Raw genomic sequence first — 72,089 nt, forward strand, 5'->3', positions numbered from 1 at the left:
GAATGCCTTTATTCAAAACCCACATTCTTTTCAATGGGTTGGTGACAGACTGAGTCTTCTCAAACCCTTACAAACAGTCTTACTGAAATTAAGGTATCTCTACTGTTTGCCTTAAGAGAAAAAAGTCTTTTAATCAGCAAGGAAATTTGAAAAGCTATAAAAAAAGAGATGTCCAAAAGATGTACAGTTCAAAGCTGTAACATTTTAACAAACTCTTAATTTTAACCCCAATGGGTGAATTAACAGAAGTCTTCCAAAAGTAAAAATTTCCTCTCACTTCTGTTCTTTACAGTGTGTCCTTGTTGCAGAGAGTGGTGGAGCTTACTTAGCACTGTGGGTCATGCAAGTTCATTTTGAAATTATAAGACAGAATCACTGAATCCATCAGGTTGGAAAAGACCTTTGAAATCATGGAGTCCAAACTGTGACCAAACACCACCATGTGTCAGCTAGACCATGGCACCAAGGGCCACATCCACAATTTCCTTAAGCACCCTCAGGGATGGTCACTCCACCATCTCCCTGGGCAGTCCATTCAAGTGTTCAATCACCTTCTCTGTGAAGAATTTCTTCCTAATTCCAAAGGAAGAAACCAAAAGCCTCCCCTGGTGCAGCTTAAGACTCTGTACTCTTGTTCTGTTGCTGGTTGCCTGGGAGAGGAGACCAGCCCCCTACATGTCTACAATATACTTTCAGTTATTTGTGGAGAGTAATTAATGAAGAGACAGCAAATAAAAAAATAGGAATTGTATATTATTTGAAAAAAAAAAGATTACCAGCATCTTCATCTCTTACTCGACATGGTCTAACTACTGGTAAGCTTACTTCCTTGTCCCTCCTTGTATATACATTTGAGAGAAAAATTCCAAATAAAAATATCCTGATGCTTACTATACATATGTTACCCATACAAAGCTTACAGGTTGTGTGGATGACAGTAAAATTTGGCTTTGGAAAATAAAGTACTTTATTTCCACAAAAATGTACATGAGAGGGTATAGTTTTCACTCAGCATTTAGGTTGTAATACAGCAAGTAATAATTTTGCCATTTGTTTTAAACTTGGTTATTTTTACAATTTTACTTTCATGGAAGGGTAATTTCTTACACAGGTAACGTAAAGACACAGAAGTGAAAATTGTTAGCTCTATAAACAAACTAAATAAGCCATAATTAGGTTTAAATTCTTCTCATACCCAAGGGATTTTGAAATAACACGTGCAAGACCTAAAGCGAGTAAGTAAAAATAAATAATTTAATAAGTCTTGCTTAACTTCCTCACAACATTTAACACCAAAAAGAATAATATGTCATGCTTAAACTGGCTGATTAATGATTGATACTTAACATTTTAAACCTGACTGAGTGATCTACCTGTGTTAAACAGCCTTTGTTGTGCTTTATTTCTTCTGGGCTGAAAAAAACTGTAAATTAACAAGTTTCTTAGAGAGCCAGAACACAGCTCAGAAGAGTTTATTAAGGTTGGATTAAATATTTTCCTTCATATTTATACATATACATCTATGACACTTAACATAAATAACAAAGAAAGCATATTTCATGCAGAACTCCTGGGAGGTGTTCAGTGGTTTAGTGCAGCCACAAGCAAGCTTCAGGAGAGTGACAATCAAGAAACCAGTGAAGCAGAACAAGGCATCTTTCTATAACATATCCATGTGTTATGTCTTAACCATATCAAGTTTTATTTATAGTAAGCGTTTGAAGATCATTTGGGGGCAGGAGGGGGAGTGTCTATAAGTTGGAGAGTTACACAGTACAATGTGTTCGAAAGTCCTTAAGGTTCCTGGCTCCACTGTAATTAAGCCCAGATTGTAGCATCCAGATCCATCTTTGGAACAGTGAGGATACAATTACAATTTGTACCTACAATTTGTACAGTTTAGGAGTTGGTTTGACCTTGAGCTCTGAGGGGAAAAGTGTAGAAAATGAGTGAAGTGCCAAATAGACTTATTGCTGCTTATGGTTCTTGATCTGTATTTTATACTATATATATTAACACCTTATTCTCTTGTGTGTGAGTGAGTATATTCCTGCTGCAGATCAGCTAAGAAATGTGTGTGGCTAACCTGATTGTAAGATAATCAATATAAGAGACAATCATTGTGAAGAACTGAAATGGAGGATGTGGTCAAATGTTACAGTGAAACGAGATTTACAGCAAAATTGCTGGTGTCACCTGGGAAGAAAGTGGGTTGAATTTGTCAAAGAATATGAGTGATAACAACTTTGAATAGACAGATTTTCTTGCATTATCATGCCTATAGCATATTCTAGATTATGCATCTTTTTTCTTTTTCTTGCCTATTCCTCTTCCATTTTCTGTAGTCCACAACCTGCAAGCAGATGACGGCCCACACCATGTCCCTCTTTGCCAGAACCACTTCTCAGGGTCAGGCCCTCTCCACCACCTTCTCTGAGCCAGAAGCTCTGCTCAGAAGAACCTTTTAGTCCTGGTATTCGATCAAACCACCCATATGACTTTTCAAAGAGACTTAGTAACTCCTTTTATTTTTATTCCAGACTCTCTGTCTCGTAACAATCCTGTCAGCAAAAAGCTTTATTGACTCCCACCAAATAGCAAGCAGAATTACACCTTAGATGTGAAATGATCCTGCAGACCAGTATTAGTTATTTCACTCTGCTTTTTCAACAATTACAATGGCTGAAACACTGAGTGAAGCTAAATTGAATCTGATGAGTTTTTAGCCTATCCTGAATTATTTGCTTCCTTTGTTATGATTAATAATAAAGGAGGTATAGTGTAAAATTATTTCAGGTATGTGATCCCCACCCTTTTAACACAGTAGTGATTACTCAGCAATTACTTTTAAATACAATTATGTGTGGAATGATAACTGAGAAAAAAATTGAGAACTAGAAACATAATATTTCTGAACTGTCTAACACAGAATCAGCCTCTTGATTTCTTAAAAATTTTGTTTGAACTTTCCTTTTGTGCAAAGTCTTCTGTGAGAAGCAGTTAAAGGAAACTTTGAACAACTTCAACATGAAAATAACTGCAATTTCATAATTTACCAAATTGTTAGTGAAAAGGTCTACCAATTTAGGAAACACTAGCTATAGATTTGTACTCTTTGTGTTTGACTGTCAGAGTTGCACATGAACTATAATTTATATATGTTTTTAAAAAATCTCTGAGAAGAACCAGAGGTTATCTGGCAAAGCTTCTGATGAGCTTGTTTTATGTTAAGAGCTGCCAGAGTAGCAACCATTAATGAAAATATTGATTTCCTTAGAACATACAAAACAATGTTTTATTTTCAAATGGTCTTATAATTTTCTTCTTTTCTTTGGTATAAATAATCATATTTCATATAAAAATTAATCTATAGTTCACATAATTTTGATTAAATAATTTATATTTTGATCTCTCCCTTACCTTCTCCACTCTCGGTAATCTTTTGTCAGACCTAGGTTCCTCAGTCCTTTTTTACAGAAAGGTCCATTAGAAATCTAATACAGAGACTGATGATGAAGGCTGTGAGTGGGGCTTTAAAGTCTAAACACCTCATCACTTCAATAATGTGGTTAGCCTTTGAAGCTTTATTAGGCCTGAGACAGTGTCTGATCACTTTCACAGTTTTCCTACTTGGCAGCCATTGACTGTTAACACATAATTGAAACAGTTACTTAAGAAACTTGTATTTTATTGGTTTAAACGGTTTTCAACACACCAGGATTAGAGTATGATTATAGATTAAAGGAGCTCAACTATTTTTTACTGAATATTTTTTCTCCATTCGATGAATTATTCCTCAGTAATAAGTTAGAGCAACAAAATCTATTTTTTAAAATATTTAAATGACAAACAAGAAAAATTAATTGAATGTTGATTTGGGTATATCACAGAGTAACAAACAAGTATTTAAAATGGAACATCTCAGCCATGTAATGGCCTCCTATCAGCAATATACTAGGGCGGCTGACAGAGACATCAAGACTTATTAAAATCATCTTTTGAAGTTTCTTAGGCAACTTTATTGTCCTGAACATTGAAAAAACTGTCATTTGTATGAGGAAAATATGTTGAATATAAAAGAAAATCCAAAAAGAAAAGAAAAGAAAATGATAACCAGAAAAATATGCAGGACCTGAAATTTTTCAACCACTTTCACCTTGTACAGCATAAAAGTAAAAATAGAAAATCTGCATTGGTGTCATTCATCATAATTGCACTGAAGCTGGGGGATTTACAGTCACTGGCTTTAGGTTTTGGATCTCTACTCTACAGCTCTCATTCCACTTGTCTTCATGCTCACACCAATCCTCCCAAATCTTCCTCTTACGCATTCCTGCTTACAATGAAAAGTGGTAGAAAACTTTCACTTTACATGATGACCAGATTCTGCAGACACTAGCACCTAAATAATTTTTGCTGCTCAGAGAAACTGAATACAGGATCAGGACAGAATAATCTAGAAAAACATTTTCAAGCATTTGTGTTTTTCTTTCTCTTTTTTTTTTTCTGAAGAGACTGGACCTCATTTTTCTGTAGACACTGATAACCTTAAAGGACACCTACTGCCTATCTTTAACATAATACATTCAAGATCAGAATCTGGATGAAAGATTCCATATACAATACTGCAGTGGCAGAAAACCTAAAAAACCACCTTCATAATAAAAAACAATGTACAAGATGCTTTTTTTACAATTAATATTTCACAGAATAATTTTTTTCAGGTTCAGAGTTTCTGAGTTCTTTTTCCTAATGGCAATTAAAACTATAAACCTATCCATATTCTCAAATAGAAGGTGTTCTTCATTTTTGGACTTCCACTCTGAAAAATAGTGGGTTTCACAAAACCACACATATACATATATTTTACCTACACTGATAAGCTAGTGGCAACAGATGTTGCAATATTGCAGGATATAGCAGTGAAGAATACAATCTTATCTTTAATTCTCTTGCCTAATCAAACACACAGAACCTTTGTCTTGTAAACATAAATCTAACATTGTCTGCTGAAGCAAGAGAATGTGTGAAAATCTATTTGCTGGTAATAGCATTAGAACATGTGCAAGTGCACATGGGCCATAAAGGGCAGCTTAAATTTATATATTCCATAATAACCAGGGTAAAAAAGCAGCATTATTAACATGCAAAACCTTTTCTACAAATGGAAGTGAAGAAACAGTAAAGCTTAGATATACATATCACAGTCAATAATCCCAAACATGTAATTTTTGCCTTACCATAGTTTCATTATATGGATATTTTGGTCTATAATTAATGCAGCAGGAGTGAAAATAAGCAACGAAATGGAGATGATTAACAAAACCTACAACAATATGCAGATAGTATAAATGCTTAATGAAAAGTAGCTTTTAAAAAGGCTTCACTAAAGACATTAGAATGGTATTTCTCTCAGAATTTGTGTAAAAAATGTTTTGTTATCTCTTTAAAACTCTTAAACATCCCCAAGACAGTAATATCTCTCCACAAAAGTTAATTGAAAGTGTAGTATGGCTCATTCCCCATGTCATAATATTCACTAAGATGGCTAAAAAGCTGAAGAGGAAGCAATTTTCTTCTTTGCATCTTTTGATAATATGCTGATGAGTCTTCTTTCTTCCAAAGTGAAAACCAAATTTTTTCCTTTCTTGGGAGATAAACAGGGATATTTAATGTTGCTTAAGAGAACACCAGATTTCTACGATATGGATTGCCTTAAGTTCATCTTCTATCAATTTATCAGACATGATAAAGTTAATCCTATCATTGTCACATAATTCTGTTTTGAAAGGTAAGTCAATCTTCAGTGCTGAACACATTGTACTGCTCAACAGTTCTCAGAGAAACCTTCTAGGCCAAGTGTTGTGTGAGGATAACAGCCTATCAAGTTCCCATGGATACTCATAACGCATGAGGACCCAAAGGTCGATGGGTCATGAGAAAAAAGAGTTACCAACCTGAAGAGTACGGCTGCTAAATCTGTGAAAGGTTCCCAAGAACAGCCGTGGTGCATGAGTGGCTGGAGGTCATGAGGGCATGAGAATTTGGGGGGTTCCTGCACAGTGAAGTCCACCCTTAGAGCCCACCAACTCCTCTCTAACTAGGGCTCACATATTACACGTAAACACATTACAACTGGATTAGCTCTTCCGCAACATCTGGATGCCAACTAAGTCTCAACCAACCACCGTGGCCTAGAAATGCCACCTCCGGAAAAATAAGCTATCTACTATGTGCTTATCATGGAAATGTCCTTCTCTTAAACAGACAACATAATTTTGACAATGTATATGAAACATTTTTCAGAGCAAATGCATATAGTATAAGGAGCCATAAGCTCTGAAGAAATCACTGAATAAGTCAAGTGTTATCTTTCCAAGAAAAGATGAACATCCAAAACCAAAACTTTCTCATAAAGCACATACCTTTGAGTATCCCCATAGAAATTTGCTTCATCATTTACTCATAGAGCAAGTATATCTGAAGCACCTAAAAATGTTACCAAGAGTTAAAGACTAATTTGCCAAATTCAGAGAAGAATTTGATTTAGAGACATGAAGTCAGCCCTCCTTGTCACCATGACCTTTCTGGATGGACACAGTGCTCTGGGCTGGTCATGGTAACCATAGTACTTCCAGCACTGCTTCCTCACTGGGTTCTGTGAGATGGGGCTTTCATAATGGAGGGCCCAGACTTCCTGTTCCCAACCTCAGCTCACTTGGCTGCACCCTAACCATAAAACCTGTTAGGAAAAGAAACTGGGGAGCATGCCTTTGGACAATAGGAATTGACTATTGCAAGGCTGTTTTAGGTAACTAAACACAGATGAGAGTGAACAGTCACCTCAATCTCAGTGGGGTCCTCGGATGGAAGCCAGATGACTTCCCTCTTTTTCAAGGACAAAAGTTATTGCACATGATATTGCCTTGAGAATCTAATACAGTACTTTGGAAAAAGACTTGAGGTGGATGCAGGTGTTCTCTACATCATCCATGTTAAATATCAGCTGCCAGATGCAGCTTTTATTTATTAACATTGTTTATGTTGAGCTGAAATAGTGTTAAGGATATGTCCACAAGTTTAAAATGACAAAAAATTCTTGTCACGTGGCAGTCAATTGAAAGGTCAGTGTTACTTGAGTACAGAAGTCTTAGGTCATTAATATATTTCAAATCTTTTACAGTTTCACTTGGTTCAATAGCAAAGCCTGTAAAGGCCTAAATGTCCATAAGAACTTAAGATCTCTGGAACAGTATGGTATTTTTTATTTTGTGAAAATAATCTCAGAGAAGAAATGATGCTACAGTTTATACATCTTCCAAATTTAACCAGTCATATCCTAACTGGAAGTTTCTTTCCCTCTTTCATGTATGTATGATATGTGTTCAACATTAATAAAGACCATTATCCCGAGAAGTCTCTTATAAGTTTGACAATGCAAAGAAACTAACACTTCTCTAAATTAATTCTGGTGTGTAAAATATTTTTATAACATTTTTTATAACAATTGTAAGATTCAAAAATAGGGATTTTTTTCTTCATTCCAACCAAAAGTAATGCAGGTAATTTTGCTATTTCCATAATTTTATGCTTAAGAAATACTTTTTATGAGTTGTGACTACCAAAATGTCTGTCTCTAGTAATAAGTAAGTTTTAACTCCTTTCGGAAGAGAAAGTCTTCCTGAAAATTAAACTGGAAAGGTGACACCTTTCATGTAAATGTGTGAATGCTGATCATCCTGCTTTTCTGAATACCCTATTCCTACACAATAGTCACAAACTGACTGTACTCTTCTGTGTCTGTCCCTCACAGTCTGAGACAATAGTTGCAGTTTTAAAGTATAAGATCAAATCATAGAGAGGCATGCTTATTAATACTATGCCTGTCATAAGTCAGCTCTTTCTTTATGAAAATTGATAGTTGATAGTTGTTGATAGTACATAAATTCTTTGTATGGAAGACAAATACTACAAAGTTTTGTAAGTTTTAAGAACGTGTTTTAGAAATGTGGTCATAATGTAGTTCTCCTTCTAGAGTAGGCTCTTAAGGCCATTAAGGGACTATATATTCCAGGAATAAGAGAAATCTCTTTTTTATCTTTTGAAATAACTAGTTATATTTTTAAGAGGGAAGACTATAAGTCTCATATCAAAGTATGAAATCTCCTTGCAATATGCACTTTCACTTTCTGATTACAAATTACTCTTTCTTTTCCTGGTGGAATGGAGGAATCACTACTACCTTAAAAAGTGGTTCACCAAACACAACCTCTCAGATTTCCTGGAGAAACTTTGTAGGTGCTTGGACCTATACCTGACCTCTGAAGCATTTCCATTACTCTGCCCCATGGTAGTGGGCGCTTTCACCAGGGAACACTCCATCTGGGAGAAAGATCCTGCTTTATGTACAGTAAGGAATGGATTAAATGAAAACTGAGAAGAAGAGCAGAGAAATTAATGAAGATGCTTTAAAAAAATATATAATAAAAACCAGATACTCTATTTATTGTCTGCTTGAATGAGAGAGAATTTGATGGACTGAAGGGCTTAGTTGCCTACAGATGAATAGTCAGAGCTGTGCAGTCTGGGGTTACCTTCCGTGCTGGCGTAAAATACCAGGGGCTGGATTGCCAGGAATGTCTATACTTGTCTCTCTCATCAGCACCAAACTACAAAGTATTATCTTTCACCAAGTGAGTGGTAACAACTATGTGCCTGAGAACTCTTTTGAATGATTCATTTCCTTGATTCCACACCTGGCTTAGAGACTAGGACGAAGAAAGAATTTCTCTCTTTCTCATGATCTGACATGTCCTAACCCTGTCAAGCCTTTGGTAGTTCTCACCTTTCCTCATGCCAGGTCACAGAATCACAGAATTGGTGAAGTTAGAAGGGATCACAGTGGATCATCTGGTCCAATCTCCCTGCTCAAGCAGGGTCATCCCTGAACACTGAACAGAATTTAATCCAGACAGTTCTTGGGTATCTTCAGTGAGGGAGACATGAAAACCTCTTTGGACAGCCTGCTTCAGTGCTCAGTCCTCAGAACTTAATCACATCCTGACGATCTCTTCTATTCACAGTTTACAAAAACAAGATTAAATCTTTTAGCAGAAAGTTTGTGGCTATAAAATGATCTTTTTACTTATGTTCCTTCTCTTCAGCCAAGTTACTAGGCTATTTTATGATACCAAATGGAGATATTGTTTTGGCTTCCACCACCACCTAGTGCAATGCAGTGTAACAAGGAAGTAATAAACTCAGTGGACTGAGTCTGGCTGAAGGCACAAAGAAACTCTTTTCTAGCATCAATTCTGTCTTGAATTCTCATAAAAGATAAAGAGAAAAAACAGGAGTTGCTAAGTCCCTACCTTGGGAATGAAAGCTACTTTTCATAGCATGCAGAAAACTAGAAGAAGTAAGCATCTGACCAGGTTGTGATTACCACCAAGACAGAGTAGTTATTTGAACATGCTGTCAGTAAAAAACATGACAGAAAATCAGTTTTCACCACTGTGGCAAATTCTTGCATCCTTAGCAATAGCAATGGCATGGTGTAGAAATTGTTAAATTAGGTGTTTAAAAAATGGCAATAAGGTTCATATTTCAGTCTCATCTGAGACAGACCAATTTTTGAATGGAAGAGATCTTTCTGTGTGACGGTACAAAAGAATCTCTCCCAGAGTCCTGGCAGTATTAAGATGGGGGAATTTTAGTCATTTAAACTAAACCAGTTTAATCTGGTTAACTCCAGGTTTATGAATTTAACCAAATTTTCCCAAACTTTCTGTCTGACATTGTTTTTCTATGTATACATTATATTAGAGCAATATCTAGGAGTAACAAACCACTTGTCACTAGAAAATTAAATCCACAGCTGCCTTTGTGTGTTTGCCCCCTGTGACTAAGGCAAGGAATGCATATATCTCGCTCCATATGAAGTGATCAAATATTTTTTATATAACCAAGGACATGATGATTTCAAAACATGAGCTTTCCTTTTGCATTCAGTAATAAAGGAGTGACATTTTTACCCTCCTAAGCCAATCATCTTTCCTGTTCTGTGTAACTTTGAAATACACATTATTTTAGCAAAATAAATTTGAATATTGAAGAATTTGTTAGGTAACTTACAAGTAAAAACTGTTGATAAAAAGATACATATCATAAAGTGGGCAATAAAAGTGAAGCCAGAAAATTTGTCTTTGTCAGCCTTTTGTTATGAGAGGAGAAAAGAGTAGCTGAAACCCTTCAAAATTCTTCGAAATGGAAATAAGCAGATGTATATGTTCAGTCCTTGAGTCCATAAAATTCTATGGTTTTCAATCTTCCAATTCCTGAATGAAGAAAGAACTACTTAGCTTATTCACATAACCCTTGCAAAGGTTTTCAAATCACAGTATATGTGGAAAATGTATTTTAAGTCAAAATTTCAAGTATGAATTCTTGGGATTTGGTCTGAATGCCAGGGTCCTGACCTTTAACACTTCCTAGACCAAAAGGGAAACTATAACAAATATGTGTCAAAAGGTGATGACTCTTCTCTCTGTCATCTTAAGTAACTTAGCAGTATCCGTGCCCTCCCAAGCACAAGCATCATTGCATCAATAACAAGTGATGTCCAGATGAAGCAAGCAAATCTTTAACTAATTAAGAATTAATCTGTTTCATATTGTTCACTATTTCATTACTTTCTATTTGGTGAATGCTATTGAGATCCTTCATAATTTTTGCTCATTCTGGAACTGATACCTAAAAAATAATCATAGAAACCTATTTTTGATCATCATAGCATTTACAACAATGAGAATTACCAGTTGCTCTGTTAAAAATAAAGAAAATACATCTGCTTTCATTCTAGGCTGCTATTAATGTAATACAGATGACAAGTAAAGTACTTACACATAGAATACAGTCCTGCCTGAACAAACTGGTGAAGAAATCTGTAGGAAAATTCCACAACTGGCTAAAAAATATGGAAGCTAGGTCAGTTAAGAAATTTGTATAAATTAAATGCACATCTGAAATAGATAATGTCACATTATTAGTGTAGATAAAGTATTTTCCTTTTTGAGGTGACTATATGAAAATAAAGGGGTTTGCCACACCTAAGAGCAATTAAACTCCAGTGCTGTTTTTTCTTTTTCCTAGAACAATGTCAAGAGATAAGAAAATGGATTAAAAAGCAGATCACTCTTTGTTTTTTTTACAGTGTGACAGAAAGTGCAACAAAAGTACTGAAAACTTATACAGGAAAAAAATACAGTGAGTAGATGCTAATGGCCTTGAACTCAATTTTGACAAAGCTAGAGAAAAGGCTCTGCCGTAAGAACATAATGCTTAGTGCAATGTAGGGAATCTATAAAAAATGCAGAATATCAGGAACATGGTGTCAAATCTTTACTTTAAGACTACAAAGAAGCAGCCAACAGATCAGTAGCATTCATAAGCACTTTTCTGATAAATCCTAGAAATAAAATAATGTCTTCTCAGTTAAGCCTCTAATCTATAAATATTTTACCAAAAAAAGGTCTTCCATTTTCCCTGGGTACAACAGAATCCAAAAAAAATTGCAAAGACGACTGAGTCCATTTTGAAAAAATAACAGTTTGATATCATAAATCGCATTGCAACTAAACCTTTTTATTCATTATCATGTGATTGCTTGTGGGAGAAGGGAAGAAACACAAAAAATGTCATTTTAGGAGTGAAAGGGAGTAAAATAAGCAGAAATTGCATAGAACTACTGTCAATCATGCAGTTACAAAACCAGCCATTCTACTGTACTTGAGTTTGGCTAGTCTTTTCCTTATGAGTGGTTAGTAACTCTATCTAATCATGATTTTCCTCCCAGTGACAGCTCTCAAGTCCGGTCCCCTTCCTTTTTTTGCTAACAGGTACAGCATTTTTGCCTGCTTCTAAGGAGATTTTTCCTAATTGAGAGGAAGAGACAGGTTGAGGTACTGCTGACAAAGGATTGAAATCATATTCTGCTGTACACAGAAATATATGTACATATTTAATCTTAGGAGTGATTCCATAATTCCCAATGTTTACAAGTGTCCAGCTATCATGTGTGAAGCAGAAGTTACATATCAGCTTGCTTTCACTCATCATAGTTTATAAAACTATAAAAAAACCACTACAGACAAGACTTCATCAAAGATAATTAATGAATTCTATGAGGAATGACAAGATAGCCAACATCACTCTCATATTTGTGCATAACACAATAGATAAGATTTCATATTAGAATTTCTGGCCAGCTTAGATGCCATGCCTCATTTCCTTTAATAAATAAAAGTACCCATGCAAAAAAAAAAAAAAAATAGAGAGAGATTCATGATAATTAGAGACTAATTTGACTCATTAAACTTGTGAAGAAGTTTAAAAGTTATTAATGGATCATTTGCAAACTCTTTTCTATACCACAGAAAAAATTGCTGGCATTTTATGTCCCATTTTAATACCATTGTCCCAATGTTCTTCATCACTATCAGTAAGTGCAAAAACACTGAAAAATATCCTTCTGATTGTAATTTAACACCTTTTTCAAAACAACTATGAAAAAATTCATTAATATCTTCAAAAAAAACTTGACACCTTTTGAAAGAAAAGACAAAAAAAGTCCAAATCTGACAGTCGTATGTCATAAAATGTTATCGGACAATTCAGTTGGAAGCTTTCATTGCTCCTTTCTTTGTATTGCAATGCCCCCTGCAGGTATAACAGATCCTCTGTTTCTCCATAGCATTTTCTTTAGCCCTTTGAAAAAGCATCTCATCTGACATACCCATGATTTCCAAAATCCTTGCTAATTGTGAAATATTGTTTGAATCACAGGAAATAAAAAAGCCAAAACAACAACAACAACAAGAAAAAAACCAAAACCCAAACCAAAACAAACCTAAAACAACATAATGTAGAAAACAGGAGAATAAGGAGAATAAAGGAAAAAGAGAAACCCACTGACTATGTGATTACCATTATCCTGCAGAAGATACTGTGACAAATAGCAGGTGCTCATCCCTCTTTGACAGGTTTCAGACAGTCAGAAAGACGGAGGACACATGAACCCCTGACACCCAGGTGTGGGCCTGGTGCCCCTCAGCAGCAGCTGTGGTTGGTATGATCAGAGTGACTGCTGGTCTGTCCCAAGTGCACTGTTAAAACTAGGCGATTTAAGGATTTGTGGTAATTGTTCACAGACCAGGAGCTTGACTAAGGAAGCATGTCATAAAAAGAGAAAGCAGGGAGATTTCACAGTTGTTGGCAGGTAATATTTGATTAGTTAAGTGTCATGTTTCCTACCTGTTCAATTCTGCAAATATATTAAATAGAAGTTCTAAGAAGTAATTATAACATACTGACAACAGAAAGGGCACAGTTGAAAAATTTTCATTCTGATAAGTCAAATGTGCTGATTTGTTGCTTACAAACAGCTTGAGAGCTGTTTCATTCCATAAACTGAAGAGGAAAGGAGCTTAACTATGTTTCTTTAAAAAAAAACTGCAAAAAAATGCAGTATGTCTGAGTGAAATTAGCCTAAAGGCAGCTGCCCTCATTCTTTCTGACTGAAAATGCTAAAAATTAATCAAACACCCCAGAAAATGTTTCACTCCAGCTTTATAAGTACAGAATATCAAGACTGAGCAGCTACAAGATAACAACTGGAAAAAGAACAAGTCTTGCTCTAGTATGATAAAAGACCATCAGCCTTTTGGAGTTTGTTAATTTCTTAAAAATTAGAAATCTAGTACCATATTAACTTTTCCTTGGCTTAACTTATAATTATACAAATTTTTTATTCAAAGTAGAAAGGCAGAGAAAACTGAGACTTTGGTAAAGGTATACTCATACCCTTTCAGAACACCAGTGATGTAGCCCTGAGCTCATATGTTCCAGTAAACCAGCTTTCCTTCCTTTTAGTCCAGTCTTGCACTGTATCATACCCAGATCAATTTCTGACATCAAAAATTAAATAACTACTATTATTTCTGCTCTTAGTTGACCTTCTTATTGAGGGAAATTTTTTTAGACAGATACTTATTAAATGCTACAACTTAATCTCAGTTCTTTTTTTCTTCAAAGTTTTGTTCTCTTTTGTCTCTAAAATTTATAGTGTCTTTAAAATTTTTCCATTTTACACATTAGAAATTAGGCGGACTGGGATTAATTTTACAGAAAAGGAAAATACAATGGCAATATTCAAAACTGCAATCAAATTTATCCCAGAATACTAGCACACAGTTTGAGCTATTTCAGAAGCAGAATAAAATGATTGAGGGATATCCCATCTGAGGATTTTTGACTCATAGATGGAAAAATAATACACAAGTTTCTTCATTTTGCACAACTCAAGATTAGAAGATAAGAATGATTTCCTCCTGGATTCACCATATTGGAAAGCGTAAATATCCAGAAACTGTCAAAATACAATCTGTTAATCTCAATTTAAAATGCAATAAATCAGACTCTAAAGGATGATAAGCAAAAACCTTTTGTAGAAAAGGCTCAAAGAGAGAAGAACTAAGATTACCTTAAGTCAAAAGGGTAATTACTTCAAGTAAAAAAGGCAATATGAAAAAAAAAGATTTTTGCCCCAGACAGTGGCAAGAATGGCACAGATTTTTTGCTGAACAAGCTTAACCTTTTTGTAGTGCAAAGCCTGTATGGCCACATGATGAATTTACAGTGTTTCAGCATGTGACAATTTGCACTTCAGAAACTTCCAGAAGGACACATATAATCCGAATGTGGGACTGTTATAATCAAAGCTACTCAAACCAGTATGTATGTCAGACATACAGATGAAGGCAACTATGAGATTGTAACTAAACACCAACTGGAAAAGGCCATCTTCCTTTTAGATGATCTAACTCCAATGAAAATATCAGTCAGGATATACACTGATTTAAACAGAGAGGTATCACTACCTCTTGTCCGTGAAGGTCTCATCCAGGTTAAACACTACAGGCAAAAAGTTGGAAATTGGATCACTATCAAAAGTGAAAAAATACTAAAAAGGATGACTGCCTTAGAGTTAGAGTAAAATACCCCAATATGAAGCCATATTCAGAAATCATGCACTTATAACACATTGATGCCAAAAGTCATCAGGAGCTGTCTACAGCATTTAAAACTGTTATAAAAGAGTAAATTGTACTGAAAGTACTATGATATTTTAACATGTGTTTTTAAGGAAAGAAATATTTTTAGTTTGATTTCACCTCTAAGAATTCCTGCACTCTGAAGTTATTCTATAGTTCCTGAAGTTCTCTGGTCTCCCCCAGGCTTTACAGAGGGACAAGCCCTGCCCCGGTATGGGGAGGGTCTGGGCTGAGAAGTGAGAAGTCCTGGTTCATGGGCAGACCTCATTGCTCCTGCTTAGGATTCAAACAAGCAGCATCAGAGACTTGTCATTTGATGGCAGCTCCAGCTGCTTGCTGCCACATGGAACCTGGATTCAGGAAGTCTTGACCCTTTCCCTGCACAACAGTGGAAAACTGTGATATCCTTTATGCATTAGCTATGAAGCCTGTGCAAAGGCTCCTGAGGATACATAGCAAGAAATTATAGTCAGACAGCACTGACATGCAAAGACACCAGAATTTCTCAAACAATTCTTTTTTACCTACAGGAGATAAACCATTCAAATGACTAATTCCTTAGAAAAATTCTCAGGATGGCAGTTCTGGTAGTATAGAGTGGCCTCCCACCAAGTGATTTCATAGTTAGATAATGTTCTTAATTCTAAACCCAGCTCTTCCCCATCTGGAACAGATTTCAACTCAGATGAGCTTACCATCACTTAGCTATTTCAGGATAGGTATATTTCCACAATTTCTGTTGGTGCTAATCTATTTAAATGTCTATTCAATTAATTCACATTTCAAACTCACATAAGTGAGATCAAAAATAATATGACTAAACAAGAATTTTTATGTCTAAAATTCACATCCTAGAAATATTTATAAAACCATATCAAAACAAGTTAATTCATGGATGCAGAATGTTCTTTTATCCTTTTCATACAATTCTGATTTAAACTCTCATACCTTCATCATCCCTATATTCCTCAACAGGAAGCTTACCCCTTGTTTCAGGATATACTAAGTCAGGCAGAAAACTAGATAATATTTTCTCAAAATCCCTGCCTATAAATCTTGATCCACTGGTAGATAGAATTATCAAAATAATCACTTAGTTCACCTTTACCTTTCATGAAAATTTAGTGAAATCTGTCAGAAAATATTACTACAGCAGTCTTGGTTCAAAAAGGTATTTCAGATTTCCAGATTCAGATTCAACTTGCCATTTTTTGAGCCATGTAACCATTAGGTAGTTTAAAGCAAACATTATTAAACTGGTGATATTTCAAGATTTTTTTTACCCCACTAAATTTCTTTGAGTATGGTAATGGTTATTATCTTGGAGTCATGGTTGGGAAGTGGAGGACATACACAAATCATTCAGCACGTGAACTTTAGTCAGGTTGCTTTGAAGGACAGAAATATCACATCTACTTTGCTCTCTTTTTAAACTCTTTTTTGCATGACTATGTTGTATTTATGCATGTGTCATACTAGAATTACTAGAATATTCCTAGAACTTCAAGTAATTTAACCAGATAATTACTATAAATCTGCAGTCATTTTTTGAGACTGGTGGTAGATACTTAAGAAAGGTCATGCAAACTCATCATATTTATGGCTTCACTCTATCATAGAGTACAAATCAAATCTCACTTTTATGTACTACAGGAATGTAAAAAAGTTTTAATTAACAAGTTTTTGCCTTATGCCAATATTTTTCAATAGTTTTAATGATGCTGCCAATTATCAATACAATAATGACCTTTACACATTTTACAGTGATGGAGATTATATTAGCTAGTAAGGTTAAAATATAAAAGCATAAAATATGAAGTAAAATATAGAGCTGAAGCAACAATGGAGCCACAGAAGAGACAAATCTGATATTTTAAAAAATTGACCAACACCATACACATCAAAACAGATCAAAATATGAATTGGTAATGGGAAGATTTTCTCTTCTCTTGCCTCCTGCCTACAGAAATTCTTATTCAGTTGCTCAAAGTCCTTTTCTATTTCCCTGCTCAGTATTTTTTCTCGTCTTGCACAGAGTTTGCCACATTTTCCGGTGAGCAGGTTATTTTTTAGATAAAAAAGAATATTTTGTCACAGCAAATCAACAGATACCTTTCTTCTCGCAGTCTCATGCTGTCTCAGGCAGAAAAGATGATGTTTCAGGTAAATGCCAATGACAGTGTAATTAATAGTATCTGAAGAGAGTAAAAAGAGATTATGTGCACTTGAGGTGAGTTACATGGTGTAAGAGAGGACATGTCCCTTCAGTTGCTAAATACCATTTGTGAGCCCTTTGAGGCTCTCTGGACTCATCACACACAGCCAAATGGAAATAAAAAGCTGAAGGGGAACTTCCCACATGGAGAGGAGATAATAGGTCAAAGGAAGATTAAAAATCTCCCCACGAGAAGCTGAAGCAATCATTTATGTCCTCATTCAGGATTCTGTCTTTTACCTCAATTACTTTTTTTTTTAAATTTTTTCAAAGTTCAAATTCCCGTCTAAGTACAGGAATCAAAGTCTTACCTGTTTTTTTTAGCTTTTTATGCATAGAAATAGAAAACAGAGCTGAAAATGCTTTAATATGTCTTGAGAACTCTATTTTATTATCCAAACATTTTTTTATGTCTACAAACTCAGCTATGACCTTTTGATTTTGAATCAGGAGGTACAATGAATTAATGAGGCCTAACTAATTCATTCTATACTCACACCATTAGTTTATTTAGATTAATTTTCTTTACTGTTCTCCTGTTCTCCTAAGCTTAACAATGGCTAATAAATCGATAGAAGGCATATTACAAAAAACAAACTGAGTGATGATTCGCCTAATGAGTCACCAAAAGACAAATGCTATTACAAAAAGCACTAACAACATATCATGCTAAATGTAGTAGATGCATGGGAAATACTTATGTACAGATATGATGTAAGCACAGTTATTATCATTGCTACTATATATATAGTATATATAGTATATATACTTTCAACAGTTTTAACATCTAAAATATAAAGAAGGCAAGATAAAACAATGGAAAGATGAGATAGCAGCTCAAAAGAAGAGAGATGGCAATAAGATTAAAAAAACTACATGAAAAAATATTAACTCCTGCTAACTGAATATACAACAGATTATGCAATACAGGGAAGTTATTGTTAGTATTAAGATTCTGAAATCTTTACCAAGCCAAATCTTTACCTATAAAAATTATTTTTGCAAAGTTAGTACATGACTGTGGGGAAAAAAAAGATAATTTCATATGGAATCAGGCAAAAATGTGGCAGCTTATCAATCTCCTAAAGCTGAAATATTACAGACTGTGAAAGATGCAAAAAAACCTTAAGTGCTTGCATATCAAATGGAAACTAATGGTAGCCTACACATCAATACTGATGATTAAGTCCTCTCACTGTTTACAAACACACCTCTTCTCATCCCTATGCTGACCTCAAGTTGCTTGTATTTAACAGAAGAAACACCAAATTAACATTTCCAAAAGGATTTTCAGAGCAACGAAATCATAGAATCATGGGCTGGTTTGGGTTACAAAAAGCCCTTAAAAACTACCTAGTTCCAACCCCCCTGCCTCAGGCAAGAACAGCTTCCACTAGACCAGGTTGCTCAGGGCCCCATCCAAACTGGCCCTGAACACTTCCAGGGTGGAGCATCCACATTTTTTGGGCAAACTCTTCATGGGCACAGCAGCTGTGAACCTGAACACAGGCATCCCCAAAGGCTGTGACAAGAGGAAAAACATGAAATGCAAAAGTAGACACTTTAAATTAAGTGTTAGGAAATGAAAGGAGACAAATTGTGAGCAGATGGAGTGATTTAAAAGCACTGAGCCATTCCCTTTCTATATTGTCCATTTTCTGACTGAGTTTTCTATTTAATGGATGGTTTCAGGTTTTGCTCTCTGGCTTCCAGACAGTAATTCATCTCACCTCAGAATTTCTACTAATGGCAGACTCAGCATTTGGCAGCCAAAAAGAGTCTAAAGCATTGCCAGGACAGAGGTTCCTTTTGCAAAACTTCAATCATTTACCTCTGAGGTGGTCTTCTCAGACCTTCCTCAATGTCAATAAAGAAAAATAAGCAGTTTTAGAGAATGATGCATCTAACATATTTCAAAAATGTACTCTGTGCTGAAATTAATTCCTTTCCAAAAGTGTCTTTTTCTCTTTGCTGACCGTTGAAGCAGCTTAGAATGACTAGCTCAAATACCCATGTCTAGACTGTATCCCACGCCTGCATTCCTTTGACAAATCCCACCCAAGATGTCAAAAAGTAAGAGGGAAAATATCAAATTGTCTGGTTATATGAGAAGAAACAAGGAAAAAAAAATTCTGGGCCCTTTAATGAGCTATATGAACATTTGTAGAAAGTAACTCAATATCAAATAACATGCATACCTTTGGGATGCAAACCCCCTCTTTATTTGTGGGCTATTAAAGAACCAAGAGCAATTCCAGATTGCCTGAAAAAAAATATTAATTCTCAATTAGATATGTGGCTTCAGCTATGATAAAAGCAAGAAAAACAGAAAAAAAAAAAGAAAAAGAACAAAAGTGCAAACACACTACCCCTGCTGTGATTGTTCTCTATTTTATTAAATATTGAATGCAACCTGCATTCAATAGATCATAAGATTACTAGGAAAATTCTAAATTTTCAACATATGACAAAAATCTGCTTTATATTTGCATATTTATAATGATTCCTTGAAGTTTTTAATTGATTTTTTTTCCCAATGAATCTCTTGGCAATATTGAACCTCTGTTTTGTTTTGTGGTTTCATTTATTTGGTTGCTTTTTGAAGGCTTCTTGACTTCTTGGCTGGATTAAGTGTCACCAGTCTCACTCTAAAACCATTTTTTTTTTTTTTTAATCTGGGAGCACATATTTTCCTTTGAACTGAATTTTTGGGGGGTAAAATTCCCACAAATGCTTTAACTGTCAACTTTGGTGTCCTGTAATCATGTCTCTTTGTGTTCCTGTTTGGACACCTTAGTCAAGCACAAAGTGATTCTGTGAGCAGGACATAGAAGTTTAAAAATTATTTATTGGTTATCACATTCAAATGATCACTACTAGGTTATGCATGAATGTGCTCACCAACTTTTACAAGACACAAGCAGAATCTCTGCTAGCCAGGCAGGCAAAAGATGAAAGATGAAAGGGCAGCTCCTACAGCTCTCTGGAGCACAGGCACAGTCATGCCTCCCTCCGACACTCTGTATTTTCCTGATGATTTTATACTTGCCCATGTCAGTGCTTTCCCTTGTCTTACCTTGTCTGAAATTTCAGCTTTCTCATCTCACATGAATCTCCTCTTCAGACCTTCTGACAGCTATTTATTTTCTCCTGCAACGTAGCATTTTCCTCAGAATTCTGAGCCATGGTCGCACACCTTCAGCAATTGGACCTGGTATCCTCAGGCACAGGCACTTGCATGGACTTCTAGACAGAGGGACTCACACACCATTTTGGCACTGAGATGAAGGTGACAAGGGTGATCAGGAAAGGAATTACTTTCCAGTGGTTACCAGTCAAAACCATAGCTTTGAGTATCAGTTGCTCAGCACTATTCTTATGCTTATCCTATAAAAAAGCTCATCTTTTCTTTGTGATGCACCACTATACATTTCTGTCATAAATCTTAATGTAATGCCATAAATCATCATATTTCCTCAAACATTTCAATCCCTCAATCAGCATTTGGATAAAGGCCAATTTGAATTAATGTTGTAAAAAACTGCATTAAATCCCTTAATGAAACCTATCCTTAACTAGAATCTTGCATCCTCTCCATTAAAAATTATTCTGCAGATCTTATTAAAGAGATATATTTTTATGTCTAGTTCTCAATTATACATGCAATATCTTTGTCACTAATAAAAAAAACCTTTAAGTTAAGTTTGATTCTCAATAATTTTATTTATATGTCTCCTCATTTTCCATGTGGGCCTCAAATTTCTGAAGTAAGAATTCAGTCTTACTGGCAGAGACACAGTACAGTAGTCACAGCACTAACCAGCTTAATTGTGCTGACCAAATATATAACTAAGTTAAAGTGCTGTTACTGAAAGCTCCTTTTGCTCCTTTAGCTGAATCTGTTTCCAGAAATTATTTTACACACACTTTTAAATGCCTTGTTCCTTAAATATATGGGTGCTCCAAAATACCTGTTCTGACAAACACCATGTTGTAAAGCCATTTAAACATTTATATAGCTCACCTAAGACTTCTTTGTTGCACTTTATTCTTAAGAAAATGTCAAAGAACAGCTATGAAAGGAGCAAAGAATGAAAGATGCATGTCATGCTATAAAAAGGTTGAATATGGAAAAATACCTAAATGCAGCAGATGAAATAAGCTTTGACATTTGAAGGAAGGATAAGGGTCTGATCATGTCTAGCTGTGGGAAACAGAATGGACTGAGTTTGAATTAGGGAGCCAAAGAATCACAGAATAAATGAGGCTGGAAAAGACCTCTGAGTCCAACTTCTGACCGAACACCAGAGTGTGATAACCAGACCATGGCACTGAGTGCCACACCCAGAATTTTCTTAAACATCCTCAGGAACACTGACTCCACACTTCCTTGGGCCACCTATTCCAATGCTCAACAACCCCTTCCATGAAGAAATTCTTCCTGATGTCCAACCTGAATCTTCCCTGGCACAGCTTAAGGCCATTTCCTCTCATCCTGTCACTGGTTGTCAGGGAGAAGAGGCCGACTCCCAGCTGGCTACAGCCTCCTTGCAGGCAGTTGTGGAGAGTGATGAGGTCTCCCCTGAGCCTCCTCTTTTCCAGGCTAAACATCCTCAGCTGTCTCAGCCATTCCTCATAGGACATGCACTCCAGATCATTCACCAGCTTTGTCGCCCTTCTCTGTACATGCTCCAGCACCTCAATACCCTTAAGAAATCTTAAGGCCAAAAAAGACATGAATGTTTCTCTTTTATGACCATAAACTAAAATACAAGAACTTCCACCTCAACTTGAGAAAGAACTTCTTTGCATTGAGGGTGACAGAGCAGTGGAACAGACTGCCCAGGAGGTTCTGGAGTCTCCCTCTCTGAAAAACCCACCTGGATTTGTTCCTGTGTCACCTGTTTCAGGTGAATCTGCCTTGGCAAGGGGATTGGACTAGATGCTGCTTTATGTGAGACACCATCTCATTTGTTGTCCTTCACAACGACTTGCTGTGTTTATACTTGTAACTTACCTCGATTTAAGGTTTGTCACCAACTCAGAAAGCTTCATCCACAGCACACATTTTCCAATTCATTAACAGACCAGACAGAGCAGTGAAGGAACAAGAGGCTAACTAATGTACTTCTCCACATCTAATGTACTAGTCCACATCTAAAAGAATAAGAAGGGTCCTCCTGACATGTTTGTGACTTGCCACAGCTGTCAACCAAGTATTAATTTAGATGCAAATTTGGCCTTAATCACAGTACTGAACACTAAAAATTAGAACTCCAGTTATAATTAAGGCAAGTGGGTGTTTTGACCTCTAGGTCTCATCTGGCATTCTCATCTAAAATCTCATCCTGTAAACATAGGGAAAGAGTGCAGGATGATGAAATCAGCAGGCAGTAACTCCACAAGAGGGTGTCTTTGCTGTAAGACAGTCTGAGGGCTCTGTTTTGTAACTATTGCCCTTTAGCAGTTGAAAGGCTGGCTAAACTCTGAAGAGACCCTGTAGAAGGTGCCAAGGTTCCACCAACACAGCTGCACCTCCTTCTATCCCAAATCCATCCCAGCATCTCCGAGACACTAGAAAAAAACACAGATAATGGATGGATGCCACAGGTGAAGGAGACAAATCTGTGTGAAATCTAACATAGTGTTTATTCACAAGTTTAGTTTGAACCCCAGTCAGCCAGACTCCAAGGACAGTTCACATATCCACACTTCTGCTCCCGGCGTCTTTGACCTCCCTCAGCATGTTTTCTTCCTCCACTTCTGGCTGCAGAATCCACCTGAATCTTCAATCTGGGTGCCTGCTTGCCCTGGCTCAGGCCTGACAGAAGGGTGATTGCACTCACCTTCGTAAAACGAAAACGTTGACCCGAAAAAAACCAAAAAAAAAAAAAGGGGGAGAAAGCTAAAAAAATATAAACAAACAGGGAGGAAAAAAAAAAAAAAAGTAATCTTTATTATCGTTATTGCCCTGAGGCCACCTTGTCAGCAAAAGGAGGTTGTCACTCGGCGCGCCGCTCGGCACAAGGGCGGTGCTGAGGGTGCGGATACCACCCACACTACAGCAGCAACAACCCCCGGAGGGGCCGGGCCCGCCCGCGCACCCAGCGCCGCCGGCCGGGTGCCGAAGGCGGGGCGATGCCGCCTCACGGGCCGTGGGTCCCGGCCCCGCCGCTCCTCCCAGCGCTGCCGGGCCCGCGCTGCGCAGCCGCGCTCGGGGTCGGGGCTGGGCAGGGCCCGCCGTGACCTCCCGGTGCCGGGATCCGGCGCTGCCGCGGGGGCCGCTGCCGGGGAGGTGGGGCCGAGGCGGGCGCACTGCCGCCGGGCAGTGCCGCCGCTGCCTGGCGGAGGCCGCGTTAGCCCCCGGGCAGGCCTGCGGAGAGGCAGCGGGCGATCGGGACGGGGTTGAGGTGCCTAGCCTCTGGAGGGCCGTGTCCCGCCTAGGAATCGCCCGCTTGCTGTAAGTGTCCACGGTTAGAAGGCGCAGTGGCTGCACTTTGGCGTTGCGCGCCCCGCGGTTGTCACTTCACGTTCTGTGTTTGCTAGCTTTAAAAAAACTTGTCTCGCTGTTTCGGCTGTTTCGCTTGTTTGTTTTGGTTGTTTGCGGAACAAAAGTGGAGGTAGGAAAAATCCAGACACACCACAGGCTTGATCTCATGGCGCACGAGCTGAAACAGAGCACTTTTAAGTCACTTCCCTGTTTGAGGTTAAGTTGGAAGTTGGCAGTGTTCCGCCGAGAGCTCGCCGGCACAGGGTCACAATAGGGTTGTTTGCAGTGGTGGTCGGGCAGGAACTTGCTTTTCATCTGAACGAGCACAATTCCATACATTTTTCTTTATGGTCCAGGCTTGCACTGGGTGTGTGAGTAAGCCCTGTGCTATCTTAGTTAACAGAGAAGATGACGAAGCTCGCCTTGTACCAGCCAGCATGCTGGAGTGTCTCTTACTGGGATCTTGACAGCGGCACTTAGCTTTAGTGAACAAGTTGAAGTTGCTGGATCACTGCATCCACAGTTTTCAGCTGAGGTAGATGGAGCAGTGTATTCATGTTGTTAATCTTAAGGGAGTGTTTGTTCGTTTGGGGTTCTCTGTTATTAACAATTTTAGTTCTTCATGTCTGTGAAATGAACAATTGACTTTATAGTCGGTGGTGAACAACACGGTACCAGATGGGGGCTGGTGAGAGAGAGGAGCTACTGAGTAAAACTCTTCCACTGTCAAGTGAATCTGCGTTGATGCCTCTGTGTCTTCGGGTTGGTGGGTGTGAGAAAGGCCTTGTTACAATATCAGGACCTTGATGAGAGCCTTTCAGCTACTTCTTTTTTTTTTTTTTTGTACTGTCTTTTAAACAGGTTATGCTTAAAAGAAAGTTTCTGCTGAGTGCTTTTATGGCTTCGTTGGTAACTTCATAGTAAAACAGCTGTAAAACTGCGAGTATCTATTTGATTACCACATCATCTGGATCCAGAGATCACTTGTACTAAAATGTGGACTGCCAAAAAGCTTTGTAGTGCTCAAATACTGTTGCTCCAGATGAAAGAAGGCCACCTGTGTAGTTGCATGTTTCCCAAAACATGGCAGTTCTGGATTGGAATTCCAAGCATTTATTGCACTTTAAGAGTGCCACATAACAGAGTTAAATTCCAGGTAAGTATTTTTGTGATTATCTAAAGATATAACTGGTGTGCATAAATACAGGGATAAAATAATTTAGTTGAGACTCTGCAGAGCTAAGATTTTGATTTTGCAGCATTAATTATGAATTTAAGATGCCTTCAGTTTATCAAGGTAAAGGGGCAGGCAGCAATAAGTGCTGGAGTACCAGTGTTTCAGAGTAAATTTTTGAGTCTGATAGTTCTGAGTTGGGGAGAAACATTCACTTTCTTCAAACTGTACTCTAGATAGTAGTGCAGGATAACTGACAGGCTGATTAGTTAGTGACAATTGTTAAGTTGTCACTAACTTAAGTTAGTGACAATTGTTAAGAGGAATAGGACCAGAATTCTCTGAAAAATTACTTACAGGTTCAATGTTGCACAAGAGAGGGTAGAGAGGAAATGCATTGGTAAGGCAGGATAAAAAGAAGAGTTTGATTATAAAAAAATCTGTAGATGTAAATAAAAATAGTGGTAAAGGACACAAAATAAAGCTCATTTTCGATACTGGCATATCCAATCGGCAGTGTTTTTCAATATCTATTTAAATTCATCTTTAAAATATAAATTGCTGCAGACATAAGTTGTGGAACATTGAGGTTTGAACTCATTTGTGTTGGCTAAGCGATTGCAAAATTCATCTAGATGACTTAACAGTTACTGTCAAATAATGTCAAATAGTATTACTGTCAAATAATATTGCTGTTATTTTTCTTTTTAATCTTAATATGTCTGACTCTCTGATTGCAGGTTTCCAAGGTAAATGATAAACAATCCGTAGTTGATAGAAAAATGGCGACTAGTGCAGAGGAAACCAAAATAGCTGTTGGAAAAAGTCCCAGTGGAGTATGTGATGGAAGACAACATTCATTACAAGGTATTGAACCTTTTGCCACCCTCTTCTGGGGAAGTCAGCCTTCCCTGCCCCTCTGTTGACATCTTAAGGGTCAAGGTCTAGAATCTTAATTTGAAAGTTTTGTATTATGTTATGTGTTTCTCTTTTTAGTTTTAAGGGGATTATATGCAAATGTTATAGTTTGCAAAGACTCACAATTTTCTTAAGGTTCTTAATGGCTGGTTAGATTATGTACTTATTATTTTTCTTCTTCAACTCTGAAGGCTGTGAATTGTTGTGCTAGTGCAATTTTTTCTCATTAGAAATGGAAAAACCAAACATTTCTGTGTCAGTGGTGATTTTTGATTCAGATAAGTTAGTAGTTACCTTTATGACCTTTATTTTAGCAGTGCTGTTGAGCTAAGCAGTTTTTTCTGTGACTCTGCTTGTTTTGTCACTCTTTGCTAATAACTTATCCTCAGATGTGCTGTTATGCATCATACATTTTAGCTCCTGTGCTTCAGGGTGCTTGGTCATTTGCATTCTATGTATATTTAGATTTTGTTTGTGAAGGTGTTCATGCTCAGTTGCTTTGGGCATTTTCAGCTTTTGTTTACAAATGGGATGACATGGAGGTGGTTATGACAGGTTAAGACACTGGGATGGTACAATGTTAATATAATTACATTGCTCAGGAAACAGCCCTATGAGAAACTGTTGTGCTATTTCATGTGCATGACAATCAGGAAGACGGTAGCTTCCTCAGAAAGCTGTGTGGTACTGTATCATAATTTTTTTGTACAGCCTTGTCTTTTTACATACATTCCCTTGAAGGTTTGCATTACAAAATGGATGCAATACTGCTGAGTAAACAGAAATGCCCTGACCCCTCAGAGATTTTAAATCACCATTGTGTTGTTTTCTTGCAGATGTGGTAATCTTTTAAAGGGAACCCTTCAGTTTATATTTTTTCCTGAATGCTCCTGCTTTATCTGCAAAATAATGAAACTGAACAGCCCCAGTGTTCTTCTTGTATATACATTTTCTTACACTTCTGTTTTTTCTCTTGTAGACAACAGAAGCATTTCTATCCCCTTGGCCAGTTGAAATCTTTATATTTTGAATTTTGCCAATCATGTAAGATCGCAACATTTTTTGAAAAGCAGTGGCAGAAGTGTTTGTTCTGTCCTGTTTATGTCATACATTATGTGTACTGTCTAGCTGAAATGTTCTTGTGCATCTTCAAGGTTCATTGAAACATCTTCTTAAGACATGCCAACATGACAACTTTGCGTTAATATCCTTAATAGGTGTTAATATCCTTAATAGTCACAATTTATGCTAAACTCTCTAAGAATATTTGTTTTGAAGTCTTGTGAAACAGATGTTTCATACTATTTCTAAGATAGCAAGATTTCTGCTCTCTGCTGCAGCAGGTGAAGGAAGTGGTTTGTGTCCACATGTGACTATGCCCTATTTCTGTTAATCTGTAAGAAATTGTCAGGGAATAATCAAAACGTGTGCTTAATTAAATTTCTTTCTGCTTCCTCTTTGGAGTTTTTATAATCATACTATACTTTTTTGATCAAAAAGGCAGGGATCTATCATATCATCAAAGCAAAAGACATTTTTGAATCATGCTTTGACTGAAATACACCATTATAACTTGCAAATCGAGTGATGCCATGACATATTTGCAATAATTCTTTTTAAAGTGTCCAGTTTCTTATTGCTTTCCTTTCTGATTTTACAAGACATTAATCTAAAAAATGCTTTCTTACCTTTTCCTCTTATTCAGAGATTTGTTTGCAAGGTGAATCAGCATTGCTTAATTATATCTGTGGAGCAGTAGTTCCTTATGGAATCATGATTCTTATTTATCTGTTTCATCTTTGTCATCTGCATCCTTTGTAGGTTAAGTGCTTTTTTACAAATTTGTTGAAGAGGCCAAGCCTCAGTTCCACCCACTTTCCTGCAGGTGCATGCAGGATTGAAGATACTGATGTTCTGTTTCTTCTCTGTAATGCTGGGTATTTGCAATACTCAACTGAGTTTAATATTCTGAACAAATGAAAGAAGACCTGATTGTTTCACCCAGCAACAGACAAATGCTAGATATCACTTATGAGCTAAACATTGCAAGATTTTCAAGTTAAATCTTAGCACTGGGTGAAGCCCTGAGCAGCCAAATTGGATCTCATAGCTTACCATGTTTTAAACATAAGAGTGTTGGGCAAGAAGTCACTTGAATGATGTAGGATTTTTTTCCTACTCATTATTTACCTAATTAAAAGGTTTGATGGATATATATGCATACCCCATTTCTCAGTCATGAAACTAGATGTAACCAGTGGATCTGTTATTTGAGCATGAATGTCACCTGCCAATTTACATTTGCAGTGAGGAATTTTAATTTTTTTTTGTATATGACAAATACTTAATGTATACCTGGGGATTTATCCTAATTGATAGAAATGTAGTGTCTGGGTAACACAGCTATGCTATTGCTACTCTTAATTTGAGGTTCTCTTGGGGAATCTGTAAAACAATGTATTGTATGCCATCCAAATCCAGTGGGTCAAGTACTTCTGTTCACTGAAAGTAAAAAAGGTACCTTATTTTTACATTATATTAATTTAATCTTTTTGGACTTGAAATTAATCTACTCTTCAGAGTGTGAGACAAGCAGCATTCTTGAACTGTATTCCTTGACTTGAAATCTTAGCACTGTTTTTTCCTCTTGTGTGTTCTTCTCTCACTGAATCCTTATGTCAGTCAAGTAACTGATGTGAGTACTCATTCAATAATCTCTCTTTTTGTCTCTTGGGGAGGAATCAGAAAAGTGTGGGATCTAAGTGGTAGGAAATTAACTTGCATGAAAGAGTGAATGCCATGTATCCAGACACTGAAAAGAGAATAGTGGTTACTCCCAGTAGCTGATAATTAGGTAGGACTAGAGCTTGTCTAAGGGACTACAATTTCTTCATCAAGGTGTCCAAGAGGAGGTATGGATATCTGACTTTAATCAGGTATGTTCTGTAGTTTTTGATCTGAGATTTAAATAGATTCCTCAGTTCACATAACCTCCTTTTCTGTTCTTGCTTTAGAGAAAATGTACCAGGCCCTTCTTTACACAATGAAGTATGATTTTTCTTCCACATTTGTAGGGAATTTTTCTTTTGAAAAAAAGGCTTTTAATCTAAAGTTTTTTTACTGTAACCACGCTTTAGATACTCTTTGTGGTTCTCTTTTTTTCTTTTTATTTGTGAACATTTAATTATTTTCCAGCAGAGAGAGATACTTTTTTGCAGTATTAGCCTAGTAAAAGGTTTAAATCTGTGTATACATGTACATAAGCATCCATATACTTATTTTGATTTACATAACCTTATTATCTTACACTTGCATTTCTTAGTTGCATTTCATGGTTCCTTTAGATGTAATTCTTTGTATTTGTGAACTTGTACTTTGCATACTTTTTGATGAATCTGCTATGTAAACATAATCTTTATTTCATATAGTGCTTCATATTAGAAGTGTCTTGATCTTGAGATGTTTTGCATATAAATGGGAGTTGATTGTTCAATTCCTATGTAAGAATTCAGTTGCTTTAACCAGCTTCACCTTTTTGTCAGAGTGGCCTGTGGTGCAAATGCATCTTTGCTCCTAATTTGTAGAAGGTTTGGAGTCAGCTGCAGCAGCTGGTTTAACTCCCAAGAGTTTAACTATCCTGAAAGGAAGCATATTGTGGTATCATACTTCAAAGACTGTTTTAGTTTTCTTCCACTCTATTAAAAAAAACCAACAAAGTAGAGTTGTGTTTTTTATTTTCCTGTAGCATCTTGAGTAAAGTTTTTTACCTTCTATTCAGTACACGGACTTTTCTTTAAATTAAAAGATCCTTTTTTGCAAAAATAGTAAATCAGTTTATCACTTTCTTCATTCTAAATGTTTCTCTCTCCTATTGTCACAGCAAGAGCCAACATCTAGTACTTTCTATGAGTAAAAATGTGTTAGATTTGTTACAGGTGTTCCTACTTACAAGTGGGTCTGGAAGTGTTTCCATCACAGTTGATAAACTGTGTGTTTTAGCAGACTGACTGGTGCACCAAATATTCCCTGACACTATGAGATGCTGTCTCAGTAAAATAGCAAACCTGGTCACATCATAAGGTCTGATTTTAATTCTCTGTAGGTAAAGCAGTTGAGTTTAGCATGTCTTCTTATCTAATGGTTCTGAAAGCTGTTTCTTCTCCTTATCTTTCCTGGCCTTCTCATTTCAGAGATGAAGAGGTATCTTTAACAAAAATGTGGTGCTGTGTATGTTTGCCTGTCTTCATCAGGACTGATATAACAGTTTCTGTCTTTTATTACCATTCATATTGAGATAAACCCAAGTACAGTAGGGTGTTATTTTTAATTCAATACTAAGATAATGTGTACAATATCTCTTACATCTGTAAAATACAATCTGTGGAATATCTTGCTTTCGTTTGTAGTTATTTGCAGAAGAGCTAATAGAAGAGCTAATAAATTGCACAGCATTTTGTTTGTTTATTTAATTAACTATCCCTATTAATTTGAACTTATGCTTCCTATTTGTGGGGTTTTTTTGTTAAATTTAAATTTCTATCCTAGACACCTTTGGAGTGTATGTGTGTGTGTTTTCCTACATTTAGTGCTTTGTATTTTGCTTTGGGTTTTTTTTATTCCTTCTTATTTTAATAGTAGCAAAAATATGCTTTTTGTTTTTCTTTTTTAAACTAGTAATTAGTTTAAAAATTTGTCTATTAATAATTCTAGTAAGCAGATGAGTTTCAAAGATGACAGAAAAAAATTCCTCTCTTAGAGAATTATAATGGATTCAAGGTTCTGCTTGTGTAAGGGGGAGTATGTTTATAGAATCATAGAATGCCCTGGGCTGTGAGGCACCTTAGAGATCATCTCATTCCAACTCCTGTGCCATGGGCAGGGACACCTCCCACTAGGCCAGGTTGCTCAGAGCTCCATCCAGCCTGGTCCTGAACAGTGCCAGAAATGGGGTATCCACAGCATCTCTGGGCAACCTGTTCCAGTGCCTCACCACCCCCACAGTAAAGAATTCCTTCCTAATATCCAATCTTAGCTTTCTCTCAGTTTGAATCTGTTTTCCCAGTCCTTTCATACATAATGAGACAGTAACCAGCAGTTTTATAATTAATTTGATTTTTTGATCAAGGTGGCTAACAATGTTTGTTCTTTCAAGATATTTTTTAATAACTTTTGTGTAGCTACTCTCTGACAAATCAGATGAAAGTATGCATTTATGTTATATTTAAAGTATATATTTTTGATTTATTTAAAAAGGGACTTGTACTAGGGATTATTTTAGAGTTGTTTTCAGTTTTGAAGATACTAAACGTAACTGCTGAATGTTTGATGTATTTAGTAATTAAAAGCTTTTACTGTTCTCAAATAACTTGTGGTTTTTTATATAATTAAAGTATTTTATGCAAAAAAATTAAATGTATATTGCAAGAGAAATTGCAAAAGACTGACTGTGTGGCACACTATTTCCACAGCCCAAATGAGACACATCAACCTGTCCTTTGCAGCTTGTGGCTTTCTGGGCATTTACCACTTGGGGGCAGCAGCTGCTTTCCACAGGCATGGTAAGAAGTTACTGAGAGATGTGAAAGCTTTTGCGGGAGCTTCTGCGGGATCTCTGGCTGCCACTGTCTTGTTAGCAGTGCCAGAAAATATAGAGGTAAATTAACAAACTCGTAGGTATAGGCCATGATAATTTTCAAAGGACATTTTTGTATATAATCATCTTCCATTAAGTTTATTAAAATGTTTTGTGTCTTGCTTTTTTTTGTCTTGTTACTTGCTAGGAACAGGACTCTTGTATCATGTTTTCATTAACCATATGTCTGACTCATGAGCAAAAATGTTAATGATAAAAATATTTCATATGAACCTTATATTTTAAGCTGTGTAAATATAAATCTCATGTGTGTGAATCTTAATTTGTAAGCAACAGATATACTTTAATATACTAAAATGTATACTTGATGATGGTGCATTACAAAGTGAGTCATTGTTCTGTTAGTTACAGATAGGCTTTGCTAAGCAAGTGCATAGCACCACCCTTCTAACCTTTTCTGAAAGGAGGTGAAAATGGTAGATGGAGTGTGTCTTCGTGAACAGCTCCCACCTGCTCAGATCTTTTTCTTGGTGCCTGTCCTCCACTGAACAGCATTAAAGGCTTTTGCATCTCCTTTAGACTTAGTGCAGCCCATACCTTAATACCATACCAGTGCAGCCAGTAGGATTAACCCTCACAGCAATCTGTTCTGACATGCATCTGGATTGTGTCATCTCCAGAGATGCCCCTCCTTTCTCACAATGCATGTGGTGTCATGCAGAGACACCAAGGTTCTGTTCAGTGATTACAATGTTACAGATTCCATGGAGAGCATTAGGGGTTTTTTTTTGGTGTCTGCTTGGAGAGCATTACGGGGTTTTTTGGTGTCTGTTTGCTTGGATAGCATTAGGGGTTTTTTTTGGTGTCTGTTTGCTTGGTTTTCCCCACAGGTTAAGGCTGCTTTGCCGTCCTGAACTGTCTCTAGTGACTTTGCCTTAATAAATGTAGCGGACCAGGATTGCCAAAATGTTAGTATTTCTTTACTATTGTGGTGGTTTGACAGGAAATATGTTTTCTGGGATGCTGTGGTCAGGCCAATTGGTGCTCAGATTTTAATATTGGCACCTAATGTGGCCATTGGGACATTGGACCCGCCTCTGAGCACACGGGGTTAAAGCAGGGCTCTCCCCTGGGAGGCTCTCTTGGGTTCCGGTCAGGGAAAGGTTCAGAGCTGCCCTGCGCGGCTGCAGGCTGGGCGGGGCAGGGGCAGCCATGGGGCCGGGTGAGGTAGGCCCAGGGGCAGCCATGGGGCCGGGTGAGGTAGGCCCAGGGGCAGCCATGGGGCCGGGTGAGGTAGGCCCAGGGGCAGCCATGCGGCCGGGTGAGGTAGGCCCAGGGGCAGCCATGGGGCCGGGTGGGGTAGGCCCAGGGGCAGCCATGGGGCCGGGTGAGGTAGGCCGGGGCGTGGACAGAAGGGAGGGGAAGGCCCCTGCAGGATGGAAGGGTGGAGGAGCACTGAGAGGCATCGGGCAGCCACCCCACCTCAGGAGAGACAGAGAGAGAGCCTGTGCCTGTGCTGGTGCCACCTTGAAATTCAATAGTGGCCGGCCAAGAAGGAAAAGGGGGGGCTGCAAGAAGGTGCCCGGCTGGGCAGCCGTGGGAGTTCTGGACAGAGCCTCAGATTTTTAACCCTTTTCTTGGATGATGGAAACCTTACAAATGCTAATCCTCCTGGAGCTGAATGAGAAGAGAGATGGAGATGAGATAAGAGGAAATGGGCCACGAGAGAAATAGAGAAGAACTCAGGTGGAAGAGATGATGGAGTGGCTTTTGCTGGACTCTTTTTGTGTAGCCATGGACAGAACCATGTTCCTTGTGATACAGAGACTGCATTCTAGGGGGAGGCAATGCCTCAGGACCAAGAGGGTTCTGGTGTGGGTACCCCTTGGCCCCAGGGAGTGAAAAATATGGGGGGGACAGATGTCCCAAAGTTGAGACAGTGCCTTTTTGGAGTGGGATGAAGCATCCTTAAAAGTCGACCCTAGAAGCAGCTCTGGTCCGTGTTCAGTGGTGAGAGCACTGGACATGAAAGGAAGAGGTCACCATTGGGACAAGAAGGACTCCTTCTCTCTTGATGAACTGGGGATTGAGTATTCTGAAGGGTGGTGCCGGACTGAGAGTCGATCATTTGGGGGATGTATTGTATTGGGAGTTTGGTGGGGAGGAGGAGGAGATGTATTTGTGAAGTTTTCATTTTCTTTGTATGTTTCTTTTTTTTTCCTTTCCCTTGTAGTTTAGTTAATAATTTATTTTTTCCTAAGTGGGAGCCTGCTTTGCTTGTTCCTGGTCGCATCTCACAGCAGAAACCAGGAGAGAGTATTCTTATGGAGGCACTGGCATTGTGCCAGTGTCAAACCATGACAACTATTTTTAATTATTGTGGGAAAAACAGGCTGTTAGATTTTTCATCTAAGTTACACTTAGGTTTTGCTCCAAGTAGCATTTGATAATTCCTCTAGGCCTTGCTTATTTCATTTCACGTGATTCAAATAATAGTCCCAGCAAAACCCCACTTTGCCACTGATCTTTCTGTTTGTTTGTTGGTTGTTCCTGCTGGGATATGAACTCAGCTTGCAGCATTGACTATACTTCTTTCAGCAGTTGGCTTTTCCCTGGCTTCTTTCTCCCATCCCACTCCCCTGCAAGCATTCTTTATATGACTTGATATTAGGCAAGTTCCTCTCTGTTGTGGGGAAAACCTCATTGTATTCTGTGCAGGCATTTCTCCCCTTCTGTCACCTCTGACTGGTAGTTCAGTTTCAAGTTTGCCCGGTATAATGTGTAACTCTGACTTTAATTTCCTCTGTGGTGGGCATGGCAGCCCTTTGTTAGCCCAAGGAAATTTTTCTGCTTATTGCAGACCCTGGGTATGAGCTCTTGTTCTCAGCCTGGTCCAACTTATAAAGATCTTTCTAAGTAAAAATATTAGAATAGTTTTTAGTTTTTGTTTGTGGAAGCTAAGTCTATATTACATTGTGTCTGTTATATTTTTCCTGGAAAATTTGTCATATTATTGTAAGCTAAACAAAGTTTCATGGACTTTCTAGTACTTTCATTTTTTGTGTACTTTTTAGTTATTCTGTTACAGTGTTTAAATGGGAAATTGGGAGTTCTTTTATCAGTGGGGATAATTCAAATTCTCATGGAATTTAAGTAAGGGCAGTTTTCTGTACTGAATAGAATTAACTTTTCATATCAGGATAATTATATTATTATCTTTACTATGTTTCTAGCTTAAAATATTTTATATCCACAAATGTAGCTCCTAATCAGTTAATTATTTATTTCTTCCCTCCCCCACCTTCCCCCCCCAGAGATGGCAATGTTAGGTAAGCCATAATTAGGACTTCCTGTATCTCCTAGTCTCAAAGCTGTAATGCAACCTGTCCTTATCTTGGAGAGAATGTAACATTGAAGATTTATTGTTTTGACTGTTGCTGTTGTAAGACAGTATCCAAATGTTTTTTGTCATGTATTGGATTTTTGTCACTGTTTGTAAAGGTGTGGGACTTGAGAATTCTAATTAGGCTTATTTAGTTATAGGTAAATAACTATTTATTTTAAAGTTACCTTGGTCATGTTTGATATCAAGTTTGCTTAACTCAATACAAGCAGTTGCAATTTCTAAACATGACCTCAGTCATTATTTAAAATGTAGATGTATTGTTTAAAGCTTCTAGCACTCAGATTCTAAAACAATTCATAACTGTAAGAAGTTGTCCCTTTTGAGAGCAGAAATTGAGAGTCTGGGTACAGTACATTCTTAGAACTTGTAATATGGAAAGTAGTTTTCTGTCATTTCCCTAGTTTTGTACTCTTAGCTCCCCATAACTTTATTTAAGCATCTTAGATACAGAGATAGTAGTTCTGAGGTGCTTCTGTGTATGGTTTTGTGGATTTCTTTTGCATTTATAGAGAAAGTGTCTGAATGTGCCTTAAGTATTTTAATTGGCTTTGAGCTGGCAGTGGCACGTATCTCGTGGGGTAAAGGTGCAAATCTAACCAATGTGAAGCTAAGTAGAATAAATAATTGTTTCTTTAAGAGGTATGAACCTCTTAATTAACTTTTTGATGCATTTATTCGAAGGCCCTATCAAGAAAGTGGATGCAAGAACTACATTTCTGCCTTTTGCTTAGCTGAGTGCTTTGTCATACAAGTGGTGTGAGGAAGTTTAACTCCCTCAGTTAGCTAGCTCTGATCACATGTTAATCCTCACCCTACCTCCTTCCTTGTTTTTCTTTCAATGGGTTTTGTATTCTCCTCCTCTATGGGATTCATTCATGTCTCTCCTTTTTTTTTCCCTTTACTTTTCTTAGTCATTCATTCACTGATTTTGTTACTAGCAACATATTTGTTCTTTATGCACAGACCCAATAATCCAGGAAACCTAAACTGTCTTTTATTCATGTGGTTATATGGGTGAATATGGGTGAATTTATAAAGTACCAATTCCAGAAGCTTGCATAAGATTGGATTTCGTTTTTTCCAAGTCCCTAAAATCATTAGAAAAGCCTGCATGAAAGAATAAGAAAAGGATTGCAAATATTGAATTGCAAGTATTAAGCACTTAGGATCATAATTCATTGTTTCAAAATGTTATGGTTAAAAATAAATTATACCAGTTCTTTTACTGTCCCTTTGGAATTCTTGTGACTCACACTTTGGGCTATTTTTTTTTTGCAGTCATTAATGCTGGGCATTTAAGCTTTTGTAAAAGGTTCTCTGTGCAGGAATCTCTTACCTGTTTTTCTGATGTGTATTTTCTTTCTATATCACCCATCAGAGTTTTCCATTCATTAAATACTACCATAGTATTTTATTAATTAAATATGTGTATTTGCTAGTACCCTGTTTTTTGCTTTAGTGAGAAGAAATTGTTGTAATTTTTATTTTTCTTACTGCTTATAAGCATCTTAAGGTACTTGTGTCTAGTTTAAGTTCTGAAGCAGACCTTAAAATAAAAGGTGGCTTTAGAGTTTGAACTAAATGATTGTTCTTGTAATGGCATGATCGAGGGAACTGATTATTTAGCAGTGGTAGTATAGAGAAAAATAGCTTTTAACTTTGCTTGATTGTTGGAGTGGTATCCTCAGAGTTCTTTTTTTTTTTTTTTTTTCCATTGGGGATTTCTTTTCCTTACAAATTAATCCTTAGGAAAGGATCAACATTTTGTTATGCATGTCTTGTTACAAACCAAGCACACATGGGAAAATCCTTCAGTTTGATCTAATAACTCTTTTATTAAAGCTTTAGCCTCTAGTATATTTTAGGTTCTGCAGTTGAACATGCTTCCCATCACTTAAACTTCCTTAATGGTTATTGCTTTTCATTTCCAGAAATGTAAGCACTTTGCCTATGGATTTGCAGAGGAAGTCAGAAGATTGAACTTTGGTGCAGTAACGCCTGGTTATGATTTTATGAAAACACTTAGGTACCTATCTTAATGCTTCTCTAAGATCATTTTTGTGTTAGAAAGCTCTCCAAATGCAAATTGAGAGGGTGCATATTTCTGCTGTGCTGTGGGGTGCTCACCCCTAATGCATTTGCAAAGCTTTTAAATAATAGTGGTGAGTAATGCTGAGCTTTTTCTTTCCTCTAGGGAGGGCATAGAGTCTATTCTTCCTTCTGATGTTCATGAGATAGCTGAGAACCGGCTCTATGTGTCAGTCACCAACTCCAAGAGTGGGGAAAATCACTTGGTTTCAAATTTTGCCTCCAGGGAGGACCTCATTAAGGTAATCACGTTGAATGTGACAGTTGTAAATAAAAACTCAGGGGTTTCTTCAAAGCTTGAGGGTATATTATCACTTGTACAGTAAAGTCACTGGTTTATTCAGGTAACCATGTCTGTTCCCAGGGGTGCTACAACCATAATATAAACAATGTTTTAAGCAGAATTTGATCCTTTAGCTTCACAAGTTTTGCTAAAATTTATTTGGTGTTTGTGTTTCCTTCATTGGTTATTCAAGTTCTATCTTGTAGGCAAAGGGTTTCTAAAAGTAACAGGTAGCTAATTGTTGCGGTATATGAGAAAACAGTAGAAAATCTCAAAATATTGTAAAAATGTGTGCATCTCTCACTTCGCTGATATCATTGTTTCATCACAAAAGAAAGTAAAAGAAGTTTAAAAAAAATGGAACAATTCCTACAGATGCTTGTGGATACTTATAATGTAATGCTAAGTACAGTATATAAGCTGGAAAGTATATCTTTCACTGTCCTTCTCTTCATCTGAATGCCACATTTTAAATTTGGATCAGGATTGTATGTATAAGCTGATAAGAGATGGTAAGAGCAATTCAGATGCATGTGAAGCAGATGTTCTTTCTAGTAATTGATTGTATCTTAGTGGAAGACATAATAACATGTATCAGAATAAAGGAGGAAATTGTATGAGAAGGAATTTCTTCTTTCTATAACCTTGTGGATGCTTAGAGTAAATTCTTTTTAGTTACCATTTAGAAAAAATGACACATTACAAAACCTCAAAGTATGCATTGGGAGTTTGCCTATAAAGTATATTTTTTTAAATTTTGACCCTATTATATTCTACATGAACAGTCCTCAAAATTTACAGGGCTTTATCATGCAAATATAATTATGTGAAGAGTTTATCTCAAGTTACGCACTGTTGTTTCTAGCTATAGTATGCAATGGTAGCAAGCATGGAGATTTTTATTCTTGTGTGCTTTTGCAGTGAAATTTTCTAACCTGGAGACAATGAGAAGCATCAGGATGACCTTGGAAATATGTACATTTTACTAGTATTTCAATAGTTTTTTCATTGATTTAGCCATTGCTGTTCTACTCTTTTGTTCTCAATGATAGCAGTAGGGTGGGTTGGAATAATAGTAATAAAATTACACATAACTGCTCATTGGAATATATTCATATTGTCTGATCTTTCAGTCCAGCTCCTAATACCTGTTTTTGTGCACACCTTCAACTCTGCTTTTATCATGAGTGCAGCTCTCTTGAGTGCTGATGGCTGTTACAGGAGCAGGGAGGGTAGAGCTTTTTAGGTTATTTTATTGTATCATGCCTAGGCATGACCTACAGCCAAGGCATGGATAAAGGTATTGCTGGGCAGATTGTTCTATAAGCAGCAAAACATCTGTACCCCCTGCCAGAAATCGTTCAACTTCAGTGCTTAACAACCAAGCCTTACGGTTCCAAAGTTTTTCATAATTGCTAAACTGAATGAGTGTTGCTACAATGTTGAGCTTTTCTCTTTTTTTTGCTATTCCCTGTGGACTTGGAAAGACAGGTAATAATCTCCCATTTTTGAACTAGTCTTCCATATGTGAAGACAATCATCTTGTATCAGCATTTGTAGACTTGCAGTTCTTAAACTGGAGGTGAGGGGGAGGAGAGGCACAATTCGTGTGTTTGTGGGGGAGCAAGGCACAGAACACTGGTATATTTAGTTTGGGAAAGTAAGGTAGTGCCTAAAAGTCTACACTGGTCTGTTAGTGGTAGGAAATACTGAAAGTGTTTGTTCATCAAACTTGTCCTGCCTCTCCTCAGTAAGGAGATCTCAGTGACTTAATAAGAAGAGCAACTGCTTTCTTCAGTCCTCTTGAAAAGAACTCAGAGTTTGCAGGAGTCACCTGGTTTTGACTCCATTCACTAAATCTTTTTTCTGCATTTCTTTTAGTTTAGGAGGGCCAAAGTCAATGAGATGGAGTTGAGGAAAAGAGGAGAAAAGGTGCAGGGCTGGGGAAGAGGCTGATGTTGGGAACTTGGAAATCTTGTTTTAGACTTTTGTGAGCAAAAGGCCTGTTTGGTAGAGAAATAGCTGCAGTTTCACTTTAGAAAACTGAGAGAGCCTTTTTATCTGAGCTCAGACAAAGCTCTACATCACTAGGAAGAGGAATAGGCAGGAAAACTGTTCTCAGAGTGGAAGTTAAAGACTTCATATACGTATACAGTCTTTATTAAAACTTGTTAGGGGAACAGAAGGGCTTAATACTAAAATAGCTTAAATTTTGTAAAAGTAAATCTTAAGTCCAGCCAAAAAAGACATTTTCTTTCATAATCTCTATGGATTGTGATTTTTTTTTCTGCACCTGTTCATCTTTCACACAGTGCATGCACCAGTTTGTGACCTGCTTCTGTTCCCCATACTGGTCATCAGTGCCACCACACAAGTGTATGCATATCCACCCTATTTAGCTGGGTGAATGATAAATTCAGAATGAAAAATTCTGACATACTACACTTTGTCCATGTATTTACCTTTTCTCCTGGAAATGCTGTATGCTGATTGCTTATATATGTATGGGTGGATACACAGGTATAGAGATACCCACACTCTCTCAGAGGTATTGCTATGAATGGATAGAAAGGTATATTTGTTTGGACAGCTGTACATGAGATAAGAGGTGTCCTGGTCTAAAATAAAAATTCAAGAATGGCTATAAAAAGCAATGAAGCCTTACAGTAGGGGAAGTAGTAGTTTGTTAATATTTGAATCTATAAATACAAACATTGGTAAAGGTATACAGATGTGAATTTCCAGGATGTTCATGGTATTATTGAAACTTTGAAAGTCTGACTAGAAAAGTAAACACTATTTTAATATGCCAACAGAATTACTTGGTTGGCTTCTTCTTTGAAAATAAACTGTTTTTTTTTCCATCATACGCATATTTAATTTCTTGAAAACCACACATTACTTCACATTGTGCAAAACTAAGTTGAATCTACTCTTAAATCACATTAATAATTGAGTTAGTTTTTGATATTTTGTTTTGACAGTTATCACTGTGAAGTCTTAAAAAAATCAAACTCTATTGAATAATTTTAATCACATTTTGACATACCACAACAAGAAGACATTTTGAGATTACAGTGGATTTATGTAAAACTAATATATTGACTGGGAAATATGCATGAAAATATGTATTAGTTCTAAATTACTTTGTCTTTTTTTTTTTCTATTCTTTTTGCTTTCTTCCCTCTAGGTCCTGCTAGCAAGTAGTTTTATACCAGTGTATGCAGGAATTAAGCCAGTGGAATTTAAAGGACAGGTAATTTTTCATGAGTTACGAACTTTCTTTTTAAATATTTTTCATTTATGATGTAGTTATTTAATCTTAAGGGAAAACAACTTCAATACTATATTTTGTATTTCTTATAAGAATACGTTTTTACAGTTGTCTTTACTCAATCTAGCTCCTACAACTTTTTCATTTTTATTACATAAATATATGAACACTTTAAGAATAATTTTAAAAGCATGGAAATGGCTATTTCTTCATATGAGAAATAGATGATATTTCGGTTCCCCATTCATAGAAATGACGCCTCCAGAGCCTTTATAACCTTCACAGGCCCCACTGTCAAAAAGCCCCAGAAGATCAAGTATTTGCTGCTAGCTAGGCAGTCATTGTATCAGAAAGCTTGTCAGCTTTATAATTACAGATACAGCAACACATATCAGCTGATCAGTGTGATGCATCTGGTCAACAGACCTCATGGATGATGGCAGTGAATCCATTTAGCCGGCAGACCTGTGTTGAAATTTGGGCTATGCCTGTAACACAGGAAGAAATAGGAAGGTATAAATATTATATATAAATATATATAAATAATTTATATATATATAATATTTATATTTATATAAAATATATTTATTTATAAATATAATACCAAGAGATATCACAGCTGTCCTGTTTATATTGGAATGGAATTCAGCCCCTAGATCTCATTCTTCACTATGCTCAACTCCTGCAGCAGGATTAGGTCTGCTCCCTCTTATGTCATAGTTGTTCAGCTCCTTCCCACATTTACCTTCCACTTTCCAGCTACTGCTGTCTTGTGTAGTGTATGTAAGAAGAAATGAGGCTCTGGAAGAAAAGTCACAGAAGAGGAGAGGAGTCATTTGTGGTTTAGCTTCTGCAGTCAGAATACCTGCACGTACAGATTGAACAGCTCCTGTTGTCAATCAGAATAATGTTCTAGAAGAGTATATGTTATCTAATTAATATCTGATAGATTATGTGTAGTATTAACAGTCTTGTCTTTACATATATGCATTGAGAAAAATTCTATATGGGGCATTTTATTTTTTAATTAACTAAAAAGTCTTAAGAGTACCTTGGTGACTACCTTACACTAAATTTGTACATTATGTTAAATGCTCATTGATTCAAATCTCTGTGTGTACATTGTCAGTTCCTTGGTATTTGACTCATACTGAAGCTTTTTCATTGTATTCTTCGTGGGAAACTTGTAAGTTTTCTTGAGAGTGACGGAGGGAGGGTCAATAAGGGTAAAGTATTGCATTGTGATCATACTGTACTGGTGTTACTTTGAAAATATTTCTGTTTTCCAATAGAAGTGGGTTGATGGTGGCCTTACCAATGGCCTTCCTATCTTGCCTGTTGGAAGAACGGTGACAATTTCCCCTTTCAGCGGTCGATTAGATGTCTGTCCACAAGATAAAGGGCGTGTGGACCTGTATGTTAAATTAGCAAAACAAGATATGATGGTAAGTTGCTTGTTTATTAACTTAAAAACACTAAAAAGTATTTCTGCTGTTGTGTTCATATTTAAGTGTTTATTTTGTGCTCATATATCAGCTTATATAAAGTTTTGGCATTTTCTGTTTTGCAAATGGAGGTTAAACCTTTTAAACACAAGGAAAGGAGAATGTAGAAGAAAGAAGAAAGTTTGAAAAGCACTGATCTGGTACAAAATTGAGCAAATTATATCAGGCTGTTCAGTGTAAATAAGACTAGGTTTGCTTTACGTATCAGGTAAAGATATGTAAAGATGTTTATAGAAAAAATAAAGTGGAATACCTCAGGAGAGGACAGCTGCAGAACATTTCCTCATACTTACTGAAATCAGTTGCTCTAACTGAATTTAAAATGCAGGTTTAAGTTGTACATTTAAATTTGTATATGCAGTGACTTGTCACTGCATTGCACAAGAGAACTTGTGAACATTTGTGACTACAGTGCATTTCCAGAAGCTTTGTTATTAGTTGCAGAAACATTTCTGTATATTGAAATATGAGACTGATTTTTATTGCCTCCTTTTCATTATTTTCATTTCCGTGTTTGCAACCTTTGTCTCACAAACCTTAACCACGGTTTTGCTTTTTTCAACATGCTGAAAGAAAATATTGAATAGTGATAGACCTAGTGGTCAACAATATTCCATTAGAAAGAAAGATTAACAATAATAATTAGTTTAAAACTTTCTTTCTAGGCAGTTTGTAATGTTTTCTTAATTTTGCTAAAATTAGTGTTATGTAATGCCTTTCTCAATTGGACCAGTTTTTGAATCTTTAGAATATTTCACAGAGAGATATTAAGCATGGTAGTACTTGGTAAAGATCATAAAATATGAAATTACTGGTTTCATGTATCTTGGAAGTATATGCAATTATTGTATATTTCTTGGTTGTCTTTTGTATCTAGAGGATGAAAAATGAGCTGGTGATTAGTTTAGTTTAGAGACAGAAAATTAATTGTACAGTTACATTGCTTCTGGGGTAATGTGCAAACTTGTGCAGAATCCCAGGCAACATTTAAAACTATTCAAATTGAAGCACTTCTGTTTTAGGGCTGTAAAAATGATGACTAAGAACAATTTCATTTCAGCAGTATTGTAATCTGCATAAATTGAAAGTTGTACATCTTCATATATCTATATTTGAATATGAATAGTTTTCTGTCTCTCCATCTCCTAGTGTCAGAATTTGAATAATTGCTTACTTCAAATAATGAAGATGATTCTGATATTTTTTTGAAAAATTGTATATAATAATGTGGGTAAGTATTAATTATATAAAGAAATTGTTCAGAACGTTATTAAATATAATTATGTCTTTCGTTTGTTGTAAACAATTTAATAAAATCTCTATTCAAGAATAATGCTCCAAAATCCTTTTACATTATCAGAGTGACCACTTAAGATGCTGAGTAGTTCTTAATTTGTTGATAGCAGAAGCTACATTTGTACTCATATGTTGCAACATTGCCTGGGAATGTTCCCAAGAATGTGCTTGTTTGCACTAGTAAGTTGTCAAAATATTTCCTTGCACAAGTTTAACATGTGCCAGCTACCACTCTGTGAGACAGTTTCGGGAGTGTTTCCAAAGCTAAAGTGTTTCAGAAACTTTGGACAGTTTTACAGGCAGCCAGTCTGTCTTGGATGCTGCGAGCTTGATTCTGTGTGTGAGCACTGGTGCCAGTCTGTCCTGGCACTCAGCAGTGACCCTGGACGTGGTTAATTCCTGGTGGAGACACAGCCATGCCAGTCTTTCCATTTTACATATGCTCCATGAAACAGATGACTGTACAGTCACATCAGGATAAGTTGCATTAATAAACTAATTTACAGCTTCTTGCTCTGTTGCAGCTGTCTCTGGCCAACCTAGTAAGGCTTAATCAAGCTTTGTTCCCACCAGACCAGGAGAAAATGGAAGCGTTGTACCAAAATGGCTTTGATGATGCTGTACGCTTTTTATTGAAAGAAAACTGGTTTGAGTAGACAGTTCACAGAAAATTAGCAAAACATGAGGGATGTCAAAACACACCTACAGGCATCCTAGAGAATCTCAGGGATTGCTGCCCCAGTTCCTGTTCATGAAAATAAACATCCCAATGGATTTGGATCTGCTTCTGCTGAGAAAGTATCAGTTGCACTCCATGGAGCTGTGTAAACATGTCAGAACAGGAGCTGGACGTGCCTGGTGGATGTCTTGTTTTGAGGAGGTTCCACTTAGGTTATTTTTGCTTCAGCTGGGGACTTGAGTGTGGGATTTGTAAAAAGCTTGTAAAAAGTGTCATAATTACAGAAATTTGGAAAGGTCTTTTTCAGTGTTATTTGAGAGGAGAATTGATGTTATATAATGAAAAACTACCATCTGTATTATTCAAATAACAGAATTCAGTGTATTAGTTCTGCATATTAATTGGATGCTCACATTGTTATTGAACTAAAATGTAACTTGCACTGTTCCAAAGGTCTTGAAAATTAAGTACTAGACACAAGAGGATAAAACATTTGCACTCTTAGGTATTTTTTCACTTTAAAAGTTCTTCCTTCAGTGAATGTCTTCTTTTAAAATTTTAAATACTACCTGAAATTTTTTAGCAGAAATGTGATATAAAAATAACTTATAAAGAAGGGTGTAAAAATTGTTATATTTATTGTTTTCTCCCTCTGCCAAAACTGAATAAATATATTTTTCTTGAAACTTCTGTCAAGAGTTTATTTACAAGTGTCTTGGAATGCTGTAATGATCTGATTATCTACTCTCAATCTGCTGGAGAGCAGTTGATGAGAGTCAGTTGGTAATGAACTCAGATTCACATACCTTATTATTTTAACATTCGTGTTGTATTGACTACCTTAAGTTTAGGACTTCCTGTCTCAATGCCCAAATGCTAGAATCTGCAACTGTTTATGTAAAAGCAAAGCATTTTCGGTTTATAAGTGTGGAGCTTAAGTTGATTTATAAAGTTAAAAAAAAAATTAAAATTGGAGGTTCAAGCATGTATGAAATTTAGAATTTCTAAAAACTGAAAAACCTGTGGCTAAGAAAAAAAAATCTTTTAAAGCTTTTGAAAGCCTATTCAGCAAGCAAACACCAGATTTATATGTGCAGGGATTTAATTATTTTATTATTGTTTTTGATAATAAAAAAATAAAGACTGATGTGAAGCACTCATTTTAGAACAGCATGAGTGAGGTTCTGTATACAGTGATAGTGATATACAGAATAGTTTGCGTGACTTACAGACCTTAGGATAGCATTTTTCGCATGTAAAACTGAAAGAAGCTACCTTTGTAACCTGTGCCTTGCCCACCTGCATTCTCACTTGTACAGAGGATAGCTTCCAGCATGAATTGCAGTAGTAGATAATGCTATAACAATTCTCTTCTTTCATGCTGATTTGCTGTGGTCAAAGTCTCTGATTCAATGGTAATAACTGTCCTGGAATTCTGGTGAAATCTTGAAACAACTCATTTTCACTTAGGGAAGCTGAGATATCTAACAAGATCAGAGCCTCTTAGATTTTTTTTTTCTGTTTACAATAGTTGTATTCTTCAGGAGTGAATATGATCCTTTTTGAATGGAGAAAGTTCAGGGGGTTTTTACCGCTTTATAAGTTCTTCAGTTGATACAGATCTTTCCTAGTGAACTATCCTGAGTAATATGTGGAATTTTCAGTTAGAATATCAAAGTCAGATGTGCTGAAAAAGGATCCTTGCCACCTTATTTTTCTCACAAATGCCTAAGATTAGATAGTCCTCTTTACCGGCTCCTAAATAGGTGGAGTTGAAAATCAGTTAGTGACCTCTTTGTCAAAATAAACCCCAATGAAGTAACTGGCTTTTTAATTTCAAGAATACTTCCTAGATAGATTCTGTTGCTTCTCTTCTTTGAGATGTGTTTTAGGTGTAGTCTTTGTGTGGCTGAAGGTGAAACGTACTCAACAGAATTTTGTCTTCTGATGGACTTGCTATGCAAATAGGCTGCATAACTATTTAAAAATGTTACTAATACCTTAAAAAGCTGAAGGAGATGAAATGTACAGAAATCCATACTGATTTTGTACCATGATGTTGTTGATAAGCGTTGCAATGAAGATGATTGCATACAATACTTATAATTTAAATAGAAGGTTCCATTTTTGCTGAAACCTTAGTAGTTCTGCTGGCTGTGTTGTCTGGGAAACCAGTGTTTTGGGTTGTTTGTTTTTTTGATTCAGATTTTCTGAATTCTTTTGAAAATCATTAGTGCAAGCACAGTCAAATCTAGAAGATGAGACAGTCTAATGTAATATTTTCTCATGAGAATGAAAATACTTTTTATTACAAAGCACATGTTCGTATCTGTGCTGATATTTCTTCAGATTATGCTCGGGATATGCTAAGGTACATTTTTGTTTCTATATATTCTGAAGTATGTTTAAAGAGGTAGGACATACAAATCCTAAGAAACTGTTTTATTCTTGGATTTCATAGTTTTCCATATTTCAGAAATGCAATGCTTCTATATTTTCTAAGACCTCTGTTTTCCTAAAAGACTCTGGACTCTGAACTCTGCTCTGACCTTGAAAACTTTGGTCACCTTTGTTGATGTGTAGAGATTGGAAATGAAGATCACTATATAAATATACAAGCTACTTTGTTAGTTAATACAAATAGCAATTTGCTGGGAGTACTAAGCCAAGCAGTAATGCTCATCATCCAGACGTAGGTACATCCATGGATATCTGATGCCTGGACTGGTATTTTATTTCTTCAAGAGCAGTTTTTCATATGCATATCAATACTCATTGTTCCTCCTATCTCACTCGTCTTATGAACATTAATTTCAATCCTTTTTTTCCATTTTCTTTCATTTCTCTAGGGAAACTATATCGCATGCATGCTATTATATACATTTTTCTGGAGTCCAATGAAGTGTTTTCTGCCCAGTTTTCCACAGAATATATCTTGAAATTTGTAATTACTGTTAAAGTCAGGCTGAGGGTGTGTTAAATAATCCTTAATACCAGATGAAGTCATTGGAAGTTACTGTTTCAATTACTATTTTCCTTTAGCTTATCTGCATGTTTCCTATGAAAGAATATTTTAAAGTGATTTGAAGGTAAACTTGAGTCCTACTAAAAGTATCAGGAATTCTGTCTCCTTCAGTCCCTGGAGGGCTGAGACTCACTCCATGGTTCAGATACTGGGTCATGAACTTGAGGTTCTGTTTTAAGTCATCTGTAACTGAAGATATACTCACAGTCCAGAGGGGTCTGGGCAGGCTGCAGAATTGGACTGAAGAGCATCTCTCAGGTTTGTCAAAGAAAAGGGCAAATTCCTGCTTCTGCTTTGCACAGATGGACCCTAAGGGGTACTGAGGGACAACAAAAAGACCATGAGCCAGCAATATGCTTTCATGGCAGGGGATCCAACAGCATCCTGCCCTGCATCAGGCAGAGCACTGCCAGCACTACAAGGATGAGGGTCCTTCCTGTGGACTTGGAAGATGCTGGACCAGATCTGGAATGCATTCTCCAGTTCTGGGTTCCCCAGGATAGGAATACTATGGACTTTCTGGAGTGAGTCATCTGCAAGCCCAAGCCATTGTGCATCCTGGAGAAGGATCAGGGGAATCTTATCAATTAGTATAAATACCTGTGGAGGCAGAGCCAGGCTCTGTTCAGTGGTGCCCAGGGACAGTATCAGAGGCAACACGAAACACAAGAGGGTCCATCACAATATCAAGAAAGTCTCCTTCCTGGGAGTTACTCAAAAGCCATCTGGACAAGGTCTTGGCCAACCTTTTCTGTCTTGAGTAGGGGTGTTAGAATACATGATCTTCAGAGGTCCCCTCTAACCACTGGTTCTGTGATTCTTTGACTTACTGCTGTCCATTTAAATTTCATATAAATACTAATGTTCTTAACACCATGCATTCTTATATATTTCTATGCATTTTTAAAAAAACATACATTAAAAAAAAAGGATATTTCATACATGTAATATTAAGAATTTGTGTTCTAAATTCATTCTGAATTTGGTCCTGATGTTTCATTCTGTGGTAGACTTCCAAAAAAATCCATGATGTTGCTGACTGGAACATAGCAAGTCATGTCTTTGCTGTTGGTGTCAGATGATAGAGCCTATTACATATTAAATTTTTTCAGTTCCCCAGAATTTGCTGAATTTTTAACCTTTCAGAGTGGAAGTTTATGTCCAACTTCTTTCGAAGCAACTTTCAGCTGTTTCTGAGAAGCATGTGAAAAACTGCAGAAATCATACTGACCTTCATTTGAAGGGCCTTCATTTGATCAGGAGTGGAGGCAGTGTTATCAAGTGTAAAGAAAAGAGCCAATTGAGGTATATGAGTTATCTGAATTAGAGGCTTTTTAAATGCACCTCTTAGATGTGTGCTGGATTATGTATGAACTCTTGTTGGTTTGTGTATTTGGAGATGACTGGTTCAGTGACTGCTGCCCTCAGTTCTTTTCTTCAAAGAACTGCATCTGTGGCTCAGACAGACTTCACACCTCACATCTAAAATGATGGAATGGCTATGTCTGTCCTTAAAGCTCTATGTTGAATATATAAACATTCAGTGTATTTAACCCCTTAATATTTAACCCAATTTATTTTTTTACCTTTAAAATTTAAACATTACGCATGTATTATATGCAATAAGCATTTCATTTTTAAAAGAGTTTCAAAATAAGAACTCTGAAGTGCTTCTGAAGAGATAAGTTTTGCTGGAAGAGAAATTAACTACATATTTACATCCACAATTAAAATTCGGTTTACTGATTCTGGAAGCCTGAATATGTACGACTGCCAATGGAGTCAGTTCCCAGTTTAGACAGAGAAGGAGGGAAAACCATTGTTTACTTCCCAATATCCAAAAAATAGCAATCATAATTTTTAAAAAGAAACTTCATGGTTGTTCTTCTCTATCTGAATGCTTGCAGTTGATCCCTCTGAAAGTCACATCTCACTTTGTCTAAGGTGGTAGCCAGCACTTTTACCAAAAGGAAACAAATGCAGAGATAAATTTCTTAAAATTATGTGTCATTTTTAATGTTACAGAAAGGAAGAATTTCAGAAAATAAAGCTAGTGATGAAGCTGAATCCAGTGAGCAGCATGTATCAGTTCTTAAAGCACAAAGTATAAGGTTGTAACCTCTTATTTTATTCTATGAAGTTTCCTTTCACATATTTACAATTGCAAGCAATTTTGAAGCACAGTATTCAGCTTGCAGTATTTGACTGAAAAAAATTCATTTCCTTCAAGTCATGCATACTTAACAATGTCAGACTGCATTTCCTCAAGTACATGCAAATTATGATAACCTCTTTCTATGCATCCAAGTTATATTATTTCCTTAGATTCCACAAGTATTCTAAGCACTTTAAGTTTAAAATACACATTTTTAATCCCAATAATTTCTCTGATGTTCCCAGATATGGCAGTAAACCCTACAGCAGTATACCATGTAGCCTACCTGTCAAGATTATTTTGGTAATTAATATTTCTTAAAAAAACATATAAGCTATGACTTTTAAAACAACGTTAGGCATTTTAATTTGGATGAAAATGTGCATTACAAGATGGCATAGCTGGCTAAATATCTAAGAGTAGAAGGAATTGCAGGGATTTGTTAATGTGGGGGATATGAAAGGAGTTAGAAATAATGCCAGACAGTGCCCTGGGAGCGTGTGAGGTATTCCTCTCTGGCAATCTGTCATTACAGTGGACAGATACTGTTTTACAGAACTACATTTTTAAAGCAAAGAAGCGGCCTTAAGCTGGATAAAAACAAAATTGTAACTGTGCTTTTGTTTGAAGTAGAAAAAACCCAATATACATGGTCAGATATGTTGGCATTGAAAAGAGGTTTGAATACCTTTAGCTTTCACGGTATTTTGATGCTGGTTATATACATTAATGCTCATTTCATTTGTAGCTGTGTGGAGTAAAAAGTTCTTTAACTTGAAATAAATACATGAACAAAAAGTATTCCAAGTTAATGGAGAGATTTTTATGTATATTTCTTTTCTACCTTGATAGCAGTATCATCACGCGTGCTTGTATCTTGGTTACAACTGCATGCACTTTCTTTTTCATATCATCTCCCTTCCAGTGTCACATAGACTTCTTATTACTGACATATCTTCATATTCTTGACTAAACCCATTATTTTCTAGTCGTGATGGCTGGTCGTAGATCCATTCACTTTGCAAGGTAGTGCTGATATCTTTGTTTCTCAGCTTATTCTTGCACTTCGTATGGCACTGGTGAATCTGTTGCAATAGGCACAACATATATTGTTAGGCAGTAAAAATGATTCCATCAGATACCTCATCTATTTAGAGAACCAATTGCTAACTTCACTAGGATATCAGTCCAGTGCTTATTCTGAATTAGTTTAAAAGTTGTCATGCATATTGCAGTCAAAATGAAATGTGAAAATTAATTTTAACTATACCTTTATGAATTTTTGTAGACTGTTAATAGCTATTATTTTAGTAGTAAAATTGTTAGTAATATGTAAGCTAAGTTAGCAATACCTATGTAGTTATTGTTTTATAGCTTATTTGGTTCTAACTTAATAAAAAAGTGGAATATAGCCAGGTGTGGGCCATTATGATACAGCAGAAGAATGATGTTTAAAGTTTAAAGTTATTTAGAATTAATATCTTACAGTGTTAGATTAATTAATTTCAGTTAATCGGCATCTTTTATGATGAATTCCAGGCCTTTACAGATAGCAGAGTAAGGGTGATTCATATTGTGCACAAGAAATGGGCTGAAAGTATGTCTGACTGTGTACCAGTGGTTTCATGTAGTGCTTCTCCATTTTCCAATATTACCCTTCAAGATGTCTGTGTTCTTTTACTTTTGGAAAAAATAGGGCATGGGAGTGATGGGAGAGATATTTTTATTCATTCTTGATTCTTAGGTAGTACAGACAGGATATTTTGGAGAGAAATGTCTTCTTTTGGGGAGGATCCCCAACTGAAGGTCCCCACAAGGATCCCCAAAAGTGAAAAAGCGACAGCTGTAATGATGCAGCTGTCAGGCACGGGTGGTGTTGGGATAGTGCCTTGCTGTGTGCTGCTCTAGACTTGGAAGCCCTTGGAGAGTTTAGCAGAAGTAAGAAGCAAGGGAATGACTGAGTGGGATTTAGACTCACAAGAGGCAGGTCAGACTTGTTTTTGAGGTGTGTACAGAAGCTGCCTTTAACCAGCCAAGACACACTGGATTTAAGCAGTGGACTGTAAGGGCAAAAGGACCTTTGAGTCACCCAGTCCCACTTTCATTAGTTTATATTCTGGTTTTGACACAATGTACATTTTCATGACAGAAAACATTTGTCATTTAGGAAAGAAATGACCTTCAAAAGCTCCTAACTTTATAAATTCCAGTGTTCTATGCTGTAGGTTTAGCCCAGCCAGCAGGCAAGCATCTGCAGAGTAGCTTGCTTGCTCTCTTCTCCATCCCCAGATTGGGACTGGGGAGAGAATATGAAGAACAAAACCAAAAAAACTTACACATCAATATAAAGACAATCTAGCAGGTGAAGGAGAGAGGAAAAAGAGAAAAAGAAGAAAGCAAAAAACCTAATAAACAAACAACAAAAAACCCCAAGTGATGCGGGGGAAATCACTCACTACCTCCATCCAGCAAAGCAATGCCCAGCCAGTCTCTGAGCAATAGGTGACTCCAAAGCAATTTACATAGCCCTGCTTTTATTATTGGTCATCTCTTGCCCACTCCCAGCCTCCTATTTGGAGCAGCAGAGTGAGAAACAGAGAAAGCCTTGATGCCATTCAACCACTGCTCAGCCAAATCACTGCTGTGATATCAACATTGTTTTAACCACAAATCCAAAACAGCACCATTGGGACTGCTATGAAGAAAGCAAGCTCCATCCCAGGTCACTGCTGCTGCTTGCTAGTTGTGGTCACAGTGATTACTTTTAGGAGAGACTTGACTGGCACACCTTGTATGTTCAGATGCAATACATTTTTTGTCAGGCTTGTGCTGTTGTTGTATTTCAGCAAAGTTTGGCTTTTTACCACATCTCTCTCGTGAGTTCACTGTTCCTCTCACTACTCATGTCTGGTCACCTACTGCCTGAGTTCTGTGGAATTTTCTGTTTTGTTGTGGCTTTGAGGTAACAGTACTTAACAACCAGTTGTTAAGGAAAACAAAACCCAAACCTTCACCTAGAAGGGCCATCAGATATCCTAAATGTCTTTGTAATTCTTGTAAGTTATGTCACTGGAGCTGAGATTATGTGATAATGAAGTTTTTGGCTGTCTGGCAGTATCAGCAGAGAGAGAACAGTTGCCATAATACCAGATTCAGTAACACTGAAGTAGCAGTACCTTTAAGCAGCACAATTTGAGAAAGAGCAGTGAAGGAAATCCTGCCTTTTGGTCAGGATTTGGCTGTCTGAAAGATCCATCGCTCTAGAGTTAGAAGAGCTACTGGTTTAAACCATGGTAATTCCTCCAGAGCTGAGTTGTTCCCCGAAGCCTGCGTAAGTTTGGTACCTATTTCCTCTTGATCCAATTTAGCACATGTTTTTTAACTTTTAAGGGTCTCTACCACAGTAACTTTGAGGAGAGGTATTGGTGAAGCATTGGTGAAGTAGTTTTTTGAGGTCTCATATCAATTATAATTTGGAATTACACTTCCAGGTAAAGACCTTGTAAACTTAAGTAGAACATGTTGTACTGTTGAGGGTTAGGCAGGAATGTAGTGTCATCCATCCAGCTTTCAAGGACTTGTGATGCTCATTTGCCTCAAGTTATGGCACAGCTCAGCTGGCGTTCCACACAGGTTTGTTTGTTTCCAAATGGTTTCATTTACATGAAGATTATTACCGAGTAGGATCAAAATAGAGTTATTAATTAGCTGTCTTTTTAGGATTTTGTTCCATAAAAAGTACTTGATTAAAATAACTATTAAGTTTTTTCCTGAAGTGGAGCACTGAACCACAACGAAGAAAGATTGAAGGATTTTTAAAATACAATGGGAAGTATACAAAGACTTAGACATTTTATTCACCCCAGATTTAGACATTTTTGTATATACAAACAAATGTTTTCTTGTTCTCTTGCAAAAGTCTTCCCAGCTATTCCAGCTGTCAGGTGCTGCACTGCTGGCCAGGTAAATGTCCAGCAGTGGCCCAAACCAACTAGTGGTTGGGGTTGGGCAAAAAGCCCTGGCATGACTGATTGGTTGGACAGATACATGAGTAAGATAAAAGATGAGCAGACAGTGATATGTGTCCAGAGGAGATCATAAAAATAGAAGCTGGAGTTCAGAAGCATGAAGCAACCAGGATGTGTTTCAAACTGCTAATCGCTTTAGGCATTTGTTTCCTCTTTTGTTTCCAGGTAAAAGTAAAAAGATCAGCCAGCAATAGGGAAAATAGCTTCTCTGTTTTCAGCAAGCTCAGAAAAAAACCCCTTGCAATTTGTTTGTATGTCTCGGCTTACCTTTTTTTTTTCATGCCATGCCCTCAAAACAGGTTGGGGGCTATACTTCTAACTCTTTAAATAGAAAATAGAGAGAGACTTTTACTTTTTCACAGGTGAATGTTCAGGCTAATTTGCTTATTGTTTCTCTCCATCAGAGAACGGTACCCATCTTTAGGTTTGTATTATTTGATTTTGAAGTTATTACTTACACCAAAAGCTATGATAAATATGGTGACAAAGATGGTATATCCAAGAAGAAGGAACCAACCCCGCCAGATCTTATCTGATGTACAGTCATTGCATTTCAAATCTAGAACAAAGAGAAGGAAAATTAAATATTTGAAATAGAAAAAAAAGTTGGTTTTTGATAAGATTTAATTTGAAGAATTAGTGAAAATTGACCAAAGGGCGATTGTCTTTGTTTTCATCACATTTTCTTTTACTGTTTTTTCAGGAGTTAAGCTTCTCTCTTTTTACTCCAGCCATGAGATTTCTGAACCTGTTGCAAATTACGTATGCAAAGGAAAGTAAATAAGATTCTCTGTTTAGTAGAAGTGGGAGATCTGAAAACATCTGTTATGTAGAAAAGGCAATGTAAAAGACAGTTATCTTACCAAGTCTCATACAACTTTTTCTTCCTTTTTTTTTTCAGGCTAAAACTAACATATGCATATGGTATAATTGTCAACAGATTTTCCTTGATCACTTTTTTTTCTTAGGAACTCTGAAGAATTGTTGGATATTTTTAAATACAGTGTGAAATCTAGAATGAGAAAACTGCTTTGTGGCATTTTAGCACTTGCAAACCAGATTTTCTGGAAAGTTCACATAAAGAAAATTTGGCTCATGTGAAATTCTGTATATCAGTCACTAAGGTCATATGCTCAGCAGAATTCTGGAAATTCAATTAATAGTTAGAAGACAGAGGAAAGTTATAAATTATTGAAAAATATTTTGCCATCAAATGGAAAGAAAACTCTGCTTCCATATATCCCTACTTTGGGTGCACGCTCTAAAAACACACACTGCTGTGTGAGTTTACTATACATCTTTTGACAAACTGGAAGAGAAAGCCCAAGCTGCATTTTTCAAGAGACCATTTGTTTATAAAGACTGAAGAAAATTATAAAAGGGGTTATCAGGTACTTGGTTTGGGTGTTTATAAGTTTGGCATAAAGACTCAGCAAATGTTTGCAGAGGAGATTAAGAAAAAATATTAAAATAAATACCGAAATACAGACACCAAAATATAATGTATTTTGATATATAAATATTTAGAATTTCAGAAAATATATGAACCAGTGAACTGAACTGGTTTAGATCCACAGAAATTCACTGACCCTGAGAAGTCTGTCCAGCTGTATAAATAGTTAGCACCAAAGAAATGTTGTACTACCCTCCCCTACTTGTATGATGGTACACTGCTCCTTTACACCTTTCTTTTGGCAGACACAAGCAGTAGCAGAGAAGGTAGTAAGGCTGAAGAAAATTTATTTCCTCTTGCACATATCAGTTCTGTTTTCTGTCACTCCCTTTTTGTACTCCCAAATGCTCCTTACCATGCACAGTCAGTTTGGTGCCATTTCCACATTTGCCCTGTATTTTCTCTGTTAGCATCACATCACAGAAATAGGAGTTACTGGCGTTCTGGTCAACATTGCTCAGTTTTAAGATGGAGAACCCCCTGAGGATGTTTTTTGTTATCTGCACCTGCGGCCTGCCTGTGCTGGGGCTCGACTGGAGACTCTGCTGGTTGTGGCAGTCAGGACCTTTCCTCCAGTAGACCACTGGCTCCTCGTTCTCCTCGCTGGGGTACTCAAACACACACAGCATCCACACCGTGGAGTTGAGGAGCACGCTGGCATCTTCAGGGTATTGCATGACCGAGAGCTGTGGCCCGCTGCTGGCTGGGGGGGTAAATAAAGCACATGCAGGTGAACAGAGGAATCTCTCCTCAGCAGGGTGGTCTTGGCCAGCAGGGCACATGGGTGTGGCCAATACATGGATGTGCAGAGAGCCACAGCTACAGGCATCTACAGTGAAAGGTGCACTCCAGGGAAGCAAACAACAGTTTTGCTACAGCCTTATGAGAAGCCACAAAACCAGGTTTCCATTGTAAATGTCCTTGTATTTGTAAAATTACTTTCAAATGAAACGGGTTTGTCTGTTAAGAGTTGCATATGCATTTTTATATGGAGTATGAGAAATTGGAAAGTCATTACTAAGAGTAGATAAAACTTTTTTTAAATATATAAAACCAAAATAATATGATTTTTAAACGCGTGGTTACTCTTTTTTTACAGTCATTCTTTTTAGACTTTTTGTCATTTCATAGTATCATAGATTGATTTGGGTTGGGAGGGACTTAAAAATTCATCTAGTTCAAACTTCATGCCATGGGCAGGGCCACCTTCCACTAGATCAGGTTGCTAGAAGTCCCATCCAACATGGCCTTGAATGCTTTCAGGGATGGGGCAGCCACAGCTTCTCTGGACAACCTGTTCCAGTGCTCCACCACCATCACAGTAAAATACTCATTTTCAATATCCACTCTAAACCTTACCTCTTTCCATTTAGAACGGTCACCCTTTGTGCTATCACTACATGCTAGTGATAGGCATGTAATGAAAGTGCTAGTGAAAGGCATGTAATTTGAACATAATTACTAAGAAATGAGTTTTCAGAAATTGCGAGTCTTTGTTGAAAGAGATTCCTGGAAGCTAATATGAAACATCTTTTAAAATAATAATAATAATCCAGAAAAGTTTCTGGGTCTCACTTTAATTTGGGCAAAAGTATCTAAAAACATCAGTGTAGCACACCAAAAGCAATATTTCACTACCTGTAGAAAACCTGTCTCATCTCAGTTGAATGAGGGAGAGGTAGATAACTTTGTGAAGTGAAAAAGATGGCTCATATCTGAAATATCTTTTGCATTATTATCAGGCCATTAAAAAAATTACATTTTTTTCTTTTAAGTTCTTTGGTTTAAGTAACTACATTTAAATGACCTTTTAAAAGTTCTCCAAGACACAGTTTTATAAAAATTCTGAAATAATATATTGTTTAGTTCAACTAATTATAAAAAAATAGATATCAATCCATATTTTCTACTTTTTTCATTCAGATATAATTTTATTTTTGCTTCAGATGCACTTTTAGTTTCTATCTACTCCTTTAAGTATTTTAATACTTTTTTCCCCCCTTATATTTATTTTCCTCCATAAAACAGCAGTTTGAAGAGTTTAAGGACTAAAACTGAGCATATGACATTTTCATCCTTGATTATTAAATTAGCATTCTGTTCCTCAGTTAGTTAGGGTTTGGTGAATTCTGGGATAAAATAAATAAACAAAGATAAAAAAACCCCTTTCCTCCAGGGGTAACTTACCAGCAAAGTAACTGAAGTAAGTTGTCATAATTAATATACCAAATTGCATCATTTTCTTGAGATTGCTAATGCAGAGATTTTAAAACCTCATCCAAAACTACTGATAACAGAGCTTTCAGCAAGTAGCTGAAAAGTGAATTCAAGCTCTGCTAAAAACATGTTTTTAATCTTGTTTTTAAGGGGAGGTTCTTGTGGTTTCATTCACTGTAACTATTTCCCTGTGTACCATCAGACATCTTGGGCATTGCAACACATAAGCTTCTAATATAGTTTCAGATTTAACTGCACTGGGATTATTTTTCCATTCTGAGAATTTTATTCAGATGGCTAGGAATAGGAATGGTTTTGTAGAGCAGATTTTCTCAAAGCTGCCCATCTCAAAAAAAAAAAAAAATGCTAAAACCCTCTAAGCTTGGGAGCAGTGCCTATGGTGTAATACAGCAAAGTTTGCAATAGACACGTAATTTCTGATGTTTTTCCTCAAAGTTCATTTACACCTTAAACACCACATAATGAATTTGCTTTATCTAGTATTGATCCAATTAGAGAAGTCAAAGTACCACAGGAATGATTCAGAGGAAACATTATTTCTCTTTGCTGAAGTGATGCTGAATGTCTAATTATCATTCTGCAGTCCAGGACATGTGAACATTGGCTGCCTAGAACTATATGGTGGCAAAGAGGGCAATGTATTTAACCTCCTAATATGTACCTTCTGGATTTACAGGGTCAGCTAATGTCCTTGTAGCATCTTCTATATATAGACTATTAAATTTCATCCAAAAACGTTACTCCTCAGCTTAGTTAAAACTTGTTACCCAGCCTTTCTGCCTACAGATACAAATGTTTGAGTTTGGCTAAGAGATAATTTCTGTGGGAATATCCAGTTTTGATCTGAAGGCTTTGAGAGATAGAGTCAACACGCTGAGTGGTCAGCTACTGCAATGACTAATCACTGTCACCACGAATGGATGTGCCTTAATTTGTATTCTGAGCTCTGTCTCAGCTTCTTATCACTGAAATAGCTTTGCATCTCCTCTATAGCCCTTTAATACCCACACCCCTTTTTTTAAGGTGATACTTATACATTATATAGGATAATTTTCTGATACAATTTTTCAAAAAAAAAATCCAAAATTTCTTGCAACTGTTGTGATTTAAAGCTGGACTCCTTTAAAACCCCTTTATTCAGGGTTGAGAACTGAATTTCTAATTTTTTGTCCCTCCATCTTGTTTATAGATACAACAGTATTCCTCCACAGAGTCCTACTGGGAATTCCCTGTCAACTGATTTTCTATTTGGAATGTATCTTTTCAGAGTCACTGCTTTCTTATGTCCTATGGGAATATCACACATTCCTTAAATAAAATTAAGGCTACAATCAAACCCTCCAGCTTTCCAGTAGATGCTGTGTAAGGATGTCTCCTCAGTGGTAACTTTCAGAGTTGTTTTGTTAAACTGATTTTCTATCACTGATTGTATACTCTAATAATAATTTGCTTATGTCTTAAAGAATTACATTCTTTCAATTTACATTTATTCAAAGGTACATCCCAGGAGGAAAAAAAAAAACAACTAATTGTGTTATCTCATTTTGTTATCAGCAGATAAACACATGTATTTAATTATTTTTACCAACATTTGAATATAAGAATATCTAATTGGATATACTTTTAATTCATCATATCTGAAACTAACCAGGTTAAATAGAGAAACAAAAGGAAGTGCAAACCAGCAAATTTCCTGTTATTAGACTGTAACTCCTCAGATAACACTCTACTTTTATCTATAATGTTGTGAAAAACAGTGACAAAAGCCCTTTAAGATACTGACTTGAATAGGAAAGAAGAGAAAACTGATAAAAGACAAGCATAAATAAATTAATGAAGCCAGCCTGGGATTCACGTGCACATGTGCATTTAAGCAGCTATTCAGTATCAGAACAAGCGGGGTGGGTTTTTTTTTTTTGTTTTGTTTTCCTGAAAATTAATTTAATTATTGATATAGCAATGAAGTTGCTTCATTGTTTATCTTAGTATCTTGATTCAATTAATTTGGTCGTGATAAAGTTTAACATGGTCTTAATATATAACTGCAATAGTGTTGAACTATACTACTGAGTAGAATTGCAGGCTATAAATAAACATTGGTTTATTGGCTGAATATTCAGAAAACAGAAAGGCTTAACTACAGTTGTGACTACCTAAACAATTAAAAATTTCTATTTTAATTGCTTGAAGTTTCTGTGTTACTGGTATACAAGGCAAAAAGTAGGTAATATCTTTCTAAAATACTAGAGAAAATTACTAATGAGCTGAAATTCTGCCATAGCCTTAAGGTTTGGCTCACCAGGATCTGTGTTCATACTTACAGACAAGCTTGTGCTTGACTCTTTTTCTATTCATTAAAGATGTTTGAGAAGAAGCTGTGTGCCATAGGAGTGATAAGCATGTGGCATAAGCACTGTCAGGAAGAGAAATCAGATCACTTTTGTACTTTACTATGCAAGTGAAACTTGTGGCTGAGAAAACATGATGACAGATCTGAAATAAAGAAGAGTTTAAATAAGATGAAATATAAAAAAGCTCTTTTATGGTATAGAAGAGGAACTATTAAAATGCCCTTGAATAAAAGTACTTTTACTCTCTAGCACAGAAGTGATATTAATCTTTAAATATTTTATATTTTCCCTGTGCATTAAATGTCTGACAGACAAGATTTTAAGATTTGAAACTTCCAACATGTTAGGAATGGGGCAATGAGATTATAATTTTAAAAAATAAACGCATAACTTTGAGATACCTAAGGATCAGTGCCATCTCACAATGATGAAAATAAGAATTGGGTCTATGATGATATAAAATATATGCTAACATATAAAGACAATCACATTTAGATTTTATGTCATGTCCTTGTGTGGTTTCTTATTCTGGCTTCAACTATAATTCTAGGAAATTTAGAAATTTGAGTCGGATTACCTGAAAAGTATAGTTTTAATTTTCTGCTAAAAGGATTAGATATAGACTCATAAAAAATGTCAATACATATTAAAAAGGCCTTAATTCCACCTGATTATTGTTCTTCCACAAGACTGGAGAAAAACATAGATGTATGTGATGAATAGACTGTAGCCCCTCTATTTTCAGCATTATTTTCCACTATGCTAAGACTTATGTGATAGTTGAGGATGTAACTGGGTGACTGCCTCACTGCTCTGTGGTTGCAGTCTGGAGGAGTGGCACAGTTATGTAGTGGCTAAATGAAAAACACATACATAACTTGTTTTGATAACAGTATCACCAAGAGATGAGAAAATAAATGCTGTGCTAATTTCCAACTGATGCAGTGAAGAAGGATAACAAGACATGAGGAATGACTCTGTCTCAGATAGTAATATCCTTTACCAATCCTCATTTGGAGGTATTTTTCTGTGAGAAGTAATCAAGCATTTTATGAAGTCTTTAAAAGTGGAGGTGAATGTGGCTTTATGAAATAAAACTGCCTTATAGTTTGACAACTACCCCAAAACAGCTACTTTACAATATAGAACAACTTAAAATAGGCATCTCCTTAGCATATGTTAAAGAAATAGCAAACTTGCATTCAGTTTGTTGTTTATTCTTTATAGAGCCCAACAAAGCAGGCAAACACAATAAAATCTTCCTAATGGTGAAAAACAGAAGACCTCTGGAATATCAGCTCTGGTGAGGCCGGAGACATTTGAGAAAGATGAGGCAAAAATGACACAGGTTATGTGGATCCAGCACTGTCTGACGATTGAGGATGTGATTTGTTGCTGCTGAGTGTGTATGGCCTCAGGATTTCTCTGTGTTTTCTACTCAGGTGTACAAGGTGAGAGACAGTTGCAGCAATAGCAGAGACTGAGAGAACCTACCTTAACTTAAAAGCTGCTTTATGATCAGGGACTGTTCTTGAAAACTTCAGAGCAAACCTTCAGGTTTCCCAGTTAAAGATGAGGATGTAAGCTCCTGCTGGGTGTCTCCATAACAACCCATTTTCTGTCCTAGTAAGTTGAAGTCACTGCACGATCCTTTTCAATGAAAAACAGGAAAATACAGGAGTATAAATGAAACTCAGAAGGGAAAAGCAAATACTCTAATGGTCCCCTACATTCAAACTGGGAAAGGACATGGATGAAAACACAGATGGAATATGGAAGAGTATGTAGTCTTATTTGACCCAATTTACAAGCTTATTTTAATTATTTAGCAGCTTCTAATTTTTATAGCCCAGAGAGGGTATGCCATGAACACCAGGCTATTTACCATGTGTATACATCTCTTTACTAACCACTGTGAATTAAAATTACCCATATTCATTTGCAATCTGCAAACCAAATTTATGCAGTGTTCCCTTCAGTAAGTTGCTCCATCCCTGGAAGTGTTTATGGCTGAATTGGATAGAGCTCTGAGCAGCCTGTACTAGTGAACGGTGTCACTGTCTAGGACAGGGGGTTGGAACTGGATGAACTTAAGGTCCCTTCCAGCCCAGACCATTCTGTGAGGAGCAGGTATGGATAGAGATGCCAGTAGTGCATGTGAGTAGTGGATCTGCAGCGTGGAAATTAGAATAAGTTGCTTGTGAAGTCAGCCACCCCAGGAGTGTTATGTGTTACTGATAAATTAAAAAGTAGTTACTGTTTAAACAAAGATCATCAGAAGAAAATACCTTGATTGAATTTTAAAAAGAAATGTTATCCAAATAAGAAAACTGACTGTTAATGAACATTACTGGGTGGAATCTTAGCTGCTAGTTTAATCAGAATAGCTGGACATAAGGAATATGATACTTTCCACACAGACCTATGAAGAACCTGTCACCAATTCATTTCTCTCTGTGGACACATCTGCATGCTTTTCCCTCTAGATGAAGCATGCTTCCACTTTCTGGAGGCTTCTTCCATATTCTCTGAGTAGGCATGGAACAAGCTTAGACTAAACACCTTCATTTGGCTGTCTGTGCGTGTAGGGGGTATTTGAGCAGCCACCACAGTCAATGGAGATGCTGCCACTGCGTGTAAGGGAGTCTATGAGACACTTCAGCTGCCCAGCTCGTAGGAGTCCACAATATATCAAGATGATTTAGTCTTCCTGGGGGTTCTTTTCTTGAATCCAGCACAGAGAGATCCAAAACAGTTGTTAAATCCAACAAATCACTCAACCTGGCTAGTGGCACTAAATTCTACCAGGCTGCATGAATCAAAATATTTCTACTGAAACTAGCATAGTGGTTCAACATTCTGATCCTGGAGATACCTGAAACTCATAATTCCATAGTTTCACTAATCAAATATGATCCTCTAAGACTGTATGTAGAGATCCAGTCCTTGATATGCGTTCAGAGTATCCTCAATGTGCGTGGTCAGCTCTGAACTGCTTCAAAAAATCTGTGATGAATATGTTTTTTCCTGATGTTGTACAGCACTTGCTTAAGAAATGAAAACTACAGTCTCTCCTCAGCTTACCAAGGTGAAATTTTGCATTTCACAAAGCTTCAGAACACAGTACAAATCAAGCTATTATAGAGTCAAAACACCCTTCCTTTGTTGTTTTTTCTCCATCTTTTTTCCCCTTGGGTCTCATCTGCATTTAAAATGAAGATCCCCAGATCTAGAAGTGTAATTTACCCTTTTAAATTGCAGAAAGTTTACTGTGACAGTCCTTTTAACAATCTCTCAGTCTCATGAATGCTGCCACCACAGTGAAAACTCTGGAGCAGATACTCTTATGCTTCACAGTCCCGCTGGTCAGAGAAAAGACTAAGTGAGGTATAAGTCAATCCTTACATGAATACAAAAGACATTTTTATCAGAACTGTCCTTTGAAACTTTGAAACAGAAAAGACGAAGCCTTTTCAGAAGTAGCTCTGTTCACTGCCAAGTCAACAGGTGCTTTCTCATATCAAAAGTAAGCAACACACTTATCAAGCCTAATGTACGTGTTCTTCATCTGTTGGCAGGAAGAATAAAAATACTACGAGATCTTTCTGTTTATCGGTTTCACCTTGAGACATATTAACTCTCTTTGGAGCAATTCCTTTAACAGAATATAATAATTTTCCCCTTTCAATTGAAAGCCATTTCATTACCTAGCATTCCCTAAAAGTTTTAATTTTTTTTGTAATTGCCATTAACTTCAAAAATTACTTGAGATGCAGGATATAAGTCTAAAATATAACTCTGTTCCTTGAAGTATTGATAGTTTTTCTGGTGCTTATGTCAGTGTTGATGGATGAATACATAACAAGACAACCACTCTTAGAAAGCCCTGTGTTTGTGCCCTTCAAAGTCCACTCACATTATACCAATATTTAGATATTCTACCACTTGTATATCAAGCCATGGGCTTCTATCTCTACAAAAAGTATATTTCATGCATGGAAATAAAGAGTGCAAAGGGGGGAGATGGAGGATGGAAATGTTAAATTTTCAAAAAGAGGAAGAGATCATCCTAAAGATATATGTAAAAACCCTAATGCATTTATGTATCTTTAGAGCAGTGGTCCCCAGTCTACAGCTGCCAGACAGAAAAAAGACTTTTTCCTGTAAAAGTTGTTAATGTTCTTTACAGATGCACAAATGAAATCACCTGATAAGGATTGCTTTACTGTATGAGAATAAAGGCTCTGATTCCTAGCGATATTTTTTATATTGGCAGAGTGATATACAGAGCCATATATTATAGAATCAAAAAATGGTTAAGGTTGGGAGGGACCTTAGAGATCAACTAGTTCCAATCCCCAGCCTGGCTTTGTCTCTTACTTTAATACCTTTATCTAGGTTACAGTGCTGGCCACCTTTTACCTTCATCCAGCAATTAAGGATCATCTAAGAGTAAGGACCTTAAAGCTAGTATGGCTTTTTCAGCAGCCCAACATATTTGTTCTCAGCCAGCAGCGATCACAGGTGTTAACAGTGAGGCAACTAAATGACTGTTTTCTATCCCTGTGGAGAAGCCAGCAGCAATCAGAGAAACAGATGGGATAGCAAGAGTGGTAATTCAAATTCTTATACACACACGAGATTGAACTGCAGAGTAGTTGGTTGTTACATTACACAGCAATTGTTTCATGTGTTACACTGTCAAACTGAAACAGTGAAAATGCTGTGTGTTAAACCACTGATAGTGACTGGAGATATAAAACTTGGTATTTTTCATTTGCTCTCTTAGTGAGGCAATTTTTGTTGCTTAGGGTTTTTTTTTCTTTTTGTTTCTTTTGTTTGTTTGTTTGTTTAAGGCTAGCAAAAATCCACAGGAAAATGGATGCTTTCTACTTCCAGTCTAGTGGGATTTCCATCCACCAGAAATCTGAATATCCAAAACTCTATTATGTGATGTTGGCTAATTTTAGCGTAGGCAGACAGTTCCAGAATCAGAGTTGATACAATTTTTGAACCTTTGAGGGCAGTCACACTGGGTGAGTCTGGAATGAAGAAGTAATTATGAAGTTTTACATGTCTGTTGTGATACCTCTCTGTTCTATGAGGAGCACACATACATTTTCCACAAGTAGAAAATCACTGTCAGCATCTGTTTTTTTTCTTTATGCTTCAGAAGATAAGGCAAAGATTCTTCTGATGTTTTCAAATCCTGCTTTTGAAAAGGAAGTTCGAGCATTATTGAAATTCTCTTCAATAGCATTTAATAATAGAGTTATCTATTCAATAGAAAGTAAGGTAATCATGTGAAGGATGATTGGGGAGATTGGTAAAGATGAATGTAGACTACTTTTAATTTCTGTTTGTCATATTTCCTCTCTGTTTCAATTGCATTTTGTACTTTTTATATGATTATTATGTCCTATTTGAGCTATCAAATGTGAGAAAAGTAATGGAATTGCACATAGTTCTCTTATTCTGGTCTCTTACTTCATTAGCTTTTAAATTATACTGATTTTTGAAAACATAAACAAACCTAGTTTTAATGACATGCAACTTCAATTCACATTTTCAGACAGTTCTGTCACCTATACCATATTTAGATTATGATAAGCATATTGCATTGTTTAATTTCTTTTATTGACGATGTATATTGAATTAGATCCAGGGACTTTGACTTACTGAAACATCTCTTTTTTTTCTTGTTCATTTAATCAGTTTAGTTTTGTAGAAATGTGGATAATTAGCTGTGGAGGGTATATAGAAACATTTTCATCATAAGTAAATAACTAAGGCACAAATTAGTACATAATCTTTACTGAATCATTTAAACTTTTGAGTCTCAATTTACCTTTGTAAAGTGGGAGGGGTGATTTTTTTTCTATTTTCATTCTGTAGATTTCCAAGGGGTGTCAGACCAGTAACTGCAACCTCTCATTTATTTATACAATGTCAGAGAGAAGCATTTTCGTGTTCTTGTTTGTTGCCATTTTAGTGTTACTGAGACATCTGAAGATTATAGGTAGCCTCTGCTTGAACAAAGTTGTAAAGGTGTTCAGGTAGAAGCAGGCTAAGTCTGGCTTTTTACAAAAGCCAGTTCTCCAGCAGCGCCAACACTGTCACCGAGTCTTTTAGCTATGTAAAATTTCTCAGGGTTTTTTGTTTGTTGATTTTATGTAGGCTTTTTTTTTTTTTAATGGGCTGGGAGGAGACTGTTAAGTTAGCAATTATAACATATTATATGTTGGAAGTTTAAATATGTTAACATTCCAGTTAAATTGTAATGTTTAAGCTCCTAAAATAACATTGCATTATTAAACTCTATTTAATAAATGCCCATTTACTTATACCAGTCAAGAGGAAATAGTAAAAAAGTAGATGTCCATGTTGTAAGACAGATCACTGAATGTAAGGGAAAAGGTTGGTACTTTCAGGAAGTTACAGGAAATTCTTAGAAGTTGCTATTTTATAGTCACAGTATTTAATTTGTTGCTGTGGTGATAAATGAAACAGTTAATTTTTTGTATTTGAAACTTGAATTAAATATTCTTCTCACACAAGAAATGTGAGAAATTTTAGGAACAATTACTAATTTAGCCAGCCACTAAGGAGCCAAGTTTTCTGCAGCAGGGGCAGTAGCTGAAGGGTTTGTTCATTCCTGTTCTGCCTCCATTTGCTGAACCAGAAATGTTGTTTAAACAGCAGCCATTGGCCCTCGTGACACAACAGTGACATCACTCTCAGGTGACATCCCTAAATGACAGCAGATGGTATCTAACCCACCTGTCAGATCCTAATAACCAGAGGTCAGATCAGCATCTGTCAGCATTTCTGCAAGCTTGATGACATAAAACAAAGCTAATTTAGTTCTGTTGTTTGTTCAGTGTGGAAGGGTCTTTTAACAAAAATATAAAATGATAAATAACAAGTGATTCACCAAACTTTATTTCTGTTTGTTTTATGCATTTAGAAGTCAATTTGCAGGTACTGTTCATAATAGTTTTCTTCAAGTAAATGACTAAAAATCTTTATCAGCAGATTTGATGATAACCACTACAGATAGTCTCAGGATGAGACTATTGATTTCTAGTCAAATAGTATAAGCCCCAGCATCATTTGATGAGAGGTATGTTAAACTGTCAAGGAGGCACTATGATTTTCATATTAAAAAAACATGGTTCAAAGGGATAGTGAATACAGATGAATTTAGTGACTTCTGAATGACAAAATCTTGAACATTTTTTCTGCCATATGATCATATTCTGTAGCGTTAAAAGGTGTTTGTTGCCCGAGATTCTTTAATTTGACTTCATTGCAGATACCTGTACGCTGCAAAAGTGGAAGCTTAATTAAAGTGCAAAAACTTCATCTACATGATTAATTCCTACTTTACTTTTCTGATCTTGTCTTTAAAAAGTGTATTTGTCTATGGAGGTAAAGGTAAAGGAAATAGGAGAAGATGAGGGAGATAAGAAGAGGGAGCAAAGGTAGGGAGAAGAGGGAAAGAAAAAAGAAAAGGAGAAGTAGAAGGAAAGTAAAGTGAGGGAATTGTAAAGTGTGTTATGCATGATGGAGGGTGATGGGAAATTTTGAAATTACCAGAGCCCACTGCTGAAGAAAGAAGTAGCCAATTGAGTTTTAAATGTCTGTGTCATGTCTCTGTGCAGTGTAATAAGGGTAAGCTTAATGTTTTAAAGTGTCTTTTTATGTTTTCCATCTTTCGGTGCAGTAATAAAACTGGAAAAGCGTTAACAAATTTTTCAAATACAGTTAGGTATGTGGTCTTATTTATCATTAGAGATCTATCTGGCTTTTAGAATCTGGCTTTCAAAGAAAGGCAGGTTCAATTGGTCAGAATTTGGCATGTCTTAAGACAAGCTTCTTTTCAGTGCAAGGAGTTTTATGAGGGTGACTTGCCAGAGCTACTCAGAAGGTGGCAAAAAATTTCCAGACAGATGTCTTTTGAAGAAATGTCCACTTCCCAAAATTTCAGTTCACCCCTTTACCCTCTGTCCATCACCCTTTTTGTTGTAATATTATTGTCATTAGTTATAAATAATGTCAAGGATTATTTATTAAATTTATGATAATATTCCTTTTCTTCTTGATCATCACCAAAACGGCTCTAGAATTTTCTAATGAGTCCTGTTACAGCCTTATTTAGTTGGCAGTCTGCCCTCAGCTTTGTTATTTTATTACTGATAGCAGTTGTGATATGAGAGGTACATAGTTCCCAGTGGCAACAAATGTAAACAGAAAGCAAATAGACCTGTCTGGGAAACCTCAAAAATAACACATCTAACCAAAGAAACCACGACGTTCATGGAGCCTTAAATGAGGCAGCTTTCTATTCACAGATCTATTCACTAAGCTAATTGTTTTTATGGTTGGCAGGACAGGCTCTTTTAAAAGGCCAGGGAGAAGAATGGCTCTTTTCCTAAGTGGCAGAATTGGTTTTGTGGCTACTTCATCATAAAGAGTAATATCACAAAGGCTTTCATTGTGTCATGTGGCAGAATACTATTTTAAGGGGAATTGTTATGTTTCTTAACACCTGTAAAATATCTGCTCTACTTTATTTATTAGCTCTTTTATCAGTGAAGATGTTAAGTTATCAGTTATAAACTAATATTTCATGGCAAATACCATAGCAAATTAATCTTCTGTTTCTCATTTTTAGCAAGAATAGTTTCAGGCACAGGTGCCCCCTAAGATTTGCACATCCTTGTACCTCTGCTGCATAATTTGCATAATGCAGCTTTCCTGTGAGGTTGCTGTTTGCTCTGCAAGGCACTTTAGGGTAAGATTCTGATTGTGGAGGAACTGCAGAAACTACAGAGAGATATTACTGCTTTATTTTAATGTCAGGGTGAATCAGTGTGCGTGGCTTTTTGTGTCTCCACAGAGATCTAACCCAGGAATCAACAACTTCCCTGCTCACTGCTGGACCTTATCCTGCACTCAGGTATAGTGCAGTAATCCTAACTTGTTTCAGAAACATCAACAAAACTGAATGGGCATTCCCGGGGACAATAAAATCCTGGCTGGCTTATTGTTATCCACCTCTAGGTCTGGAGGATGTCTTACCTCAATATTTAGTTTTGAGGGATGATTTCACTCTTTTGTCACCTCTCACTTTCTGTGTAGCTGAAAGCCAGCCTCAGTCCTGCAGATGACCTCAGTTCAGGACTGAGAATAAAACAGACTAATGCCAGGAAAGGAGCTGCTCCCCAGGAAGCTCTGGACATGTATCCCAAGACATTCATGTTGTTTACAATGCCAGAGCAGGAAAGCAGCAGGGCCTGACTGAAAACCAAACAGGAATAAAGGATTGTAAGCACTTAGAACTGGAAACTAACTTTTGCTGCAAGATTACCAGAAGATTTAAATAGAGGGAGGAAAACTGGCACCTCTAATTGCCTTATGAATTATGTCACCTCTGATGTTCAGATCTAGACCTATTAAGGTTGATATTTTAACATAGCTTGGCATTTTAACTTTCCCTACAGCACTAACAAGGAAGTCTTCAGACAAAAATAATTCTCAAAAATTATTAGGTTAGGCACTTTTGTATCTCTTTTCTGGCTACATTATACTATCATGTTTGAGCTTTCTTTCTATGGTAAGGATGATATGTTGCTGGATCTAAAGACTCTCAAGGAACTTCCTATGATGGTGCCTGGCCTGAAAAAAGATGGAGACATTTGGAAAAGTTTCAAATATTAGATATTCCAAAACATTTTAATTTTAACACATATATATCTATGCCTATTTCTATATATAGACTTTTATCTAGATGCATATTTTTAGATTTATGGTTTAAATGTTTGTGTTCCATACTATTGAAGGAAAATATTTATGAAAATTCAATGCTACCTTTGTTCTGACCTTATTTTGCTTGAATTGGATGTACGACTTCTTTATCCACACTGCTCACAAATACCCAGATGAATGTAAAATACAGAATGGTGTGTGGAGAATTTAAAAGGTGAACCATAAGTCCTAAATGAATGCCTAAAATACCTTGATATGGGCTGAACATTTATATATATTCTAGAGGTAGAATTAATTATGTTAATCTGCTTGACATTTTCTCAGTTTTATTCATGCATTTTCACTTTGAGTAAGTTGCCTTAGTCTTCTTATAAATGTACTGGTTCTGAAATGCAGCGTTAGTAGAAGCTACTACCCAGGGCTCCCCCTTAATTACTTACTAACTAACAAACTTTTTAATCTATTTACTTAATTACTTATTTTAGTTTAAAACTTCATAGCCTTGAAATGATGGGATTTGTATTGTACTATCACCAAAAGTACCAAGTCCCCCAGCTGGCAAGTGGCTAAAAGTATTGGTGCAAGAGTCAAACTCCTTTTACCCGTGGTTTGCACGGGTAATTCACTAGGTAATTCAGTGTATTCACTAGGTAATACAGTGAATATATTTATTTTGCTATGTCATTCAGAAAAAAATGGCTTGGCTATTAAGTACTATGATTTTCAGCCCATATTTTTTAGGTTTTTTTTCTTTCCATTTATCATAATATATAGTGCCATAATTAGTTTTAAAAAATACTGTATATTTAAGATAAGTGTAATACTTCAAACATGTGGTTTCTATAAAAAAGCTTGTTAATTTTGCTGGCTGTATCAGTTTGGCTTTGACATATATCATACCTGCATACAAGGTAACTGTTATTTTTGTCTTAGCTGCTTCAAGTTAAGCAAATGCAAAAACTATTACATGAGCATCAATTTTGTTCCCCAATTAAATGTCTTTAACAATATTTTCCCCTCAGCTTTATTCTGTCTACCAAATGTGATGTCCTTTTTATGTATGTGTAGGGCTGAGCATCTGTTTCTATAGGGAAGTTCCATTAGACCATAATAATCTCCAGTTAATTGCACAGCAAATATTTATTTCTCATACATCAAATTAATGAAACAAGTTCAATGAAAGACCACATCAGCTTGGCAAACAACACCTATCAAGCTATATAAGTCTCTAAAGACATTCTTGGCAGAAATCCTGTATCTTGAAGAATTGTGTACCCTTGGGAGTACTGCCATCATTTAATTACTAGTTGATAATGGTGTTGCAGGTTTGTTCATTGTTGTTTTGTTTTTCACCTACAAGAAGAAGAATAAAAAATTTGTTTTCTGTGTTTACTAATGTACCATGCCATGGCTACAACAATTTAACTGAAGAATGATCATTTTCAAGCTTCTAAACCCCCCATTTAATCTTAATATTCAATAAGATTAATATTACATTAGTATTCAATATTCCTAGAGCACTTACTCCTCTTCATATATAAACATGAAAGGAGCTTTAATTATCAGTTTGATTACTCCACAATAATGACAGTCTCTTTCTTGTCTAAGAGAAACATGGATGTTTTTCATGGGTCTGCAACAATGATAGTTTTACATCCCACACATCTCTCTGTATTCCCTTCCCACCAGCACTAATATTCCCTGTGCTGTGTGAGAAGGAAATGACATTATATGCAACTTTTCGTAGCAACAAAGGACAATAATGCATGAAGTCATAAAATCTTTTAAGCAGAAGAAGCAGGAAGCCTAAATTGTTCTCTGACTATTTAAGTTCATTTTGATGCTCTAAAATTTATACCATTTTATTAACATTAATTTCTAATAACCTCATAAATATTTATTTTTGCTTGCACAAGCTTTGCTTTTTATGCAATCTACTTCTTCTGAAGCTGGCCTAAAATCAGGTGCATGGAGTTTGTATGACATATAACAACTCATAGTCTGTCCATAGAGATTCAACTTAAATAACTAGGAATTAATTAACATTTTAATGAATAGAATTTAATATCAATTACCTGGACTGACTAGCCCTGTTTATTGAAACATGGAGGAAAACAATGACTTATTGCTGCTTTGCTTTCTTTTCTCCTTTCATGTCTCTATCCAAAGGCAATTTGCTTGTTATTTATTATGTGAAGCACACATAGAACTCTGTTCATGGTGGAAAACTTCCTGGCTGTACATAAAAAGGTAACCACTTTCACTAGGAGATATATGTTCATTATAAATTAAGCAAAAAACCCTTGGAAATGCAAAATTCTTCAAATAAAATCTGCATTTTGTCTGAAATGTGAATAAGAAATGTCTTCTGAAAATAGACTAATTATAATTTTCAAGTCTTGTAATCTGGACAAATTTGTATAAGTTAGGACTTCATATCTCTTGTCCATGGGTTAAATAGCTTATTTAGAAATGAGAACTAGCCACAAGAAAGTTCTAAATAAAACTTCAAAAATCTTATTTCTTAGCGTTGCATCAAATTTTCAGGAATAAATACTCCTCATTTCATCCCAAAACATTTTTTGCACTGAAAAATTCAATTAAGAGAATAGATTTTTAAAAGCATGTAAAAATAACACATAAAAATAAAAGACCTTTTTGTATTTTTAAGTGTGTGTATATATATACTTACTATATATATTGTTTTTGCTATTTAAATACTGTCACACTGCACAGATGTAATGTCAAGCAGTCAATTTTAAAGGTGCTGATTCTAGTGGGAATTATCCTTGAATATGTTATCAGCCATCAAATTGCTACATGCTTTGGTAATGATTCATTTTGGGGGCACACACCAAGCAGAATAAACCAAATAGAATTTTCTATATCTTTAAAAAACCACCAAAACAACAAAAACCACTCAGAAATGTTGTTGTTCTATTTCTAGAGTCCCATACTGTTGTTATCAGACTTCTTAAGTCCATACCTCCTTGGTGCATTCTCATGGCTGCAGACCTTCACAGCACAGACTCCTTCT

The 72,089-nt window shown here is 36.4% G+C and overlaps 1 protein-coding gene across 3 annotated transcripts; it reads left to right on the forward strand.

The window, feature by feature from the left end:
* Positions 1–23,598: 23,598 nt before the first annotated feature.
* Positions 23,599–44,717, forward strand: PNPLA4 (patatin like phospholipase domain containing 4). Of its 3 annotated transcripts, none has more exons than XM_036393711.2 (9): positions 23,599–23,785; positions 24,677–24,971; positions 25,730–25,856; positions 31,376–31,560; positions 36,838–36,932; positions 37,101–37,236; positions 40,468–40,533; positions 41,844–41,996; positions 43,877–44,717. In XM_036393711.2, the coding sequence occupies exons 2-9, from the start codon at positions 24,810–24,812 to the stop codon at positions 44,006–44,008; spliced, it is 1,056 nt and encodes a 351-aa protein (XP_036249604.1). In that variant the 5' UTR covers positions 23,599–23,785; positions 24,677–24,809; the 3' UTR covers positions 44,009–44,717. The 3 variants fall into 3 exon arrangements, with proteins under 3 accessions (XP_036249604.1, XP_036249614.1, XP_036249626.1); XM_036393721.1 differs by lacking the exon at positions 43,877–44,717 and adding an exon at positions 43,206–43,870; XM_036393733.2 differs by lacking the exons at positions 23,599–23,785; positions 24,677–24,971; positions 25,730–25,856 and having other exon boundaries at positions 31,372–31,465.
* Positions 44,718–72,089: the final 27,372 nt, after the last annotated feature.

This window comes from Molothrus ater, chromosome 2 (assembly GCF_012460135.2).
Source record: "Molothrus ater isolate BHLD 08-10-18 breed brown headed cowbird chromosome 2, BPBGC_Mater_1.1, whole genome shotgun sequence".
NCBI lineage: Eukaryota > Metazoa > Chordata > Aves > Passeriformes > Icteridae > Molothrus > Molothrus ater.

Bases quoted from the DNA above. Each gene is read 5' to 3' on its own strand.
- PNPLA4 (XM_036393711.2), top strand. From the start codon at position 24,810: ATGTGGACTGCCAAAAAGCTTTGTAGTGCTCAAATACTGTTGCTCCAG. The intron at 37,237-40,467 runs GTAATCACGTTG...TCTTCCCTCTAG, and splicing joins CCAGGGAGGACCTCATTAAG to GTCCTGCTAGCAAGTAGTTT. The intron at 40,534-41,843 runs GTAATTTTTCAT...GTTTTCCAATAG, and splicing joins CAGTGGAATTTAAAGGACAG to AAGTGGGTTGATGGTGGCCT.